Genomic DNA, 72,089 nt, shown 5'->3' with positions numbered 1-72,089 from the left:
CCAAGATAATCCATCCACTTGACAGGTGTGGCATATCAAGAAGCTGATTAAACAGCACAATCATTACTCAGGTGCACCTTGTGCTGGGGACAATAAACGGCCACTCTAAAATGTGCAGTTTTGTCAGACAACACAATACCACAGACCCCCAAAGTTTTGAGGGATCGTGCAGATGGCATACTGACTGCAGGAATATCCACCAGAGCTGTTGCCAGATAATTGAATGTTAATTTCTCTACCATAAGCTGCCTCCAACGCAATCCGGCCTCACAGACCACATGTAATCAGACCACATCTGGCTTCTTTACCTGCGGGATCATCTGAGACCAGCCACCCGGACAGTTTATGAAACTAAGAATTTCTTCACAAACTGTCAGAAACCGTCTCAGGGAAGCTCATCTGTGTGCTCGTCATCCATTACCAGGATCTTGACCTGACTGCAGTTCGGTGTCATAACCGACCTCAGTTGGCAAATGCTCACCTTCGATGGCCACTGGCACACTGGACAAGTGTGCTCTTCACGGATTAATCTCGGCTTCAACTGTTCCGGGAAGATGGCAGACCGCGTGTGTGGCGTTGTGTGAGTGAGCGGTTTGCTGATGTCAATGTTGTGAGCAGAGTGCCCCATGGTGGCGGTGGGGTTATGGTATGGGCAGGAATAAGCTATGGACACCGAACACAATTGCATTTATCAATGGCCATTTCAATGCACAGAGATAGGTCTATGGTGGCCTGAATTGGTTCCCAATCAGAGGCAGCTGTTTATCGTTGTCTCTGATTGGGAATCCTATTTAGGTTGCCATTTTCCATTTTGGTTTTGTGGGTTATTGTCTATGTGTAGTTGCATGTCAGCACTTGTTGTAATTAGAGGCATGGTTATTTTGTTAGTTGGTTTAGTGTTCTTCGTTTTAATAAAGAAGAATGTATTCATCTCACACTGCGCCTTGGTCTCATTGTTATGACGAACGTGAAGCAGCGCCTCTTCAACCTCAGGAGGCTGAAGAAATTCGGCTTGTCACCAAAAGCACTCACAAACTTTTACAGATGCACAATCGAGAGCATCTGTAGTGTGGTCTGCACAACGCATCACCGGGGACAAACTACCCACCCTCCAGGACACCTACACCACCCGATGTCACAGGAAGGCCATAAAGATCAAGGACAGCAACCACCTGAGCCACTGCCTGTTCACCCCGCTATCATCCAGAAGGCGAGGTCAGTACAGGTGCATCAAAGCAGGGACTGAGAGACTGAAAAACAGCTTATATCTCAAGGCCATCAGATTGTTAAACAGCCATCACTAACATTGAGTGGCTGCTGCCAACATACTGACTCAACTCCAGCCACTTTAATAATGGAAAAAAGTATGGAAAAACATATCACTAGCCACTTTAAACAATGCCACTTAATATAATGTGTACATACCCTACATTACACATCTCATATGTATATGCTGTACCCTATACCATCCTCTGTATCTTGCCATCTTTATGTAATACATGTATCACTAGCCACTTTAAACTGTCACTTATGTTTACATACCCTACATTACTCATCTCATATGTATATACTGTACCCTATACCATCCTCTGCATCTTGCCATCTTTATGTAATACATGTATCACTAGCCACTTTAAAATATGCCACTTTTGTGTTTACATTACTCATCTCATATGTATATACTGTACTCTATACCATCTACTGCATCTTGCCTATGCATTTCTGTACCATCACTCATTCATATATTTTTATGTACATATTCTTCATCCCTTTACACGTGTGTGTGTATAAGGTAGTTGTTGCATTGTTAGGTTAGATTACTCGTTGGTTATAACTGCATTGTCGGAACTAGAAGCACAAGCATTTCGCTACACTCGCATTAACATCTGCTAACCATGTGTATGTAACAAATCAAATGTGATTTGATTTTTATTTGAAAGATGTCTTTCTGGGAGAGGTACTATTTGTGGGCCCTCTTGGCTAGGTTTCCTTTGGTGACTGCTGAATAACTTATCAAGCATGCGTTGCCATTGTCATTTGCCTTTTTAAGGCCATGGACAAACCTATTGAACAATATGATAACCACATATTTCATTACAATCATAACTCTCACCTCAGTGTTCAGAGCAACCAGGTGAGGTGAAGCATGGGGCCCCCAGCCAGACCAATCAATTAGAGTAGTTATTTTCAGTCTGAAAAATATTGACCAGTTCAAGACTTGTTAATTGTTTACTCCATGTGTAACTCTGTGTTGTCTGTTCACACTGCTATGCTTTATCTTGGCCAGGTCGCAGTTGCAAATGAGAACTTGTTCTCAACTAGCCTACCTGGTTAAATAAAGGTGAAATAAATAAATAAATAAATAAATAAAAAGATAGACAGCAGTATCCTGTACTGTGCATCATACAATAAGAGCATACTGCATAGCATGCAGCATTATAATTACAACTACCCCTGTCTATGCCTTTTGGCTAGAAACCTGCTGTTTGATTATGAGTATCATAGAGCTTCCAGCGATTGTTAGAAAACAGGACTTAAACTTTTTTTTTTTTTGTGGTACCTGCAGAGCTATGGCAGCCTAATCCCCAATTGTGTTAACAAATTGCCATGTAATTCTGGATGTTCAAAAGCCCATAGGTCCTGTTTGACTTATTTAGTTGGAACTTAGTGTTACAAGTAGTTAGGATGTAGTTGAACTTACCTGTCTATGTGAATTTAGATAAATGCTAAGTAACAATATGATAAATGAAATGTAGGTTTTCAAATCTTTTGAACCTTCACTAACTGATTCATGGTGTTTGGTTTATCAAGGTGATTAATTAAAACTTCTTGGTGACAGGGCAGTATTTTCACGTTGGGATGAAATGCATGCCCAAATTCAACTGCCTGCTACTCATCCCCAGAAGATAAGATATGCATATTATTAGTATTTGGATAGAAAACACTCTGAAGTTTCTAAAACTGTTTGAATCATGTCTGTGTATAACAGAACTTATGTAGCAGGTGAAACCCCAAGGACAAACATTCAGATTTTTTTGTCACTCTTTTCAATGCGTTTTCATTGGGAATCCAGATTTCTAAGGGACATTCTTGCAGTTCCTACCGCTTCCACTGGATGTCAACAGTCTTTAGAAATTGGTTTAGGTTTTTCCTTTGTGTAATGAAGAAGTAGCCCTGTTCAGAACGAGGGTCACTTCAAGTGTACTGTTAGATAGAGGCGCGTGACCAGAAAGCCAGCTACAGTTTGTTTTCCTCCTGTATTGAACAGATCATCCCGTCTTCAATTTTAATGATTATTGACATTAAAAAATACCTAAAGTTGTATAACAAAAGTAGTTTGAAATGTTTTGGCAAAGTTTACAGGTAACTTTTGAGATATTTTGTAGTCACGTTGCGCAAGTTGGAACCGGGGTTTTTCTGGATCGAACGCTGCAAATAAATGGACATTTTAGATGGAATAAATCAAACAAAAGGACCATTTGATGTTAATGGGACATATTGGAGTGCCAACAAAAGAAGCTCGTCAAAGGTAAAGCATGATTTATATTTTTATTTATGCGTTTTGTGTCGCGCCTGCAGGGTTGAAATATGCTTTCTCTCTTTGTTTACGGAGGTGTTACCCTCAAATAATAGCATTGTTTGCTTTCGCCAAAAAGCCTTTTTGAAATCTGACATGTTGGCTGGATTCATAACAAGTGTAGCTTTAATTTGGTATCTTACATGTGTGATTTAATGAAAGTGTTATTTTTTTAATAGTAATTTATTTGAATTTGGCGCTCTGCATTTTCACTGGCTTTTGGCCAGGTGTGACGCTAGCGTCCCATATATCCCAGAGAAGTTTTAACAGCCATTAATAACCAACCACATGAATAAGGGCAAGAACCCCACACCTCTCCCCTGCTGTCCCTGAGACTGTGTTTCTGACTAATAGCTGCTGGAGGGTGAAAATAATGGTAATACTATTGTCGCAAATCAAATCAAATCAAATCCAATTTTATTTGTCACATACACATGGTTAGCAGATGTTAATGCGAGTGTAGCGAAATGCTTGTGCTTCTAGTTCCGACAATGCAGTAATAACCAACAAGTAATCTAACTAACAATTCCTAAACTACTGTCTTATACACAGTGTAAGGAGATAAAGAATATGTACATAAGGATATATGAATGAGTGATGGTACAGAGCAGCATAGGCAAGATACAGTAGATGGTATCGAGTACAGTATATACATATAAGATGAGTATGTAAACAAATTGGCATAGTTAAAGTGGCTAGTGATACATGTATTACATAAGGATGCAGTCGATGATATAGAGTACAGTATATACGTATGCATATGAGATGAATAATGTAATAAATCAAACATTTTATTTAAGAATGTCAACAGTTCCATCCATAAGTGAGTGTGTAACATCAATATGAAGAATTTTACACTATGAAAATCCGTCACTGTCACCATACAGTACATGTTTTAATTAACTACAGTCTTGAGACAACACTAAAGTCCTTTTTATTCCTCTTCTCTTCATTGATCAAAATGCCCTTATGTACAACAAACATGAATTACATTACATTCATACACCAACAAATGTTGGATTACAGTTTGTTAGAACAGTACAAAGTCTAAATCTTTCCTAATATACATTTACAGTACTTCATATTTTTCATTCATGAGCAAAAACTATCTATAGTTAAAGAAAATGCTTTGTCTGATGAACTAAAATGTTATTTATATACGGTAATATTATGAGGTACTAGGATTATTTACAGAGAGCTTGACTATTTTAGTTTTCCTGGACCTTCCATCCCTCTCCTGTTGCATCATCATGGCTGGTCCTCTTCATCCAGACCCACAGTGACCTAAGAAAACAAACACAACAGTACAAAGACTCTCACTGGAATGTTCTGTTAGTCAGGTTGTGTGTGTTTGTGTTCCTGTTCGTTTTGTGCCCTGGGTAGGGTTGGACTATTTTCTGTTGATTTTTCGCCTGTTGTTTTGGGCGTTCGTTTTGGGAATCCTAATAAAGTCTGTTTCCCCAGTATCTTCTGCTATCTGCATTTGACTCTGCACCCACCACTCCTGGCATTTGTGACACATAGGAATGGTAACACACACTCATGGGATTCAGCTTATTTACCATAAATAGGTAGCTTTTCTTCCACTGTCCTTTTAAAGACTGTACATTTCTTTAACTGTGTAGTTCAAGCCTCTGTATTCTATGTCTACAAGTATGGAATGATTATCTCATAATAGAAACCACATAAACGGTTACGCGGGGTGGAGCAGCTGAACCCAAGTGCAGGCTCAGACAGGGAGACAGGGATAAGGTAACCAAGGTATTTATTGAAAAGCAGGGGGGATGGGGTGCAGGCCAGGGGGAGCTCGGACGGGTAGCAGGGACCAGGAACTGCGGCTGGGGCAAGGGTAGTAAGGGCAGGTGAAGCAGATCCGGAGCGGATCCAAGGAAGCAATAGGGCAGGGTCCAGGGCAGGGAAGCAGGACTGGTGAGACGAGGGACTGGTGACAGAGACCAGAGTTAGAGCAGACGGAATGAGCAGAGGCTACGATCTGGCAGCGTGGAAGTGGCAGGGCTGAGTATTTGTAGAGGTCTTGATTATGGAACTCCACTCACACAATCAGATACACCCACACAGAGGGAGAGAGGGAAAGAGCACTGGAGGAGTTGCGGCAGGTTAGGGACACACAGGATGAGAAGTAGAGGGCATTTCAGGGGCAGATGTAAAATGAACACACATTTGCATTTGTTCCTAGTGAGAGTGGGGAGAGAGGTGGCTGGAGTAGGCTACATGGAGCATCTCTATGTCTGACATGTGACAGTGTTTGCTGTAGTGGGACCCTGTTGGGGCTAAAATGCTGTCCCTGTATTATATCCCCCAACAACCCCAATAAGATGGCAGTCTTGTTGCCCGGCTGGTCTAGTGTTAATGCCACAGCCTCTGGAAAAGATGTCTATAATGTCAGAAAAGTTTTGAATCCAGCCTAGTGCCCTCTGATGCAACCTCTTCCTATCTTTTCCTCTCTCTGTCTGTTCAATAAAATATGTCAGTCTTACTTCCAGTGGAAATAAACTCTTCAGAGAGCTGTTTATCTTGTCCAGGGAGGCGTGTTCAGTCTGTCCATGGCCCTGACGGGTCAAGGAGCAGCAGTTACTAGCACCCAGTTGAGGCTCAGACACACAGTATGGGAAGGGGTCCCCATTGGTCCACTGCCACATTCTGGTAGAAGTCTTCCAGTAGAGTCCGATCCACATATCAAACTGCTGTGTTTCTGTTATGCTTTGGAATGCTGTGTAATCCTCTTGGGTGAGGATGCTCGCTAAGTCATCTCCATTGGCTCGGCAAGCCGTCTGTGCCCCCTCCCACGTCAATGAACCTTGACCCATGTAATATTTAAGCTCTGAGGAAATGTTTGATTGTGTGCCTAAGGACAAGATATACAATTGTCCTAAAAATGTCCTGAAAGACATGGACATTGATGTTAAATAAATGTACATAGACAGTTGTCAAAGGATACTGTAACTCAAAGGTGACATGATCTGAAATGTACTATGTACTGTACCACGTTGTTTTGAATGAATAACCCCCTTCTAGTAAAGTTTTTATATTACTTTGGAGTAATAGTTTTAAAAAAAAAGTTTGTTTAAGGACAGAAAATACAAAATGTCCTGAAATTGTCCTGAAAAACAGACATTGATGTTAAATAAATGTTCCTAAAAGGTTGTAAAAAATAAAGATGACATGATTAGAAATGTACTGTGTACATTTATTTAAATTAATGCTTTTTGACACCAAAATATTGGTCATGAAGTACACAATTTGTTATACAGTAAGAAAGTGCTTGTGGTATCCCATTAGTAAAAGTACAATTTAACTTCTGGTTGGCATCATCAAATTACAAGTCAATATTCTTCATTTGGCATATGACCAAGACCAGAGTCAATATCACCATGTTGAGTAGCACAACTGGATATGTGCTAGTCCTCATTTGATTGGTAAATCAAGGCTTTGCGCTCAGGGAAATGATGGGTAAATCTCAGCTGACACTCTCTGGAACTTTGCCAACTAATAAGTATGTTATAAACCTCCCGCTTTGAGCTAGATGTGTCAATGTGTAGTTCTACGAGCAGAACTACTGTCTTAACTCAATTATCCACAAAATTCCAAGCTTGAAATTTACTTTTTGGTGGAAGCTGTGCAGAGCAACTTCCCCTACATTACCCCACGTGGGGTCAGCCCCTAGCCATTAGAGTTCCAGCCAATGAGCTTTTGCCCCTTGCCATTTGAGCGACAGCTAGCAAGATGTACATACAGTAGAGTGAGCAATAACGCACATTCAGTGCCTTCGGAAAATATTCAGACACCTCGACTTTTTCCCGAAAACAAATGTACGTTACATTCTTATTCTTAAATGGATTTTATTTTTATTTTTATCCTCAGCAATCTACACACAATACCCCATAATGACAAAGGGAAAAAAGTTTTTTAGACATTTTAGCACATTTATTAAAACCAAAATACAGAACTTATTTACATAAATATTGAGACCCTTTGCTATGATACTCAACATGGAGTTCCGGTGCATCCTGTTTCCATTAATCAAGAACCTGATGGTCTAAAAGGAAGGACTAAAAACAAACAAAATATAACTATTGTAAAATAGATTGTGTCTGTAAAGTGTGTTTTAATATGTATAAACTGAAGGTAGAAGCCTAAGTGTTATTGTTTATTCGTTTACTCCAATTGGGGGACTGGTGGTAGGGTTTGCAGGGAATAATAAAGGCATATTCCAAAAAGTATGTATGTATATGGGTATGTGTATGTATGATATATATATTTACCCCAGAGAATACATGAGGGATTGGAAATTAGGCAGACAATTACATTGATGGAGGCAACAATCTATCCGCAATATTAAAGCTGATCCACCCCCTAAAAAGTTAAATAAATAAACAAATAAAAATAAAAAAGAACCTGATGGTCATTCTGACAGAGCTCTAGAGTACCTCTGTGCAAATGGGAGAACCTTCCAGGACAACCATCTGCAGCACTCCACCAATTAAGCCTTCATGGCAGAGTATTCAGACAGAAGTCACTCCTCAGTAAAAGGCACATGAGAGCCTGCTTGGAGTTTGCCAAAAGGCACCTAAAGACTCTCAGACCATGAGAAAAAAGATTCTCTGGTCTGATGAAACTAAGATTGAACTCTTTGGCCCAAATGCCAAGCATCACATCTGGAATAAACCTGGCACCATCCCTACGGTGAAGCATGGTAGTGGCAGCATCATGCTGTGGGGATGTTTTTCAGTGGCAGGGAGACTAGTCAGGATCGAGGAAAAGATGAACGGAGCAAAGTACAGAGAGATCCTTGATGAAAACCTGCTCCAGAGCGCTCAGGACTTCAGACTGGGGTGAAGGTTCACCTTCCAACAGGACAATGACCCTAAGTACACAGCCAAGACAACACAGCAGTGGCTTCAGGATAAGTCTCTGAATGTCCTTGAGTGGCCCAGCCAGAGCCCTGACTTGAACCCGATCAAACATCACTGAAGAGTCCTGAAAATAGCTGTGCAGCAACACTCCCTATCCAACCTGACAGAGCTTGAGAGGATCTGCAGAGAAGAATGGGAGAAACTCGAGGCTGTAATCGCTACCAAAAGTGCATCAACAAAGTACTGAGTACAGGGTCTGAATACTAATGTAAATGTGATTTTTATTTTTTATTAATTAGCAAAAATGTCTAAAAAAACAGTTTTTGCTTTGTCATTATTGGGTGTTGTGTGTAGACTGATTTAATACATTTTAGAATAAGGCTGTAACCTAACAAAATATGGAAAATGTCAAGGGGTTTGAATACTTTCCGAAGGCACTGTACATGCATATATTTGACGTAGTACGCAATTTTCGGGGACCATTTTAGGCTCATGAGCACTGCTTTCAGAACTACTGGCTAAAAAGTATACAAAAGCATACTTAACCCTAAATCTGTCTTTCTGGAAAAGGTCTACTATTTATGGGCCCTCTTGACTCTGTTTCCTTTGGTGACTGTTGAATAACTTAACAAGCATGCATAACCATTCTCATTTGCCTCCTAAGGCCATGGATGCACATATTGAACAATATTGAACAAAACCACATTACATTACAATCATAACTCACGTGATATGATTCATGTGTTCAGAGCATCCAGATGAGGTGAAGCATGGCGGCCCCAGCCAGACTAATCCTGGGCTACAGGTAGCCTAGTGTTTAGAGCGTTGGACCAGTAACCGAATGGTTGGTGGATTGAATCACAGAGCTGACAAGGTAAAAATCTGTTGACCTCCCATGAACAAGGCAGTTAAAACTTCTTATGGCTTGGGGCAATATTGAGTAGTTTGGATGAATAAGGTGCCCAGAGTAAACTGCCTGCTACTCAGGCAATATATGCATATTGTTAGTAGATTTGGATAGAAAACACTCTGAAGTTTCTAAAACTGTTTGAATGATGTCTGTGAGTATAACAGAACTCATATGGCAGGCATAAACCTGAGAGAAAATCCAACCAGGAAGTGGGAAATCTGACATGTGTAGGTATGCCTATCCAATATACAGTGTCTATGGGGTCATATCGCATTTCCTAAGGCTTCCACTAAATATCAACAGTCTTTAGAATCTTGTTTGATACTTCTGCTGTGAAGGAGGGGTGAATGAGAGCTGAATGAGTCAGAGGTCTGCCAGAGTGGCATGAGCTGATCACGCGCGTTCACATGAGAGTTAGCTCTGTTCCATTGCATTTCTACAGACAAAGGAATTCTCCGGTTGAAACATTATTGAAGATTTATGATAAAAACATCCTAAAGATTGATTCTATACTTCGTTTTACATTTTTCTACGAACTGTAACATGACTTTTCATCTGAACTTTCGCCTGGACTTTCGCCTGGCCCGCGCGTCGTGAGTTTGGATTGTGTAATAAACACGCAAACAAAAAGGAGGTATTTGGACATAAAGGATTGAGTTTATCGAACAAATCAAACATTTATTGTGGAACTGGGATTCCTGGGAGTGCATTCTTATGAAGATAATCAAAGGTAAGTGAATATTTATAATGCTATTTCTGACTTCTGTTGACTCCACAACATGGCGGATATCTGTATGGCTTGGTTTGTTGTCTGAGTGCCGTACTCAGATTATTACATGGTGTTCTTTTTCCATAAAGTTTTTTTGAAATCTGACACAGCGGTTTCATTAAGGAGAAGGGGATCTAAAATTCCATGCATAACAGTTGTATCTTTTATCAATGTTTATTATGAGTATTTCTGTAAATTGATGTGGCTCTTTGTAAAATCACCGGATGTTTTGGAACTACTGAACGTAACACGCCAATGTAAACTGAGATTTTTGGATATGAACTTTATTGATCAAAACATACATGTATTATGTAACATGAAGTCAAAGGTTAGTGATTAATTTTATCTCTATTTCTGTTTTTTGTGACTCCTCTCTTTGGCTGGAAAAATGGCTGTGTTTTTCTGTGACTAGGTGCAGACCTAACATAATCGTTTGGTGTGCTTTCGTCGTAAAGTATTTTTGGAATCGGACTCCGTGGTGGGATTAACAACAAGTTTATCTTTAAAATGGTGTGAAATATTTGTATGTTTGAGTAATTTTAATTATGAGATTTCTGTTGTTTGAATTTGGCGCCCTGCACTTTCACTGGCTGTTGTCAAATCGATCCCGTTAACGGGATCTTAGCCGATCTCAGCCATAGGAGGTTTTAACCCACTGTTCCTAGGCTATCATTGTGAATAAGAAATTGTTCTTCACTGACTTGCCTAGTTCAATAAAGGTTTTTATTTTAATTTTATGAAATCAGTGTGGTTATTTTCAATCTGAACATTTTTTTACCAGTATTTTGAGTATCCACTAGAGGGAGTTCAAGATCAGAGGTCAGTTGATCAAGACTGACAAATTTGACAGCAGTAGTATCTGTACAAAAGAGCATACTGCATGGCATACTGCAGTATAATTGTGACTCACCCCTGTGTATGCCATTTGGCTAGAAACATGCTGTTTGAATATGAGTGTCATAGACCTTTCAGTGCTTGGGGGTCGGCAAGGAGGAGTTATACCCAGATCAGAGACCTAAATGCTTGGTGGGTTGGGAATGATTTAGCGAGTCTCTCACACAACAGCTTCCTTGTGGAGAATGAAGAGTGATAAGCTGCTGTTAATGAAAAAGACCTGGGCTTTCCTGACTGCTACACCTCTGTCATAACGTTATGATGTTCAATATTGAATCCTCTTAACCTGCCTGGTAAACCCAACCAGCCAAATATAATCAAATTCATCTTTAAACCTACCCTCTACACACACATTTGTCACACACAGGCACACGGACACACAAGTACGTGCACACACACACATACACACACACACACACATTGTCAGGTCTCAGATGTGTAGCTAGCTGACTGTAGTAACATGGCAGGGCTTGGCACAAAACAAAACCATTTGATCTTATCAAATCATAGCGTTTGGCATAGCACAGAATGTCCAGCAAGGTCCATCACAACGGCTATACTGGAAAAGGAATGACATTGTTTTCATGATAGGCCTTGAGCCAGTAAAGAAGCACTGTTCAGTCTGTCCAAGGACAGGGTAAAGTAACACTCAGTGTATTCAGTCCCACTTTCAGTAATCAGTCACACCTCCACTGGTCAACAGGAATTATAGACACACACACACACACACACACACACACACACACACACACACACACACACAGGGATGAGGCTCTCATGGTGGTTTTTCCATCTAGACTTACCCCCACAGCAGGGTACCACCAGTGTTTCCATCAGGAGTTTGACACTAGAGACTTGTGGCGAGCAGAATCAACAACATACGTATCATTCAAGACTTTTGCTTTGTGAGAAGGTGTTAAAGTTCAGTTAGCCATTGTTATGTAAATGACAGCTGAAAGGTACCCAGGGCATTGCTTTGGCACCAAGTCAGAGCAGGTTCACCGGAGCCATGGCCCAGTGAGACATGGGTGCCAGCCCGCATAGAGGGAAACAGAAAGGTCTGAGCCATTTGGGTAAAACACTGGGGCAAATCCTCAGTGGAAATGTGCCATGTGAGAGAGAGAGAGAGAGAGAGAGAGAGAGAGAGAGAGAGAGAGAGAGAGAGAGAGAGAGAGAGAGAGAGAGAGAGAGAGAGAGAGAGAGAGAGAGAGAGAGAGAGAGAGAGAGAGAGAGAGAGATAGAGAGAGAGAGAGAGAGAGAGAGAGACTATTTGTTAGAGGATGTTTCATTTTCAGTGTTTGTGGTCAAACCTCACTTCTGAAAAGGAGCAACATTCTGGAATATAGAACAACTACTCAAGGAGACCAGGTAAGCGATTATGACACAATACTTTTGTAGAAGTAGAATCATTTTTTAAATGTTCTTATTTATGAAAAAAAAGTGCAACTGTGTGGTCATCCAATAACAAAACAAAATGGAAAAACATTATGGTCAAATTGTGCACACAGTTCTTCAGACATAATCAGAAAATAGCACACACACACTTACACACACACAGCAGGGCTTGGCACAAAACAAACCCATTTGATCTTATCAAAACATAGCGTTTGGCAAGTAACTTCTATGACAGACTGGACAGTGCTTCTTTACTGGCTCAAGGCGTATCATGAAAACAATCAAGACAAGAGCATCAAGTTCACTGTGATGATACTTGTATCAATATGTGTAAAATAGTCTACTCACTGTTTCATGCTCTAGTATTGTAGTGGTGAGGGATCTTACTGAACATTCTGTGCTAAGGACAGGGTCAAATAACGTTCAGTGCATTCAGTCCCACTTTCAGTAATCAGTTACACCTCCACAGGTCAACATGAACTATAGATGCGCACCCACACACACACACACACACACACACACACACATAGCCACCCTTGGCAGAATTTTCTGTTGTGCTCTGTAGATTCTATAGCTCCCTTGTGCTTCCTCCACCGGCAACACTCAGACACACATACCCCTTACCCCTCTGCTCCCCAACTCCCCCCGGCCCCCACCCTCATATAAGCCTTAAACACAAACACACACAGGGATGGGGCTCTAAGAAACAAAGAGAGAGAGAGAGTGAGAAGGAGAATATGACATTGAAGAATTAGCCCTAGACTGTTTGTAAGAGGATGTGTAATGTTTGTGGTCAATTCGTGGGATGTACTTTTGTTATTCACTTCTGAAAAGGAGCAACATTCTGGAATATAGAGCAACTACCCAAGGAGATCAGGTAAGTGATTATGACACAATACTTTTGTAGAAGTATAATTTTTTTTTTTATGTTTTAATTTGTGACTCATGGATTTGTAAATATTTATGCAACTGTGTGGTCATCCAGCCAAACAAAATGGACAAACATCATCAAATTGTGAACACAGTTCTTCAGACATAATCAGAAAATAATTAAAGCAATATCCTAAAATAGGACACTGAATTAAAATGATTAGAGGTTATCAAAGAAGGATATCTATGTTGGTCTGTAGTGCACCTTTTCAAAACCTTGTGGTGGTGGCCTTTATATAACAATTACAATAATATATGCCATTTAGCTGATGCTTTGATTCAAAGCGACTTACAATGGTTTTGATTAGGGGACAAGCCCCCAACTCTGGCTCTGATCCACTGACTCGTGAATATACAGTTAATGAAAGAGAGAGTTTGTTCTGTGTTGAACACAAACTCCATCTTTCACTCAAGCCTCTGGTGTCATATTAGGTGTAGGTGTAGAATATCAGACCCACCCCTATCCGGCCATCCAGTGTTTTCCTATGTCACAAAAGTGTGTCTTATTCACTCGCAGACTAATGTGCTTTAAAAATTTAATTTCCTAACTGTGGTTAGCTTTCCCCAGATTTTACCCTAGTTAGGCTAAGCTAGGCTAGGCTATGCTATGCTGAGTTTTGGATGTATTCTTAGCCTGGCACCGCTATGTCGTTGGTAACCCTGTTCCTTAGTGACAGCTTTGGGGTGAGATCAAGCTAAGGATGCTCTTGGCTATGGTGCGATGCTGAAACCCAACAAGCAGTTCTACTGGGTCAAAAACACAGAGGGAGATCTTATGACCAAAACTTTGTCTAACTGTCCCATTGTAACACTCTGTAGCAATCAATGACACCATGTATGAGGGGGTTTCCCTCTAACAGAACCTGAAAAACATCACAATGTGTGAAGAAAAACATTATTATCTACTATAGAAATCATGGATACTGTAGCCTAACATGACTGTGCCTAAATTATAGTACTGTCCTGTTTTGTGTTTTTGACCTTTGACCTTAGAGTAATCTTGGTGATAAATTCAGACATCATGTAATGAATTATATTTTATTGACTGTTTTAGAAAGATACAAATCAAATTGCATCTTAGATAAAAACATGGAGGAAGCTCCCCTGTTAAATCTGACACCTGTTTTTTTCTGCAGTCACTATATCAGGTCCCTCATTTTTTTTATTGTCACAAAATCGTTGTGTCATTATAATTCACACTTGATAAGATAAAGCAAAGGTTTCACTGGCTGGCTATGTGTGCCATTCCCCAAACTATATGGTGACAAGCAGAGAGAAATAAAAGCGAGAAGAGCATATACATTCAAACAGGCTTTTCTCACTACCCTGGAAGTGCCAGGTTTGATTGAATAGGTCTGTAAGATCACTCACATAACAGAGGACAAAAATCGGATAAAACTGCAGTTCCTCACAATAAAATGACAGCTCTTAATAAAGATTGTAAAAAAAATTAAAAAAGACCAGCTCTATCCCATTTGTATATCTCTCTGTCAAGCAAATCTTCAGAAACTCTTTCTAACTCAAGATGTTTACACTTCATAAGGGAAGGCACTGGTGCTCACTGGTTGTGTTCCATGTAAACATCGCCATCATGTCTGTCTCCTCAGCAGGTGGAGCGGTATGGATGCCCACTCTCCAGAGAACCTGTACCCATACACCGTGTCCAGACCCATCTACTCCAATCCCACGTTTGAGGAGGACAACGAGAGGCAGGCCCGGGAGGAGAGGACCCTGAGGGAGAGACTCAGCCGCACCTGTGGGTCAGTTTGGACAAGATGTTAATAGTCTTACTGAAAGGAAAACAGGCAACATTTTGTATGTTTGGTCTGTGAGAAGTGAATCTGTCTGTCTGTATCTATGCTGACTGTAATAATGTTTGACATTAAATATCTGTTTTTTCCAATGCAGCTGCTCAGGTAGGCAGGCCCTGAAGGTTGTGAAAGGAGTCTTTCCTGTCATTGACTGGCTCTCCAGATACCCAATAAGAGAGTGGCTTCCCAGCGATGTAATCTCTGGTGTTAGCACTGGTCTGGTGTGCAGCTTACAAGGTGTGCGTCCCAGTTTTCTCTAAACCAACTGTAGTCGATGTGTAGATTCCACAAATAGCAACTTTTTGATTTTCCAGTGTGACCATATGGCATTCTTTCCTCACTGTTGTAATCACCCATGGCAAGCTGCTTTGAACCATTTCATGCTTAGACAGTTTTGTTTAGTGCTCTTTGAAATAACAGGTTGTTGAAACTGAAAGTCATCAATCTTGACAGAGTAAACATGTCAGACTGCAGTTGCCCCTCGTCAATTCTCATGTGAGAAGACAAACACTGCTCATTTTCTGTGGTTTATTTCCTTGTGTCTCAGGCCTGGCCTATGCCCTGCTTGTGTCCGTGGCTCCAGTCTATGGACTCTACTCTGCCTTCTTCCCCATCCTCACCTACTTCCTGCTGGGCACCTCCAGACACATCTCTGTAGGTAGGGCCCACCCCTCCACCTGACTGACACCTGGACTGACCATTGACCAATCACTAATGAACTCATCCATCTCCTGTGATTGGACGTTTAATGAATGAGGCAGAGACGTATCAAGTCAAATATGTAACAATGCATTTACAAAGGTGGCATCAATTGCGCGTGCACTTATCAGGTGTCTCCATTGCCTGTTCTCCACCCCTCAGGTCCGTTCCCTGTGACCTGTCTCATGGTGGGCTCCGTCGTGTTGACCATCGCCCCCGATGACCACTTCCTGCTTCCTGGGAATGGCACCGGTGTAAATGGAACAGAGGCTGATGGGATTGTGGTGGACGTGGAGGCCATGGAGGCCCAGAGGATCATGGTGGCGTCCTCCATGACTGTGCTGGTCGGGCTGTTCCAGGTAATTATTGAGTTAAAGATTCAGTGCAAAGAAGAAGACATTGATGTCCCACAATGATCTGACACCATCTTGTTCATATTAATATAAGAGTTTTTGCTGGTCAAGTCATATGGTCTACTGTATCTCCATGGTGACCAGGTGTTCCTCCCCATACAGGTGGTAATGGGGCTGCTCCAGGTGGGCTTCTTGGTCCGTTACCTGTCAGACCCCCTGGTGGGCGGCTTCACCACGGCCGCTGCCTTCCACGTCCTCATCTCCCAGCTGAAGATAGTCCTCTCCGTCCCCACTAACAACCACAGCGGCTGCTTCTCCATCCTCTACGTGAGGGTCCAATAATCGAATACACACTGTAGAAGAACATCTGTCTAGATTCCTTTTGATTGGCTGTTAGTGTCGGAGAATTCATTCAGAAAAAAACATCCTAGAGTTTTCTATCCATTAAACAACACGTGGTTATTGGCAAAATAACAACGAAAGAGCTTTCTATTTAGTGGTCATTCTATCCAACTAGGTTCATTCGAAGGCCTACTTTGCATTGAACAAAAGGCACATCTCAGGGATAGAGTCAGACATAAAGATCACCACATATGACCAATTCCTCTGTTTAGATGCTCATCGACGTGTTTACCAACATCAGACAGACCAACAGAGCTGACCTGGTGGCCGGGCTGCTCACCATTGTCATCGTCATGGCCGTAAAAGAGGTCAACTCCAAATTCCGGCACAAGATTCCTGTCCCCATCCCCATCGAAGTGATTGTGGTAGGAAGTGGAATGGCTCACAGTCAATATTTTACTGTTGTGAAATGATAACGATCCGTGTTTGAGATTCTATAAAATGCAGAATATCCAAACATGTAGACATAGAATTCTGAGGACATTATGGGCTACTATTAATGGGGTGTTTTTAGACCTTCTCCACCAAGTTACATCATCCTAAGTGATAAAATAACTATAACCTAAAGATGAAATGACTGTATATGTGCGTATCTCCTGTGTCCCATATGTGTGTGTTACATGTGTGATACATGTTTAAGTGTACAGTAAACCATCATGTCTCGCCTCTCCTGTGTCCAACTGTCTCTATCTCCACCCCAATCGACCCCCCTCTCTCCCAGACTGTGGTTGCCGCTGGGATCTCCTACGCCACCGAGCTGGAGTCGCGCTACGGTGCCAGCATTGTGCACAGCATCCCCAGGGGGTGAGAGCCCTTCCTGTGGCACTTCCTGTTTCCTGTCCCCAAAGCAGAGGATGTTCTGGAGTTTTTTATGGACAGACTTAGAATCCTATGGTCATCCTCGTTAAGTCATTCAGCAGGCGCTGTCCAAACTAGACTGCCTTGGCTTGTAGTGTTATCGTCAGAGTATTAACAAATGGTTCCAACAATAATATTAACAAATGGCATAGAGAAACATTCCTAACAATACCAAACATAACTGAAAGACTATTTAAACAACAATATGAGTTCAATACAGTTAAATTGGCTACTGTACATTTCCTAAATCAAACACAATATCAAAACTGTAAAATATATGATGTTTTCCAATGTAACTTGTGAGGTGTTTGTCCCACAGGTTTGCTCCAGCTCAGCCTCCCAACACAGAGCTGCTGTGGAACATTCTGGGCTCCAGTTTCTCTACAGCGGTAGTGAGCTATGCAGTAGCTGTCTCTGTGGCCAAGGTCTACGCTGCAAAACACGACTACACCATCGATGGCAATCAGGTGTGTATGCTTGTGTGTGTGTGTGGTACGTTCCAAACTTCCTGCCAATCAAGTTCTTTCCCCAAGCAGACTTTCTCTCACACTGTGGGAGTCGACCTGTGATGTGAGAGTGTCTATAACCAAGAGTTTAATATGACCTTCCTAATGTCTCTCTGAAGCAATGTGAGCATTGTGGCCAATATCTATTTTTTGGAGTCACTCCACGCAAACACACACATAGTCAGGACACCACTAAAACACTGTGTTGGTTATTATAGTAAGTATCACTTAAATGCTTCGTTCAATGGGTTTACAGTAACTCAACACTCCCTACCAAAACCGGATTTGTATATTGCAAATTAGCACCAATGCAAATGTTTTCTAAATCAAGGCCCTAGTCTCTATGACATCACAGCAGAGCACCGGTACAGTATGTTGAAGAACAACATTTGCAGATTGACACTGGTTTCTCAGCTGTAACGTGTGTGATGCTCCATGTGTCATTTGCAGTAGATTGACCAGGCTGTCTCCCTGTGTATCCTAGGAGCTGATAGCCTTCGGGTTCAGTAATGTGTTCTGTGGCTGCTTCTCCGGCTTTGTGGCAAGCACTGCACTGTCCCGCACCGCTGTACAGGAGAGCACCGGTGGCAAGAGTCAGGTACACTATACAGTACTTATAGGCAAGAAAAACACACACACACACACACACACACACACACACACACACACACACACACACACACACACACACACACACACACACACACACACACACACACACACACACACACACACACACACACACACACACACACACACACACACACACACACACACACACACTAACAGGGTGCCGTTACAAACGTGTGTACTATTCTTACAGGTGGCTGGTATAATCTCAGCTGTGATGGTAATGATTGTGATCCTGGCTCTCGGGAACCTCTTGGAACCCCTGCAGAAGGTGAGGAAGAGATCCAAGCTGCATAATGGGTCAACTCATCAACCACATCCAATGATAATGCAGAGTGTGAAATGGGATTGCTGTAGAACAGTGGTTCCCAAACTTTTTTAAAGTCCCGTACCCCTTCAAACATTCAACCTCCAGCTGCGTACCCCCTCGAGCACCAGGGTCAGCGCACTCTCAAATGTTTGTTTTGTTGCCATCATTGTAAGCCTGCCACACACACACTATAGGATACATTTATTAAACGTGAGAATGAGTATGAGTTTTTGTCACAACCCGGCTCGTGGGAAGTGACAAAGAGCTCTTATAGGACCAGGGCACAAATAATAATATAATAATAATCAATACTTTTGCTCTTTATTTAACCATCTTACATATAAAACCTTATTAATTAATCAAAAATTGTGAATAACTCACCACAGGTTCATGAGAAGGGTGTGCTTGAAAGGATGCACATAACTCTGCAATGTTGGGCTGTATTAGACAGTCTCAGTCTTAAATCATTTTCCACACACAGTCTGTGCCTGTATTTAGTTTTCATGCTAGTGAGGGCCGAGAATCCACTCTCACATAGGTACATGGTTGCAAGGGGCATCAGTGTCTTAACAGCGCGATTTGCCAAGGCAGGATACTCTGAGCACAGCCCAATCCAGAAATCTGGCAGTGGCTTCTGATTAAATTAATTTTTCACAGAACTGCTTGTTGCATTTTTGATGAGGCTCTCTTGTTCAGATATCGGTAAAGTGGACTGGAGGCAGGGCATGAAAGGGATAACGAATCCAGTTCTTTGTGTCGTTCGTTTAGGGAAAGTACCTGCGTAATTGCGCACCCAACTCACTCAGGTGCTTCGCTATATCACATTTGACATTGTCCGTAAGCTTGAGTTAATTTGCACACCAAAAACAAATTATGGAAAGATCTGTGTGTTGTCCTTGTTAATGCAGACAGAAAAGAACGACAACTTCTTAATCATTGCCTCAATTTTGTTCCGGACACATTGAACAGAGAAGAGAAGAGAGAAGAGCTCCACCTTCTTAATCATAGCCTCAATGTTGTCCTGCTCATTGAATATAGTTGCGGAGAGTCCCTGTAGTCCTAGATTCAGATCATTCAGGCGAGAAAAAACATCACCCAAAAAGGACAGTGTGTGAGAAACTCGTCATCATGCAAGCTGTCAGACAAGTGACAATTAGGGTCAGAAAAGACAACTTTAATTAAGCTCGTCTCTCAATTCAAAAAAACATGTCAATACTTTGCCCCTTGATAACCAGCGCACTTCTGTATGTTGTAAAAGTGTTACAATGGTCGCTGCCCATGTCATTGTGTAATGCAGAAAATACACAAGAGTTCAGGGGCCTTGCTTTAACAAAGTTAACCATTTTCACTGTAGTGTCCAAAACGTCTTTCAAGCTGTCAGGCATTCCCTTGGCAGCAAGAGCCTAACGGTGGATGCTGCAATGTACCCAAGTGGCATCAGGAACAACTGATGGCACGCGCGTTGCCACTCCACTATGTCTCCCTGTCATGACTTTTGCGCAATCAGTACAGATATCAACACAGCTTGAAGTCCATTTGATGTCACAAAGCTGCCCAGTACTTTAAAAATTATCTTCTCATGTCATGGTTTCCAGTGGTTTGCAGAAGAGGATGTCTTCCTTAATTGACCCCCCCATAAATATAACGGACATATACCAGGGTACCAGGCCCGACATGTCTGTTGACTCATCCAGGTATAACGCATATAATTCACTGGCTTGTATGCAAAGCAGGAATTGTTTCAAAACATCTCCTGCCATGTCACTGATGTGTTGTTTGATGAAGCCATTGTTTGTATAGTTTTTTTGTTGGCCTTTTCCCCAGCATTGTCTCAGCCATATCCGCAGCAGCAGGAAGAATGAAGTCCTCCACAATAGTATGGGGCTTGCCTGTCCTATCCACTCAGTAGCTCACCATATAAGACACTTCTAGCCCCTTCTTATTAATGGTATCTTTTATACATGTCTTAATACTTGAAAGTAGTCTTTATTCTCGCTCAAAAAACCTCTGTGGTTTATTTTTCAAATTGTCATGTTTCGTTTCTAAATGTCACAACAGTGAAGGTTTCCTGCGACAGAGTAACGGTTTATTATTATTATAATTTTTTTTTTTTTAACCTTTATTTAACTAGGCAAATTAGTAAAGAACAAAATCGTATTTACACTTGACAGCCTAGGAACAGTGGGTTAACTGCCTTGTTCAGGGGCCGAACAACAGATTTTTTTTTACCCTGTCTGCTCGGGGATTCGATCTAGCAACCTTTCGGTTAATGTGATTGGATGTTAATTATTTGACTAGGCTACCTGTATTTGACGCTGTGTTGTTATTTCGCTGAACACTAAATGGTTTCATTTTATTTTTGTCAGTGAAACGAGGCTACTCAGACGAGAAAAAAAACTCACCCAAATGTATAGCCCTGTTGGAAAATATAAATGTACTGTTTGAAAATGGTTATTTGACGTACCCAACGGCATTGCGCATATCAGTTTGGGAATACCTACTGTAGACTAACACACTAATCCAGCTCTGTATGGGTCCCACAGTCAGTGCTGGCGGCCATCGTCATCGCCAACCTGAAGGGAATGTTCATGCAGGTGACAGAGGTGCCCACACTGTGGAGACAGAACAGAGCAGACTGTGTGAGTAACACTGACACTCAGCAACAGTGTAGAGCACCATCCACTTTCAATCACCTGAAGTAGATGACATGAAAGCATGATCAACTTGGAATACATGCATGGATTCATGGAATAACTATACATGTAATTACTGGCAGTAAAGATACCGTAGTGTGTTGATGTCACCCAATCCACTGTATTTCACTTCAATGTAACAATTGTACTAGGACTTTCTCTGCTGGATCTCATCATAAGTTAAAACTGAAACTTGTTATTTTCCAAGTTCATCTGGCTGGCGACCTGCCTGGCTTCTGTGGTGTTGGGACTAGACGTGGGACTGCTGGCTGGCCTGGTGTTTGAGATGGGAACTGTCGTGGTCCGGACACAGTTGTGAGTGACACATAACACCTACAGCACGTAACACAATGCAATGGAACCAATCACATACATTACTAGATGCATTCTGTGAAGGCCTAGATTAGATGTCATATTTTGATGTTGATATTGTTGTGTACACTACAGTATTTACTCTGTATTATAAACCCTAAATCAGAAGATGAAAAGATTTCCCTGGCTCGCGTGTTTGACCATGTGCTCTTCATCGCTGTGTAGATAAGAGTCTACAGACGTCAGTCAACGAAACTATGGGTAACACTGAGCAGGCCTCTTCTGTAATCAAAGGCTATTAGGATGGCTTTGAAGTCTTCAGCTCGTGTCATTAGAAATATCAACCTTCCCAAACCCACTGATGTATAATGTAAAACAAATAAGCATTAACAAAATAACTGCTAAGAGATTCTAGGATTCATATGCTTGATGTGTTCTAGTTTAAAGTGTCATTATTTATATTTTCTGTCTACAAAATATAAATGATTAGGATGGCACTAAGACAAATATATTTAATTTATAAAAATATATATTTTCCTCCTCATCCATAGTCCTGCATGCTCTACACTTGGAAACATACCCGGCACAAACATATACAGGAACATGAAAGACTACAAGAATGTAAGACATCTGATATGTTTGAACTCTAATTAATATATACCAGAAATGGATGCCAGAAATAAATGCAATAATGAGCACTTCCTCTGTCAGATTGCAGAAGTTCCGGGAATTAAGATTTTTAAGTGCAATGCTCCCATCTACTTTGCCAACATTGACTACTTCAAAGAGCGATTGAGAGTCACGGTGAGTGAGCTCATTATATTTCCCCTTGACATTGTATAGATTGTGGATAGGCCTTATCATTCTACAAGCAGGCAAGATGAAAGTTTGTTGTGCATTTGACCTTTGACATGCAGGTGGGGTTTGACTCTGTCAGAGTGTTCAAGAAGAGGAATAAGGCCCTCAAGAAGATTCACAAGCTCATAAAGAAAGGGAAACTGAGGGCGACAGAGGTACGATACAATCTGATTATTGATAACATTCGTCTGTTCAGCTCAGAATCTTTTGAAACAGGGAAATTCCATCTTTCAGTCTCCTTTCAACCCTTTGCACTCATTTAGTTTTGCTCTGTAATGTGAGCACAGTACCTGGTAACCAGTTAGGATTTTAAGATAGGTTGTGGAAATACATTTGACTTATTGATTGATTGATTGGTTGAACCTCTGTTCACCCAGACCGGGGAGGTGGTATCCGAGGTCTCCCTGGGTGTCGACAACAAGGGCTTCGAGAGCGAGCAGGACAGTGGGCGGGAGTCCGGACAGGTGGAGGACGGGGATTGGCCTGTGCCAGAGGTGGAGGTCCGTGTGGATTGGGCCTTGGAGCTACCAGTCAGGGTATCGGTACCTAAGGTCCAGATCCACAGCCTGGTACTGGACTTCTCAGCCGTGTCCTTCCTAGACGTGGTGGCAGTCAAGTCCCTCAGACTGGTAGGTCGGACTCTACCACTGGTACCATCCATATGATAATCTACAGAATAGATTTTACAGGCCAAAGTTCATTCAAAGACAAAATATCCCTTACTACAGTGTTATAGTGAGTCATCTTTCTGGGGCGGCAGGTAGCCACCCCAGTGGTTAGAGTGTTGGACTAGTAACCGAAAGGTTGCAAGTTCAAATCCCTGAACAGGCAGTTAACCCACTGTTCCGAGGCCATCATTGAAAATATGACGAGGCATCATGTCACTGCTTATACACAGTGCCCAGGCTCATGACAATGACAATGCACAAATGACAAAACTAAAGGAATAAATACCCTCTGTATGGTTCAGTGACAGTCAGTGACGTTTAAGATGAGGGAGGCCAATTTTTTTTTTTAATAGCATGGCCTTATTACTATTACAGCATACTGGATGATTGCCATTCGTATTCCATTCACCCAGCTCAATGTAATATCGATAAGTTTAGGCTACATGATACTAACATTTCCCCTACCCCCATCATGAGGTTGCTACAACCTAGCCTGTGAATGACAGTTTACAATGCAGGTGCACTGGTCGAGAGAGAAATGAGAGTAATCAAGGTGACAATGACACATTCAATACTGTATCGCACGCTCTTGAATGCATCTAGCTGATTTAGGGTGTATTGATTAGACCAACAGTTGCTAATTAGTTTCTTTTGGACCAATTCAGGTATGTTTATCCCTGTTTTGTTACATTTGCTTCCGTTTAAGAAATGTTTTTCAACAGAATCTTTGGAATGAATAGTAGTCGAATACAAATGCATGACAATTTTGCCCGTTGTATAATTCATTTTCACATCTATGCTCTCTCCTCCTCTCACCTTTTCCCATCACTTGTCGACTTCAGTGCACAACACATCAGCTATCTGTGACCAGGCAAAAAAAACTTTCCAAGCCAAACCTTCATATCATAACCGCTAACAGTTACACACAGTCTACATCATTGTCACCATATTAGCTAACATCAAAGTCATAGTCAACATAGCTACTAATAACTACAATCATGAAGTACAGTGTACAGTCAGCAAGCAGTTTAGCAGTTACACCGGTGGGCCCCGGTGGCAATACATTTATAAAACCAAAAGATTACCTTGACTTGGAGAGTTCCAGTGTTTGATAGATATAGCCAGCTAGCTAACATAGCATCCCTTTCTGTTTGAGCTAAGTGTTTGAGTAGGCTAAACTAGCTAGCTGCATTAACTACCTTAGTGAAACTTCAAGGAGAGCGGTTAAATTGTTGTGAAGAAGGCTTCAGGGCACCCAAGAAAGTCCAGCAAGCGCCAGGACTGTCTCCTAAAGTTGATTTAGCTGCGGGATCGGGGCACCACCAGTACAGAGCTTGCTCATGAATGGCAGCAGGTAGGTGTGAGTGCATCTGCACGCACAGTGAGCCGAAGACTTTTGGAGGATGGCCTGGTGTCAAAAAGCGCAGCAAAGAAGCCACTTCTCTCCAGGAAAAACATCAGGGACAGACTGATATTCTGAAAAAGGTACAGGGATTGGACTGCTGAGGACTGGGGTAAAGTCATTTTCTCTGATGAATCCCCTTTCCGATTGCTTTGGGCATCCGGAAAAAAGCTTGTCCGGAGAAGACAGGGTGAGCGTTACCATCAGTCCTGTGTAATGCCAACAGTAAAGCATCCTGAGACCATTGGTTCTCAGCCAAGGGAGTGGGCTCACTCACAATTTTGCATTAAGAACACAGCCATGAATAAAGAATGGTACCAACACATCCTCCGAGAGCAACTTCTCCCAACCATCCAGGAACAGTTTGGTAACGAACAATGCCTTTTCCAGCATGATGGAGCACCTTGCCATAAGTCAAAAGGGATAACTAAGTGGCTAGGGGAATAAAAACATCAATATTTTGGGTCCATGGCCAGGAAACTCCCCAGACCTTAATCCCTTGAGAACTTCTGGTCAATCCTCAAGAGGCAGGTGGACAAACAAAAACCTACAAATTCTGACAAACTCTAAGCATTGATTATAAAACAATGGGCCGCCATCAGTCAGGATGTGGCCCAGTAGTTAATTGACGGCATGCCAGGGCAGATTGCAGAGGTCTTGAAAAAGAAGGATCAACACTGCAAATATTGACTCTTTGCATCAACTTCATGTAATTGTCAATAAAAGCCTTTGACACTTATGAAATGCTTGTAATTATACTTCAGTGTTCCGTAGTAACATCTGACAAAAATATGTAAAGACACTGAGGCAGCAGACTTTGTGAAAATTAATATTTGTGTCATTCTCAAAACTTTTGGCCATGACTGTAGACCTTCATTGCAAAACAGTGTGTAGTAATCAATTATTTGGTGACGAGAATATATTTAGTATAGTTTAATGTAAAAAGGAAAGGAACTTTTTTTCATGTTTCACAATTTTAATTTTTATGAAATTCACTGAGGAGGGTGGTCCTCCCCGGTTCAACAACGTGAGAATACTACTTTAAATATTTCCCTGTGTCTGCTCTGTTTACTGTAGCAATCTCAGGGGCAGGAATGCGTTTCATCAGAAGGTTTGTGTGTTTAGTGATTACAAAGCTTAACCCTGTGAGATAAATGGCTTGGTGTCACACTAATCTATCCCCCTCTGTCCTCTACAGGTCATTAAAGAGTTCCTACGCATTGGAGTCAATGTCTACATTGCAGGCTGTGACGGTACGGTTTGGGTTAAAAAAAATACAGTATATGTCACTATTTAAAGTCTTGAGCATAGTAAGCAGTGTTATCGGGACAGTGCTATCACTTTCTTACAAAGAATTCTGCTGTGTAATGTTTGTTCAATGCTGCCAAGTGGATTAGAATAAACTAAAAGCAGATTGTACTATCAAAATGTCCATGTCATATTTTTTAAATTTAACTAGGCAAGTCAGTTAGGAACAAATTCTTATTTACAATGACGGCCTACTGGGGAACAGTGGGTTAACTGCCTTGTTCAGGGGAAGAATGACAGATGTTTACCTTGTCAGCTCGGGGTTTCGATCCAGCAACCTTTTGGTTACTGGCCCAATGCTCTAACCACTAGGCTACCTGCTGCCCCAAAATGATAATAATAACAACCATAATAATGGCTGTGTTTTGTTGGCCTGCTTGGAGGTTCACATTCTGATAACTGGTGGTGTCTGTGCCAGTCTGTTTCAGCACTGGACAGCTCTGCCTTCTGTATTGGGTTCTTTGCTGTTGTTATTGGTCTCTGTAACTGGCATCTAACACTCCAGATGAAATTGTACGCAAAATGGAAGCCTTGTCCTTCTTCGATGAGGAGGTGACACGAGATCTCCTCTTTCTCTCTGTCCACGACGCCATCCTCTTCATCAAACTGGAGACAGCCAATGGGAGCATGCAGGATGCCATGGTTGAGGGGGTGAGGGACCCGGAAATCAGTGGTTTATTCTCTGATTTGAATTGATGCTCAAACAACTGACTAAAGACTATATTAACCTTGCCATCTTATCTTTGTCTGTGCTCAGCTTTCTCTAATGCAGGATTGCACGGAGCCACCGCCTTTTACTGAGGAAGAGGACCTAATTGAGACCTATGACAACCAGCATAGAGTGAGAACTATTTTCATCACTCCGTTCTCTTTTATTGTCAATCGCATCAGAATGTTTGACAGCCATTATGTTGTCCGTTATTCATCCGAGACTCTCTGCTCATCCATAGGCAATCCATGGACTCTCCAACTAACACAGAAACGCAGAAGAGCTGACCCTGTATCTGTGTTCTCTGTGAACAGAGGATCAAACAGCATAAGTTATTTTCCATAAGGGACCACGGTCAAATCAGGTGACACTGACAATGGATTTTCCCCAGACTACAGCTCAAACTCAGGGGAAGCTGCTCTTCGCCAACTGAGTATAACTTTGGACTTTGGAGTGGACTAAGAGGGTGATTTGAGGCAGCCGATCATTGATATCTCTCTTTAACAACAGTAAAGTGTCTTAATTAGATCAATGAATAATAAACTGATATATATTATTGTAACCTCTCTGCTATGTCAAGGCCCTTCTCCTTTACAAGTGTAATCATATAAATAGGGGAAAACTACAATAGGAGTTATGCATTGTCCTTTTCCTTGTACGCATTTCAACAATAGGACCATTGTTTGTGTTTGTGTCGAGGGCTTTCAGAAGAACAAATGCATAAATACAGAAGTCCTGCTCATCCGTGCAGTCGCAGTTGATCTGTTATAAGCACTCAGTTTCCTCCCTCCTGAGATGGGCACTCCCGTGAACCCAGAAGAGGAAAGAAGAGACACTTCTGTTTTATTTGTGACCTACTTAGTTAAATGGAGTCCAGAAACAAGAGTGGTACTACATCCCAGATCCCTTCACAGACTTCTTCTCCTCGACCCATTCCCTGCACAGGAAGTGATGTCATACAGGAAAAGTTGAAGTGTGTTTAAACAAAGATTGTCTATTATATTGACAAGATATTCAAGTAACTGCTCTAACAATGGAAATACATGTCCTCAAAGATGGAAGGTAGGCAGAACGCGGCGAGATCAGGTGAGACCATTCTAGCCAATGAGAGAGTAGATAAGTGTGTGAACAACAGGCCATAGAGATATATAGAAGAGTCATCTTTGTATTTGTGCAATCATAGCGTCTGTACCAGCATGGGCAGCGCCATTGAAGCAATCTACATTTTAAAGTAGTCATTTATTTTTTGAGAAGAAAATAACATCCGCGGGCGTGGAGTAAGCGTTCAGCTGGAGCAAGGAGTTTGAGTCTATCTCTGACAATGTCCATACTAATATCCATGATGAGTCTATCTCTGACAATGTCCATACTAATATCCATGATGAGTCTATCTCTGACAATGTCCATACTAATATCCATGATGAGTCTATCTCTGACAATGTCCATACTAATATCCATGATGAGTCTATCTCTGACAATGTCCATACTAATATCCATGATGAGTCTATCTCTGACAATGTCCATACTAATATCCATGATGAGTCTATCTCTGACAATGTCCATACTAATATCCATGATGAGTCTATCTCTGACAATGTCCATACTAATATCCATGATGAGTCTATCTCTGACAATGTCCATACTAATATCCATGATGAGTCTATCTCTGACAATGTCCATACTAATATCCATGATGAGTCTATCTCTGACAATATCCATGATGAGTCCACAATATACTAATATCCATGATGAGTCTATCTCTGACAATGTCCATACTAATATCCATGATGAGTCTATCTCTGACAATGTCCATACTAATATCCATGATGAGTCTATCTCTGACAATGTCCATACTAATATCTGATGAGTATCTCTGACAATGATGAATATCCATGATGAGTCTATCTCTGACAATGTCCATACTAATATCCATGATGAGTCTATCTCTGACAATGTCCATACTAATATCCATGATGAGTCTATCTCTGACAATGTCCATACTAATATCCATGATGAGTCTATCTCTGACAATGTCCATACTAATATCCATGATGAGTCTATCTCTGACAATGTCCATACTAATATCCATGATGAGTCTATCTCTGACAATGTCCATACTAATATCCATGATGAGTCTATCTCTGACAATGTCCATACTAATATCCATGATGAGCCTATCTCTGACAACAGGCACAACTCCGATATAAAGTTGTTTTTGCGTAGCTTGCATTCTAACCATTATGAAACTTCTATTCAATCAAATAAGCGTCACGTAGCAAATGATCAATTCTATTCTTTGTTAATCAAATTCGATACAAAATTCCTCACTTCATTGGTTTATTTTCAGGGACATATTTTTCTTCGCTTCTTCCTCTTTGGATTAAAGGGTTTTGGTTGCTTGTTTTTTATTAAGAGATGAATGATGCAACGTTGCGTTCTCAGCCATCAACTCTACAATAAAAGGCAGACTGTTGTAAAAAATGTGTACTAGCAATACCAAGAGCAGAACTGTAAAGTTGCTTTTCTTTTAATCATGTCTAAATATGGACTGCAAGCATTTAAAGCTTTGTGGAATATTACATTTAATGTCATATTTCCTTTCCCAGTCAATGAAAATATCCTTATCTGCCTCTGGCCATGTGCGAGGTATGAGTTGTCTGTGCAGACTACGGCCCTAGCGTTCCCCTGATGTTCCTGTGTGGGTTGCTGTGAAGTAAGCTTGATAGTGTTGTGTTACTAATTGTGGGATGATGTTTACTTTGTTTTCAAATCTGGCGCCTACTGGAGCACTGTGTAAAGGCATTTATCACCGTAGGTACACATCCTCTTTGTCACGTTCTGACCTTTATTTCCTGTGTTTTGTATTTAGTTAGTATGGTCAGGGCGTGAGTTGGGTGGGCAGTCTATGTTTGTTTTTCTAGGTTTTGGGAATTTCTATGTTTCGGCCTAGTATGGTTCTCAATCAGAGGCAGGTGTCATTAGTTGTCTCTGATTGAGAATCATACTTAGGTAGCCTGGGTTCCACTGTGTGTTTGTGGGTGATTGTTCCTGTCTCTGTCTTTGCACCAGATAGGACTGTTTTTGAGTTTTCACATTTCTTGTTTTTTGTAGTCAGTTGTTCATGTGTACCTTAACGTATTAAAAAGAACCATGGACAATTACCACGCCGCGTATTGGTCCTCTGATCCGTTTCGCCTCTCCTCTTCGGAAGAAGAGGAGGAAATTCACTACACTCTTTACACACACACACACACACACACACACACAAATGGCATTCATTCTTCACCACATTGGACTACAGTGGCTGACTGAGTCTGAACATGGTTCTCAAATAAGGTATATTCAACACTTGTTTTTAAGAGTTGTTTCATTTTATCACTTGGAGGAGTACAGTCTTACTAGATGGGAGAGGCAAGAACTTGTACCGTGGGTTGAATAGTGTAAAGCCAGCTTTAAAAATATGCATTGCTTTCCGTTCAGTCTCTAACATAGTCACTACTGTAAGACTCACACACACCTTTTTATCACATTCAGTCTATTTCAGTGAGCAACTACCTCACTATTTGACTGCTGCATCTATTCAGATCAAGGTGTTCTTTCTATAAGCTGGTTACTGTTTCAGTACGTACAGGTTGCTCCATTCTTAATGATTGTGAAACGATAGCTGCATTTATACCTGGTTCTAGCTTTGTCCTGATCTTGTCCACGTTCTGTTTGTGCCCACATTTTTTTAGACAGGGGTAGAAAATCAAAAGACACATTGTGATCTGATTGTGATCATATCATCCTGTCCATCTCTGGTAGTCAGACACACATTGTGTCTGGGTATCTTACAAGTGTAGACAGATCTGGACAGAGAAACCATTTAAATCATAATTTTTCCCGCCCTATAAAATCATTGACAGGTGGCACCGTTGACTGATTACATCAATATGTGTCTAACAATAAATAAATGAATAGCATTTTGAGAAAATAGTTGTGAAATCATTTACATAAAGGAAGTGACCAGAACATTTGGTCACAATGCAGACACAGGGGACAGGGAACAGACATATTTTAATGCCACGTGTCGACACATTTCTGGAAATATGGGCACAATCAGAACGTAAACAAGATCAGAACAAAGGACTCATGTCAGCACCAGGTATCAATGGGGCTTAGAGCATCCATCACCTGATCTACTTTCATGGCATCATGATTTAAAAAAAAATATGATTACATGATCAGTAATTCATATTTGACAGCAACTGTTAACTTTATAAACCATGTTGTGGGTGTGAGATTGTTAAATAGTTCTGTCTTTGAAGAGTGGGTTTATTGTGTTCTGATCTCTACCTGTGGTTGTGGATTGTTATAGTTGCTAGGATTCTCCCATATGGAACCTGTTCCTGGGGACAACCTGACATGCATCGTTTCGTTGTTTATCATCACAATGTAAAAGGTTCTCAGTTTTCTCTGCTGAATACTACCGTACTGTTTATTGGTTGTTCTATTGTTATTATTATGTTGTGTATGTTATGCAGGTGAGTGAGGACCCAAAAGCGATTTAACAGAAACAGAGTCTTTTAATGTCCAAACAGGGAAAACATAAATCCTCTATCATTACAGGAGAGTCCCCCTTCTAGTTGTAGAGGAGAATTGCAGGGCTAGCGGCAACAGACTGCAGGTCCCTTCGGGTAGGCGCGGGCCGTAGAGGATAGAGACACCTGCTCACACGCAGTATCTGATGAAGAGGCAGATTACGACAGGACGGAACAAGGGCAAAGCAAACAAGAATCCGACAAGGACAGAAGCAGAAACAGAGAGAGAAATATAGACTTAATCAGAGGGCAAAAGAGGGGACAGGTGTGAGAGAGTAAACGAGGTCGTTAGGAGAATGAGGAACAGCTGGGAGCAGGAACGGAACGATAGAGAGAGAGAGAGATAGAGAGAGAGAAAGTAACCTAATACGACCAGCAGGGGGAAACGAAGAGAAGAGAAAGCACAGGGACAAGACATGACAATACATGACAATACATGACAGTGTAGGCCATGCCAAGCTCCTATCAGGAGTGATTAATTGATTCAATGATTTACGGACTATTTGAAAACTCACTAAATGATACATGGGAAAGTATATTCATTCATATATGAGAATGTTTATTTATTGTGCTTTATTTAATGTACTTTATTGTACTATTGTACAAGCCAATTGTACTCAAATATGACGACTCAAAAATAATTGTACTTTTAAATTACTTACTTTTAAAACCCTACACAAAAAAACTAAAATGCAGACAGACCATCACAAATAGTTTTTTAACAGTTATATTAGTAATTATTCACATACCTCAATCACATCACTGTCAAAATGGGTCACAACCAAGTCACTCAGCTCACCTTGCTCTGTGAGAGACCGTTCTTTTCTTTAATCTGCCTTTACGAGTGGAAAGGGCAGTAATAGGGAGTCAGTGGAAACTGTTTGTCCTTGTAGTCGTTAACGGAGCGATCCAGCCTTCATCAGCCATTAGAAATCTGACAACACACATGTCAAAGCCTTGAAGGACAAAGGCCCGATCTATAACAAACAGCATGACAAGGCAAGAACATCATGTTAATATGAGGATGTGCTTCTTTTGATTTAGTAGACTCTATCTTGATTAAATGTAAACAAAAACATGAGCAGGTCAAAACAGACACGTTTTTTGTTCTGGAGGCACTAGTGGTCACTAGCTGGCACAGTCACAAAGTCATACAATCAGATTTGAATCCTAACCATCTGTCACGCCCTGGTCGAAGTATTTTGTGTTTATCTTTATGTATTGGGTCAGGCCAGGGTGTGGCATGGGGTTTTTGTATTGTGGTGTGTTTTGTCTTGGGGTTTTGGTATGTATTGGGATTGTAGCTAGTGGGGTGATCTAGCAAAGTCTATGGCTGTCTGGAGTGGTTCTCAATCAGAGGCAGGTGTTTATCGTTGTCTCTGATTGGGAACCATATTTAGGCAGCCATATTCTTTGGTTGTTTTGTGGGTGATTGTCCTTAGTGTCTTTATGTCCTTGTTTGTTCATTAAACATGGATCGCAATCTACGCGCTGCATTTTAGTCCGACTCTCCTTCACCTAAAGAGAACCGTTACACCATAATTTTTGTTTTTATGGATTTTTACAATAAAGACAACAACCTGTTAAACATACACCCCAAATATGTTTCTTCGGGTACTGTAAGTAATAAATATACAGTAAAAACAGAGAATTAAGTAACCTTCCCCTACACACACGTGCACATACTGTACACACACACACACACACACACACACACACACACACACTATGAGGTCATTCCCACAGACATGCTATTTTCACTAGACTGGAATGCAGCATTGAAAGCCAACAAAAACATGTACTATTTTGCTATGATAAAACTGTGATGATAACATAAAGCAGAGATACCTGTAGCTTATCAACTGGTCACGCAACAAGATCTGGGTCAATGTAATATGTTTTCATAGAGCCGCCTGTGGTTAGGAAATCTGTTCCCAAGTATTCCCAAGCATAACTAGAGAGGCATATGTGATCGTATCCCAATGTAATCAAGGTTTGAAATTATTCTGTTTTTGTCAAATACTAAATCTGTTTGGGCTTCTTTGGGTAAATTTGCAGTGTACAAATTATTTATGACTATGTTCCAGCCTCTCGACCATTCACTCAAGAATAAATTGTCCTGTGTGTGATGTAATTAAGGACCCCTGATGTATGGTGTATATAGATAGGCTGTAAATAGGTATGCTGTAGGCCTTTGTTTGACACAAGTGGTCAGCATGTACTGTAGATATGATGAAATTGGGTCATAACAGTCTGGACAAAACAATTACTATTATAATTGTACATTGTTATTCTTGAATTTCTTCAGATGGGTGCTTTAGATAGGCTTCATGTAAGACCTACTGTTAAGTACAACAATACATCCCCTGCACTGACACCCCAACCCCAGATGAACAGTAATATCCCTTCTGTGTCGCTGCAATGAATCTCACAACATTAGCCAGTGTCACGTCCTGACCTTAGTTCCTTTTTTATGTCTCTATTTTGGTTTGGTCAGGGCGTGAGTTGGGGTGGGCATTCTATGTTTTTCATTCTATGTTTTGTTCTGTGTGTTGTATTTCTATGTGTTTTGGCCTGGTATCAGAAGCAGCAGTCAACCATACTTAGGTAGCCTGTTCCCACCTGTGATTGTGGGTAGTTGTTTGCTGTTTTTGTATTCTGTACCAGACAGAACTGTTTCGGTTTTGTTCATTCTCTTTTGTTGTTTTTCCATTCAGTGTTCAATTCATAATAAAAGATGAACACGTACCACGCTGCACCTTGGTCCTCACCTTCTTCCACCAACGGCCGTTAAAGCCAGCTTGAAAGTTAAGAGCGGGATATTATTGTATAGTAGTACTGTTACCCCTCTTCATACTCATCCATGTTTAACCTCAACCTCAACCCTAACCTGAACCTCTACCATGAAACGTCCACTGATCTCCAGTGTACAGCCACGACCACTGTCCAGTCCTCCCCACCCTGCCCATAAGTGGGGTTCTCAGACACACTCATTCATCATTGAAAGTTGAGGCAATGTGCCAGGGCATTTATCAATAAGAACAATGGTCAAGGATAAGGCAGGGCTGGCGTGTGATGACTGCATCATAATTGCTGTTAATAATTACAATTAAGAACGATAAGCAACCCGGGAGAGAGGATTTATGGATGGCAACATTCCCAAGGGTCCTAGATAATCTCGGGGTGTTCCTCTGTGCGGGGGGAGAAAGAGAGAGAAAGACAGCCAAAGTTTGGATACACTGAAGCTGCGTACACAGATAAACAAGTAAGGTAAGTGTTAGTGTTATGCATTATTTTAGTACCTTGCTTTTAATTTATTACTATTAAAGATAAATCGATTGTGGCAGTCGTCTGTGGCAGTTGGTGACCTAACACTTTCTTCAGAGTATTTTTTTTGTTCGTATTACTTAGTTAAAACTCTTTGTAAAACAGGACAACCTTTCCTAGTTTTCCCGTGTGTTATAATGGTATCACAACCCTTATTTAACCCAGACCACTCTAACCAGGTCTACGCTGACAGGCAGCACAGGCCCTGCCCAGCCATGCCAGTCGCAGCTGGTCCACTGGACATCACAGAGCTGTGACACTAATGACACAGGCTGATGTAGTTAGTTAGTGTGTGACTGTAGTTGCACCTTTGTTGTGCAGCAGCTCCACAGTAATTTTCTGTGTCAAGGTACTTTCAAAGGCAGGAGGGAAAGATATGACAGGAACCTGTACTAACATGTGATTGATGGGTCTCAGAGACCCTGTGAGTAACAGGTGCCGCACCACTCATCGAGAAGAAGAGGGTAAAGATGAAGCAGTATGTGGTCGCCAGGCCACTCTACTCAGAGGACGCCTTCGCAGACGAACATGAGAAGATCCACAGGCACCATAAGACCCTGCGGCACCATGTCAAGCAGTATTTCACGTAAGAATCCATCAAGTTTCTTCTGCTGTTTTGCTTGTGTTGTTTTGTGTAACACTGAAGGTAGCCTTATGATAGACTGCAGTGCATGGATGCAAAACTTCTGTGTAGATTCAATCAACTGGCAATAGCAGACACTCCGCATAGCTGGTATGTTGGCGGTGTCGGACATGTAACTGCATTAAGAGCTGTCAAATAGGTGAGGGGCTGCTCCTGTGGTCATTGTCACGAAGCCACACCCGTCCCACTCGCGTTTAGTTTAGAACTGTAAAGTATAGGCTAAAAGAAATAATATCATTCAAAGAAATCCTTCTGATTTAGATCAGCCTATTGGAGGTGTAGATTATTACAACACCCATTCCAGGAACAAGGCTGCTTGGGATTATAATTAATACGACTCAGCACATCCAATGGCAATGTCTGTGACAGGTAAACTGACCGAAGTCGTTTGCTGATTTGACAGCTCTAAAGCAGTTACACCTCAGACATGCTGAAATAAAAACTATGAAACTGTTATGCAGTCTTAGGTTATTTCCAGTTAAGACAGAACGGATTGAATCTAGCCCTTCATCTAGTTATTACCACTCAATTCACTTTAATAGTTTAGTCTTTCTTTGGTGTGGACTAGTGGGCCCACATGACATTTTACCTGAGATGCCCTGATTTGGCTTTAGTTTGCTTAAAGATATGGTAACTTTTCCTTCAAAAGCATACATCTAGTTTAAAGATCAGCCCTTTCATCCTATATACTGTATGTCTAAACGTTGTGCATAAAGATGCTTAGATGTTATACACTATTAGTAAATCATGTCTGTGGAGACTAACTAAAAATGGTGTGTATGTTAACTGTAGTTGTGACCTCAAGCGCGCTAAGAACGCAGCACTCTCACTGCTGCCTTTCATTGGTTGGATGAGAATCTACCAGCTGAAGGAATGGTTGCTGAGTGATATTGTATCTGGGGTCAGCACTGGACTGGTAGCTGTTCTACAAGGTGAAGCTAATACCCACTCTAACCCACCTCAATCAACCAGTGTGCATCTTCAGATCTATCAAAGCAGTTCCTAGAGCACTTTTTGAGAAATCATTTGATAAAGAACTGTAGACCTCATTAACGTCCCAAAAACATCAACATTGATCATTGAAAGAAAATAAAGTAACAATATTGATGAACTATGGTTTTACGGAATGGTAATCAGGTCCAATAGTGGTATCACCTGAAATATATTATCTGGTCCTAGACACCTATTAATAGTTGTTTAATGAAATAAGAGATGGTAACCTATCTTTATTAGCAGTCATTATTGTCACAGCACTAGCATTGACACACAGAAAAGACAATAGATACTTAAAACACCTGAATCACGATGACTCTTGAATGCTGTCGTAGTCTCCTGTGACTTATGGTGGAGTTATTTAACATGCACTCTAAACTGTTGTTCATTGTTTTTGTTTGATTGACAGGTCTGGCATACTCCCTGCTGGCCTCCCTCCCTCCATGGTACGGACTCTTCACTGCCTTCTTCCCAGTGATCATCTACTTCTTCCTTGGCACTTCCAGACATATCTCAGTAGGTAAGTACTGTGCATGTGTGTGTGTGTGCGTGTACAGTGTTTTGCTCTGACCATTACAAGCCATCACACCTTTTTACTCTACTTTACCGCCCTCTCTCTGCCCACCTCTCCACTTTCCATCCCTTGCATCATCATCTGCGCTCCCTCTCTCTTTCTCCTCACCCCACTCACTCCAGGAGCGTTCCCTGTTCTGAGCCTCATGGTGGGTGCAGTGGTGACGAGGCTTGTGCCTGACGAAGGCCCCCCAGTCAACATCACTGGGTTTGAGGGGCTGACCAGCGACGAGCAGAGAGTAATGGTGGCCGCCTCTGTCACCTTCCTCATGGGGATAATGCAGGTAAACCACCATCATTACCGCAGCATTATCACTCATGTACTGTACATTACTCATATCTCTCTATAATCTGATTCTAAAATGAACAACGACTCCCTCTCTATGGACGTGATCTCCCATATTCTAACATGAGTCCTCTGCTTCTCTCCCAGCTGGCCATGGGTCTGCTGCAGGTAGGCTTCATCGTCATGTACCTGTCAGACACGCTGGTGTCTGGGTTCACCACCGCGGCTGCCATCCACATCCTGGTGTCCCAGCTGAAGTTTGTGTTGGGCCTGGTGGTGCCGGGACTCAGTGGACCCCTGTCCATCGTTTATGTGAGTCCAGGAAGAGAGACAGGATGAGGTCACATGTCTTTCAATGCAAAAGTATGATTTTTATCTACTGATATCCAAATATGCAATGACTTAGCTACGACAGAGATATATTCATTAACTCCCTCATATCTGATCTGTTTCTACAGCTCTGAGGAATAACACTGTGTTGATAAGATAAACAAGTGTCTCATTGTCTCATCTTATCTTACACAGTTAAGCACATGTATTCCTCAAGTGCCCCCAAGATTTCAGAAAAAGCTATAATTTATGAGTCATGGCTTGGTGTAGAGACCTCTGACTGAACTCTCACACCCTGTAACTGGTTCTTCATTACTGTCATTAATATTAACTGACGTCTTCCTCAGACCCTGGAGAAGATCTTTGTCCAGATCGAGAAGACCAACGTGTGTGACCTGGTGACGTCCATACTGATCATGGTGGTGGTGTTCATAGTGAAGGAGATCAACGATAGATACAAAGCCAAGCTGCCTGTTCCCATCCCCATAGAGGTTATCATGGTGAGTGGCACTATGTCATCACAACCTGGGCTTCAGCTCTATATATACACAGATAATACACAGATAAGAATTGGGAAACATTGTGGCGAGAACCAGCCTCATACGGGGAACCACTGAATTTAAACTCTTAGAAAAAAGAACCCAATGGGTTTTATCTGAAAAGAAAAGGGTTCTACCTGGAACCCAAAAGGGTTCTACAAAGGGTTATCCTACGGGGACAGCCGAAGAACCATTTTTTCTAAGAGAAAAGAAAAAGGCATCGTCATACAGGGCACTGTTTATGTAGATGTGTCTCACTATTTAATATAAATTTGAATATGAGTATGTACTTGCACAAAGTACAGATCATATCATCACAGATAAGCATCGGAAAGCATTGTTATTCTTATCCTGAACAGTCACTCCCTTGTTCCTATCTTGGTACACTCTTGGTGGAAAACAATGTGCGATCTAGAGCCTAAAAGGGTCCTTCGGCTGTCCCTATAGGATAACCCTTTGAAGAACCCTTTTTGGTTACAGGTTTCCATGTATAACCTTTTACATAGATGGTTCTACATGAAACCCAAAAGTGTTCTACCTGGAACCAAAAAGAGTTCTACCCAGAACCAAAAAGGGTTCTCCTATGGGGACAGCCAAAGAACCCTTTTGGAACCCTTTTTTCTAAGAGTGTATTGATCCAAAGTACAATGCCATTGTAGCAAGGAGCCAGCTTTTGTGAAACGTACAGTATTGATGTTTTATTCTCACACTGACTCACAGTACGGCAGATGAGGACAATCAGGTGAATTGTAGGAAAATACATGAACTTATTTTGATGTACTAAAAGCCTGCAGTGTGTCACAGCTTTGTGTAAAAGTTGGCAAGGTAACCAGATATACTGTTTTATCACCAGATTGCATTTGTCCTGCTAATAACTGATAAATTGATTTTGGTAATGACTTTGGCAGACTGTCATCGCTTGTGGCGTTTCCTATGCATTCAACTTCCGGGTGATTTATAAAGTTGATGTTGTCGGCCGTATTCCAGTGGGGTAAGCACATATACAAAGATGTTTGCTGCATGTTAAAATGGCTGAGAATAGATGGGAAAAGAATCTAACAATATCTCTCCCTCTCAATCTGTTAGGTATGAGTCCCCTATGGGCCCGAACATGCAGATCTTCGGGCAGACTGCTGTTGAGGCGTTCCCTATGGCCATAGTGGGCTTTGCTGTAGCCTTCTCTGTCGCCAAGGTCTACTCAGTCAAACACGATTACATCATAGACGGAAATCAGGTGAGTCCCAAAACCAGAACATTAGGAGGAGGGGTTGGAAGCCGAGGCAGTACGGAAAAATGTGTTTATTGTTGCTTGTGAATGAGGGTTGTCAGCCTAATACAAATTATCAACATAAGACTTGAACTAATATCAACAGTTCCAAAACATATATTTGTCCTTGTTTTGCTCTCTAGGAGCTGATAGCTTTTGGGGCCAGTAACATCATTGGAGCAGCCTTTAAGTCGTTTGCAGCAAGCACAGCTCTCTCCAGGAGTGCGGTACAGGAGAGTACAGGTGGTAAAACCCAGGTAAACTACTAAACCAAGAGGCTATCTGGGAATACAGACACACAACCATACTTAGAGTTCCTTCCTGTACAAGTTCTTTATCCAAGAGATGTAGCTGTAAACGTTATGAAATATTGACCTGTTTGGGTCTCTCTATCTTTGGTGTAATAATGACTGATAACTTATCATAGTCCAAACCAGATAGAATTGCACAAATGGGAGAGAGAATGTGATGTAGTCTGTTGTGACTCGTGACCTACATACAGTACATAGCGAGGAATGAAAGAATTGACTCAGAGTTACAATGTACCAAGTTAATAAATAATTATAATTTATGAAATATATCAAAGGGAAACAAATCAAATCAAATCAAATTTATTTATATAGCCCTTCGTACATCAGGTGATATCTCAAAGTGCTGTACAGAAACCCAGCCTAAAACCCCAAACAGCAAGCAATGCAGGTGTAGAAGCACTGCTTAAAAAGTGCTTATCTGTAGTTGTTTTGTGAATAGCCAAATGTGAGTAAAATAGTGTTACTTCATTTCAGATTGCTGGGCTACTGTCAGCGCTCATCGTGATGGTCGTCACCTTGGCTATCGGGTTCTTATTGGAGCCACTCCCAAAGGTAAAACTCACTCAGTATTTACAATATAATTGACTTTAGGAGTTGAATGATAGGGAAACATTTTGATTTCCGCCTAAATAGACATACAAAGAACCAGTCCAGAACCTCTCAAAGTCCCCCATATAGGGGACTTAACATCTAAGATTAGGACATTACGGAATGAATCACTCTGCATGAAGTTGATAAGAGCACTGGAATTTAGATGGAAGTCTTGTGCAACTCTTGTGACTGATCATCAAAGATGTCATTGCCTGACCTTTTCCCTCTGTGTTGACAGTCGGTGCTGGGGGCGGTGGTCATAGTCAACCTGAAGGGGATGTTGATGCAGATCAGAGAAGTCCCTTACCTGTGGAGGAGAGACCGGCCCGACTGTGTGAGTCTTCTGAGACACTCTCACTGAACTGCACTTAAAATGGAAACAAGCAATGATGTCTTTACCAACTGTGATAATGAACTCATATTTCCTCCAATCCTTTCCATCCTGCATCCTCCTGTCTTGCCTCCCCTCCATGTCTTTATCCAGGTGGTGTGGGTGGTGACCTGCCTGGCTTCCATCCTGTTGGGGCTGGATCTGGGGCTGGCTGTAGGTCTAGGGATCGAGCTGCTCACCGTTGTCTTCAGGGCTCAGTTGTGAGTATGGGCACAAATCTCCAAATTCCTAACAAAAAAGTTGAACTTGTGTCTTTGTTTATTCTTTGTCAGTTTTCAATGTTATTAGAAGGTGGACACACCAGGGTTGGGGTTAATTCGACATTTCAGAATTTGATTAAATTCAATCCAAGAATTGAGATTCAAATGTAAATTGGTCACACCCCACAGGAAGCATAATTGGAATTTAATTGTAATGAAAGGAAGTATAATTGAATTCAAAGCACTTAAAATAAATTCAACTGAGACAAGAAACAGATGAGTCTCATTCCTTTGATAAATATTTTGCCCAAAACATCTGCCACCTCTTACTAAAGAATACAGATTACCGTCATTAAAAATGTGATTATAACTCAGATCTTAGTATTCATATTTAATGCATTGTGGGAAATTAATTTTTCCAAATATTTAATAACATGTAACATGTAATTATGAACAAAATGATCTTAGAATATTTGCAGGCCACTGTTAATTATTTAACACTCTTTTTAGGAGGATGCGTTTTAAAAATGAAATGTTTCAATAAATTGTTAAACATAGTAACCATACATGATGTCAAAATAAACATGTGCGTAATGATGTAAGGAATTCAATTCTACTTCCTTTAATTCAAATTCTATTCAAATTCTGCTTCCTGTGGGATGGAGCCAGTTTACATTCAGTTCAAATTCAATAATTGATTTGGAATTAAAGACCAATTCACAACTCAATTCAGAATTAACCCCAACCCTGGAACACAATGTCATAGTGACATTTCTGCCTGCATTTTTTCCCAGCCCACGTTGCAGTGTCCTGGCCAATATCACAGGAACAGATATCTACAAAGACCGCAAGGATTACATGAGTGTGAGTAAACTGTAATGTGGACTAAAGACACTCACCAATATCTTTTTGTCTTACAAGACTGTGAAGACAGTGTGTCTACACATGGTCCTTGTTCTATAGTTTATATATCTCTTTCCAGATCTATGAGCCAGAGGGTGTGTCTACACATGGTCCTTGTTCTATTGTTTATATATCTCTTTCCAGATCTATGAGCCAGAGGGTGTCTACACATGGTCTTTGTTCTATTGTTTATATATCTCTTTCCAGATCTATGAGCCAGAGGGTGTGTCTACACATGGTCTTTGTTCTATTGTTTCTATATCTCTTTCCAGATCTATGAGCCAGAGGGTGTGTCTACACATGGTCCTTGTTCTATTGTTTATATATCTCTTTCCAGATCTATGAGCCAGAGGGTGTGTCTACACATGGTCTTTGTTCTATTGTTTATATATCTCTTTCCAGATCTATGAGCCAGACGGTGTGTCTACACATGGTCCTTGTTCTATTGTTTATATATCTCTTTCCAGATCTATGAGCCAGAGGGTGTGAAGATCTTCAGGATACCGTCACCCATCTTCTTTGCCAATATAGATTTTTTCAGAGGCAAGCTGGTGGAAGCTGTAAGTAAGCAATTATACACAATTAGACGTGTAAAATGAAGAATTCTACCAAACACATTTACACGTAGGCCTTACAATTCCATGACATGGGCCAACAAGGTAATTAATTTATGGGTGTACTTATTAAGACATCTTATTTTCTCATTGGATTTGTTCCAATGGAAAAAGGTCATAAAGAATGATCAAATAAACTCATGAAGGTCAATACCATCTCAGTGTATGAGGTAATATAGTATACCAGGTTGCATAGCAATAGTTCCCATACAAATCGGTGTTACTATAGTTTAACTTGAACCTTACTAAACACTAAACGCATGCAGATAAGACAAAGTTTAGCCTTGATCTGTATGATGGCCAAGGCACTGGTAAACAATATGCCCCATTCACAATAAAGCCCATGTGTAACAGTTACTCCCACTTTCATGTGTGCAATTGCCAATTAGGGTTCAACTTGACTTTGATATGTTTTCAGGTGGGCTTTAACCCATTGAGGGTGTTGAGAAAGAGAAACAAAGCCCTAAGGACGATCAGGAAACTTCTAAAGAAAGGAGAGCTGCAGATGACATCTGTGAGTAGTGGTGCACTTACCTGTTGCCCTTAGAAACCCATAAAAATATAACTTCCACTCACAAAGTTACCCCGTTAACACTTTACAAGAGCCCCCTGTGTCATAAAGTTTCATTTAAATGGCCATAGCATGTCATAAATCCATCTAGCCCAAAACATTAGTTTCAAACCTGGCAACAACATACTTCTAGCAATCCAAAATCAACAGACATCAAGCACATGCTGCAGGACCTATAGGCAGTCGTCCCCGTACATGCCTTATCAGAATGGTCTTGTGGTTGCATGTATATGAAAAACAAATGAATCATCATCCCATAATGGTGGGTGGAACTCCAAAGATCACCTTCTACATGTAGTCAGGTTTTCACAATAAGAGGTTGTAGTAATGTTGTGGTTCTCCCGGTGCAGAAAGGCCTACTGCTCACCAGCTCTGGTCCCATTGAGGAGTCTGAGGATGAGAGCAACATGGAGGAACTGGACCAGCCCACTGACTTCAAGGACCTTCCTGTCCAGGTGAACTGGAACTCTGAGCTTCCTGCCAACATCCATGTCCCCAGAGTAGACGTCCACAGCCTGATCCTGGACTTCTCAGCCGTCTCCTTCCTCGACATCTCTGCCCTCAAGGGACTCAAAGCGGTGAAACAAAACTCTTCCGTTACAACCCTGGGGAATGTGGGGATGATTGTATATTTACCAGAGTATTTCTACTTGCCGGGTACTGATATTTTGCTGTGTTCTATAGGCACTCAAAGAGCTCATTCGGGTTGAAGTTGAGGTCTACATTGTGGCATGTGACGGTAAGTCGGATTTAAGACGAGCCATCTGTCCCATCCATTCCTTCTCCCATTTTCTCTTTAACGCTGAATTCAATCACTCTGAAACCAATAGAGGTAAGGTGATTGATCTAACGATATCTGTCCCTTGTGTCCAAAGAGTACATCCTGGAGAAACTGCACAGCTGTAAGTTCTTTGATGACGAGGTGAAGTCGTCCATGTTTTTCCTGACCCTCCACGATGCCATGCTGCATATCCTGGAGAAACATCCAGTAAACTCTGAAAACACAAAAATCTGCGAAAAGGTATAACATTTACCTATAGAAAAATACAATATCTATTGATGTTTCCACCCTTACAGACTAGATAAGAGGTGCCAAACCTTATCTTGGCCTACAACGTTTAATTCACAGGAACTTGTCTCATTCTTGTGTATCATGTTGTCTTACAGGTTATAACAACAGCCACTATCCATGGCAACCAATGCAATGGTGTGTCAAGTTTGCGTAGCAGGGACAAATTTGTGCATGTAAGTAACTGAGACCCATCAAATCTATTTGTCATTGTCTTTTCTAAATTTGTAATGAATAGTCATCAGCAATTAAAATGTTAATTAATAAAAATAACTCTTGTAATGTTGCAACTCATGTGTAGGTACAGATAATTCATTAAACTCTAGGTACAAAGTACAGTAAGATGAGCTGACAAAATAAAATCTAAACTAAAAGTAGTATCTCTTTGCTCTCCCCAGGGTTCAGAGCCAGAAACCAAGTTCTAGTTCCAGAACTACACTCTTAGATGTCAGTATTTTAAGGGTTCTTCGACTGTCCCTTTCCACAGATGGTTCTACATGGAACCCAAAAGAGTTCTACCTGGAACCAAAAAGGGTTATATTTGGAACCAAAAAGGGTTATCCTATTGGGACAACTGAAGAACCCTTTTGGAACCATTTTCTAAGAGTGTAGTGGTGTGTACGGTACTTTCATTTCCTGGGATGACATGCATTTCCTGTGATCGCTGTGCTTTCTGGTGATAATAGACGTAAGGACCCATGATACTGTCCTAAAACAGACACCATACAGTAACCATACGTATACAGGATACCACTTATTGAGCTAATAATTGTACATAAAATATATTTGATTTCTTTTGTACTGTTAAACAGATACTCGATGGCAATTTTGAAGATTTTGAAAGAAATATCAGAAAATGTCATTCATATCATGTATTTATTTTCTAAAATTGAATCAGAAGTATTATTGTTTCTTTTAAATAGCTTGACAATGTTGCGTTTTATATGTGTACATAGGGATTTTATAGGAATGTTTACTTTGTTGTATTTTATATGTAAAATAAATGTACTTCTTAGCACAAAGTATTTCCGCCAGCAAGAAATGAAGCAATATGAGCAGTACAGTATTTGGAAATTTGAACGTCCTGTAACTGAGATATTGATAAGAATTATAGGATGACTAACGTGGTTTTGATATATTGGTCACAGATAAAGCCCTGATAAGAGATGAATGATTAAGTAGAGATCTTTGACAAACTGTTCTGGGTGATACAACAGTAACCATGATTGATAAAGTTGGTGAAGGTTATGGGGTATTTCCAGTATACCCATGTGTGGCAACACCTCAATTGATCAAAGAGTGCACTTTTATTGTGTTTTATAATAGTGATTAGAGTTGAGGATTGATGAGTGTCTCAACGTTTACATACCGTAAAGTCACTGATCGATTTGCCTGGTTTGGATCACACATATTGCTCTAGAAATGCCATTGTGAATCCTACACAGTAGGTATATACGTCATAAAGGTACAGGACAACTAGAAACATTTTCAGATGGGGTGAATAACTCTCAAACAGTGTTGCAGATAAGCAGAGTATGTTTGATTTGATTTTGATTTATCAGGATCCCCATTAAAAATACATTACAGACAAAATACATGACCATTTTCATACATTTAAAAACATTAACATGTAGTCTGTGTATGTGCATGTCAGTACATACATGTCAGTACAGTACAGACACGCAACAAGTAGGTCACAGGTTTAACATTTCACATTGTGAGATGATGCCTCATTCTTTTGCTAAAGAAATGAATCAATGAATTCAACTTTCCCATTGTGTGTCTTGTGGCGTAGAAGCCATTGTTAGTAAGAAGTAGAACTAAAGAGGTACAGTGTAAACTTAGCACAGACCATGAAGGAATCATCATCCTGATCTCTGTTAAATCAAGTCAAATCAAATGTTATTTGACACATACACATGGTTAGCAGATGTTAATGCTGCGAGTGTAGCAAAATGCGACAGTGCAGTAATGTCTAACAAGAAATCGAACAATTCCCCAACAACTACCTAATACACACAAATCTAAAGGGGTGAATGAGAATATGTACATGTAAGTATATGGATGAGCGATGGCCGAGCGGCATAGGCAAGATGCAATAGATGGTATAAAATACAGTATATACATGTGATATGAGTAATGTAAGATATGTAAACATTATTAAAGTGGCATTATTTAGAATGCATTTTATAAAGTGACTAATGTGCCATTTATTAAAGTGGCCAGTGATTGGGTCTCAATGTAGGCAGCAGCTTCTCTGAGTTATTGATTACTGTTTAGCAGTCTGATGGCCTTGAGATAGAAGCTGTTTTTCAATCTCTCAGTCCCAGCTTTGATGCACCTGTACTGACCTCACCTTCTGGATGGTAACGGTGTGAACAGGCCGTGGCTGGGTGGTTGATGACCTTGATGATCTTTTTGGCCTTCCTGTGACATCGGGTGCTGTAGATGTCATGGAGGGCAGGTAGTTTGCCCCCGGTGACGCGTTGTGCAGACTGCACCACCCTCTGTAGAGCATCACGGTTGAGGCCGGTGCAGTTGCCGTACCAGGCTGTGACACAGCCTGACAGGATGCTGTAGATTGTGCATCTGTAAAGGTTTGTCAGGGTTTTTGGTGACAAGCCAAATTTCTTCAGCCTCCAGAGGCGCTGCTGCACCTTCTTCACCACGCTGTCTGTGTGGGTGCACCATTTCAGTTTGTTTGTGATGTGTATGCCAAGGAACTTAAAACTTTCCACCTTCTCCACTGCCGTCCCTTCAATGTGGATAGGGGGGTGCTCCCTCTGCTGTCTCCTGAAGTCCACAATCATCTCCTTTGTTTTGTTGACGTTGAGTGATTGGTTGTTTTCTTGACACCACACTCCGACTGCCCTCACTTCCTCCCTGTAGGCGGTCTCGTCATTGTTGGTAGTGTTTCCTACCTTCACCACCTGGGGGTGGCCCGTCAGAAAGTCCAGGACCCAAATGCACAGGGCGAGGTTGAGACCTAAAGCCTCCAGCTTGATGATGAGCTTGGAGGGTACTATGGTGTTGAATGCTGAGCTGTAGTCAATGAACAGCATTCTTACATACGTATTCCTTTTGTCCAGATGGGATAGGGCAGTATGCAGTGTGATGGTGATTGCGTCGTCTGTGGACCTGTTGGGGCGGTATGCAAACTGAAGTGGGTCTAGGGTGGCCAGTAAGGTCTCTCAAAGCACTTCATGATGACTTAATGATTAGATACACTGAGTGTTCCATGACATAGAATGACCAGGTGAATCTAGGTGAAAACTATGATACCTTATTGATGTCACCTGTTAAATCCACTTCAATCAGTGTCGATGAATGGGGAGGAGACAGCTTGAATAAGGATTTTTAAGCCTTGAGACAATTGAGACATGGATTGTGTACTGTATGTGTGCCATTCAGAGGGTGAATGGGCAAGACAAAATATTTAAGTGCCTTTGAATGGGGTATGGTAGTAGGTGCTAGGCGTACCGGTTAGTGTGCCAAGAACTGCAAAAAAAATGTACACAACCATTTCCTGTGTGAATCAAGAATGGTCCACCACCCAAAGGACATCCAGTCAACTTGACACAACTGTGGGAAACATTGGAACATCCCTGTGGAATGTTTTCGACACCTTGTAGAAAGGGGAAGGAGGATGCCTAGCCAAACATGCCCCAAAGAATTGAGGCTGTTCTGAGGGCAAACAGTGTTCCTAATGTTTTGTACACTCAGTGTTTGACTAATTCGCCAAGACAGATTTTCCCTCTGGGATAATAAAGTACACTGCTCAAAAAATAAAGGGAACACTTAAACAACACAATGTAACTCCAAGTCAATCACACTTCTGTGAAATCAAACTGTCCACTTAGGAAGCAACACAGATTGACAATCAATTTCACATGCTGTTGTGCAAATGGAATAGACAACAGGTGGAAATTATAGGCAATTAGCAAGACACCCCCAATAAAGGAGTGGTTCTGCAGGTGATAACCACAGACCACTTCTCAGTTCCTATGCTTCCTGGCTGATGTTTTGGTCACTTTTGAATGCTGGCGGTGCTTTCACTCTAGTGGTAGCATGAGACGGAGTCTACAACCCACACAAGTGGCTCAGGTAGTGCAGCTCATCCAGGATGGCACATCAATGTGAGCTGTGGCGAGAAGGTTTGCTGTGTCTGTCAACGTAGTGTCCAGAGCATGGAGGCTCTACCAGGAGACAGGCCAGTACATCAGGAGACGTGGAGGAGGCCGTAGGAGGGCAACAACCCAGCAGCAGGGCTCCTGTGCTCTTCACAGATGAAAGCAGGTTCACACTGAGCACGTGACAGACGTGACAGAGTCTGGAGACGCTGTGGAGAACGTTCTGCTGCCTGCAACATCCTCCAGCATGACCGGTTTGGCGGTGGGTCATGGTGTGGGGTGGCATTTCTTTGGGGGGCCGCACAGCCCTCCATGTGCTCGCCAGAGGTAGCCTGACTGCCATTAGGTACCGAGATGAGATCCTCAGACCCCTTGTGCGGCCCCCAGGGCCAACCGCTGGTGCGGTTGGCCCTGGGTTCCTCCTAATGCAAGACAATGCTAGACCTCATGTGGCTGGAGTGTGTCAGCAGTTCCTGCAAGAGGAAGGCATTGATGCTATGGACTGGCCCGCCTGTTCCCCAGACCTGAATCCAATTGAGCACATTTGGGACATCATGTCTCGCTCCATCCACTAGCGCCACGTTGCACCACAGACTGTCCAGGAGTTGGTGGATGCTTTAGTCCAGGTCTGGGAGGAGATCCCTCAGGAGACCATCCGCCACCTCATCAGGAGCATGCCCAGGCGTTGTAGGGAGGTCATACAGGCACGTGGAGGCCACACACACTACTGAGCCTCATTTTGACTTGTTTTAAGGACATTACATCAAAGTTGGATCAGCCTGTAGTGTGGTTTTCCACTATAATTTTGAGTGTGACTCCAAATCCAGACCTCCATGGGTTGATCAATTTGATTTCCATTGATCATTTTTGTGTGATTTTGTTGTCAGCGCATTCAACTATGTAAAGAAAAAAGTATTTAATAAGAATATTTAATTCATTCAGATCTAGGATGTGTTATTTTAGTGTTCCCTCTTCGGACATAAATTCAGTCCATATTATGTGCGTTATCAAGTCATTCATTTGGAGATGAAGACTGCTGGACATTTTTATTGAGCACATTAGTCATATGGATATTCCCCTCAGTAAAACAACCTTGGAGTTTAAGGACAGTTTGTTCGGGGACATTTTATGTAACTGGCAGTAGGAGTTGTGATTCCAAAGAAATGGAATTGAAGAAGTGAAACTGGATCAATTGTAGTCTGCTATTTTTTTTATTCCTAAAGTAAATGGAATATAAGGATCTGATAAACCTAAAAGAGAAAAGTGGCTACTATAGGTAGTTTACATCCAATCCTACAGGAAATGGATGATTTGAAGTGTGTTCCTAAAGTCATTGGAATATCATTCCAGTGTTTATCAATAACATACAGCAACATTTGCAACAAAGTGGAAGCTGTTTGTATATTCTATCACACAGCATCGTCCATAGCCATGGGAAGTAGGGGTGCTGGAGCACCATACCCAACAAATGACTAATGATATTAGCAATGGGCTAATGATATTTATTTTACTAAAAGCCTACTTATAACCTATTGTAACGGATCCCTCCGGAACTGTGTCATTACGCACACCTGGTCTCTATTCCCATTGATTAGTAATTGTATAAGTGTGCTCTTTGTTCACCATTGTCCTGTCGATTATTGTTCCAATGTCCGTTGGTCGTGTGAGTACCTGTGCTGTGTTGTTTTGGCTTTCATGCCACTTATAATGTGCAGATGATTACAGGTTTCGTTCCGTGTGGTATCATTGTGCGGCCCATGTATTTTTTTGAGGTACTCCTCGCTCTTCTGTTTGGGTTTCAACCTTGTGTTTTGTATGCGTGTTTGTTTGGTCGTCGTCCCCGTGCTTTTAGATGGCACGCTGTAATTAGGGTTTTTAAAAAACCCTGTTATGCATTCATGCGCCTGTCTCCCGATCCCATTACATCAAGTTGACAGAATAATCAACCCTTAACTGAGACTGCGGGAATAACCCTATCTTAAACTAAATATGGAGCCCACAATTAAAAAGACTGACCAAACTTAATTCAGCCAACAAAAATGTCTCAATAGAATGAAACAAAACACATTTTGCATATTTAAAGAACTGGTTTAGATTCATAAATAGGCTACATTAATAATAACAATAAAATACAATAATGATTAAAAACCATTATTAAAAATCAATTTTGGACTGACCAATGTAGATATTTTCAAATACAAGCAACTTAAAAGTGACCTATCACAACATTTCCATTTGAAATCTTTTGGACATCAGAGCAACCTTTAGGGTATCATATTTGAGTCAGAAAAGGATGTTCATATGATTGGTAAGATATACAAAACCTTGAAGAGAGCATATCCAACTGACAATCTCAGTTGTCAGTTGTCAGCTAGAAGGCCTGTATCGCCACAGCTGCCGAACCTGCTGCTGGTAAACGCCCTTCACTCCTCAGTTGAAGTCGGAAGTTTACATTCACCTTAGCCAAATACAATTCAACTCAGTTTTTCACAATTCCTGACATTTAATCCTCGTAAACAATTCCCTGTCTTAGGTCAGTTAGGATCACCACTTTATTTTGAGAATGTGAAATGTCAGAATAATAGCTGTCACGACTTCGGTTCGCCGGCCTACTACCCATCACCGATCCATGTTTCCTTTTCCGTTTGTTTTGTCTTTGGTTCATTCACACCTGGTGCTCATTTGCTTTCAATTCTGTGTGTATATTCACCCCTGTTTCCCCGCTTAGGTTTGTGCGGGATTATTTTTCTTGTTGCTTGTGGAGGCTTTCCTCAGTGTATTTCTTGTGTGTTATTATAGTAAGGTGCATTGTGTTTTTGCACCTTACGGGAGTACAGTTAGTACACTTTGTACACTTTGCCATGGGCGTTGTTTTGGGGTATTGTACTGTACCATGTTTTTGGACATGCCCTGATTAAACTATACGCTTCACTGACATCTCTGCTCTCCTGCGTTTGACTCCTCACCTACCTTCAGTGCATAAATGCAACAATAGTAGAGAGAATGATTTATTTCAGCTTTCATTTCTTTCATCACATTCCCAATGTGTCAGAAGTTTACATACACTCAATTAGTATTTGGTAGCATTGCCTTTAAATTGTCAAACATTTCGCCTTCCACAAGCTTCCCACAATAAGTTGGGTGAATTTTGGCCCATTCCTCCTGGCAGAGCTGGTGTAACTGAGTCAGGATTGTAAGGCCTTCTTGCTCGCACACACTTTTTCAGTTCTGCCTACAAATGTTCTATAGGATTGAGGTCAGGGCTTTGTGATGGCCACTCAAATACCTTGACTTTGTTGTCCTTAAGCCATTTTGCCACAACTTTGAAAATATGCTTGGGGTCATTGTCCATTTGGAAGACCCATTTACGACCAAGCTTTAACTTCCTGACTGATGTCTTGAGATGTTGCTTCAATATATCCACATAATTTTCATACCTCATGATGCTATCTATTTTGTGAAGTGCACCAGTCCCTCCTGCAGCAAAGCACCCCCACAAGATGATGCTGCCACCCCGTGCTTCACGGTTGGGATGGTGTTCTTCGGCTTGCAAGCCTCCCCCTTTTTCCTCCTAACATAACGATGGTCATTATGGCCAAACAGTTCTAATTTTGTTTCATGAGACCAGAGGACATTTCTCCAAAAAGTACGATCTTTGTCCCCATGTGCAGTTGCAAACCGTAGTCTGGCTTTTTTATGGCGGTTTTGGAGCAGTGGCTTCTTCCTTGCTGAGCGGCCTTTCAGGCTATGTCGATATAGGACTTGTTTTACTGTGGGTATAGATACTTTTGTATCTGTTTCCTCCAGCATCTTCACAAGGTCCATTGCTGTTGTTCTGGGATTGATTTGCACTTTTCGCACCAAAGTAAATTAATCTCTAGGAGTCTCCTTCCTGAGCGGTACGACGGCTGTGTGGTCCCATTGTGTTTATACTTGCGTACTATTGTTTGTACAGATGAACGTGGTACCTTCAGGTGTTTGGAAATGGCTCCCAAGGATGAACCAGACTTGTGGAGGTCTACAATTGTTTTTCTGAGGTCTTGGCTGATTTCTTTTGATTTTCCCATGATGTCAAGCAAAGAGGCAGTGAGTTGGAAGGTAAGGCCTTGAAATACAATGCAATCTAAGTGTCATATTATCTATCACATGATCTCAGTATATAAACAGCTTTTCTGAAAGGCCACAGAGTCTGCAACACCCCTAAGCTAGGGGCACCACCAAGCAAGTTGCACCATGAAGACCAAGGAGCTCTCCAGACAGCATGTGGAAGACTCCCCAAACATATGGGGAAGGTACTCTGGTCAGATGAGACAAAAGGTGAGCTTTTTGTCCATCAAGGAAAACGTTATGTCTGGCGCAAACCCAACACCTCATCACCCTGAGAACACCATTTGTTTTTCCATCGGCAGGGACTGGGAAACTGGTCAGAATTGAAGGAATGATGGAAGGCACTAAATACAGGGAAATTCTAGAGGGAAACCTGTTTCAGTCTTCCAAAGACTTGAGACTGGGACGGAGGTTCACCTTCCAGCAGGACAATGGCCCTAAACATATTGCTAAAGCAATACTTGAGTGGTTTAAGGGGAAACATTTCAATGTCTTGGAAAGGCCTGATTATTAGAAAGCAAATTACAGACTCCTCTTTACACCTGCGTATTCCTCCAAACCTCAGTTGTCCTGAGTCTGCACAACTCTGCCAGGACCTAAGATCAAGAGAGACGCTCAAGTGTTTTAGTACTATATCTCTTGACACAATGATGAAAATAATCATGGCCTCTAAACCTTCAAGCTGCATACTGGACCCTATTCCAACTAAACTACTGAAAGAGCTGCTTCCTGTGCTTGGCCCTCCTATGTTGAACATAATAAACGTCTCTCTATCCACTGGATGTGTACCAAACTCACTAAAAGTGGCAGTAATAAAGCCAAACCTTGACCCAGAAAATATAAAAAACTATCGGCCTATATCGAATCTTCCATTCTTCTCAAAATTTTTAGAAAAGGCTGTTGCGCAGCAACTCACTGCCTTCCTGAAGACAAACAATGTATACGAAATGCTTCACTCTGGTTTTAGACCCCATCATAGCACTGAGACAGCACTTGTGAAGGTGGTAAATTACATTTTAATGGCATCGGACCGAGGCTCTGCATCTGTCCTCGTGCTCCTAGACCTTAGTGCTGCTTTTGATACCATCGATCACCACATTCTTTTGGAGAGATTGGAAACCCAAATTGGTCTACACGGACATGTTCTGGCCTGGTTTAGATCTTATCTGTCGGAAAGATCTCAGTTTGTCTCTGTGAATGGTTTGTCCTCTGACAAATCAACTGTAAATTTCGCTGTTCCTCAAGGTTCTGTTTTAGGACCACTATTGTTTTCACTATACATTTTACCTCTTGGGGATGTTATTCGAAAACATAATGTTAACTTTCACTGCTATGCGGATGACACACAGCTGTACATTTCAATGAAACATGGTGAAGCCCCAAAATTGCCCTCGCTAGAAGCATGTGTTTCAGACATAAGAAAGTGGATGGCTGCAAACTTTCTACTATTAAACTCGGACAAAACAGAGATGCTTGTTCTAGGTCCCAAGAAACAAAGAGATCTTCTGTTGAATCTGACAATTAATCTTAATGGTTGTACAGTCGTCTCAAATAAAACTGTGAAGGACCTCGGCGTTACTCTGGACCCTGATCTCTCTTTTGAAGAACATATCAAGACCATTTCGAGGACAGCTTTTTTCCACCTACGTAATATTGTAAAAACCAGAAACTTTCTGTCCAAAAATTATGCAGAAAAATTAATCCATGCTTCTAGGTTAGACAACTGCAATGCTCTACTTTCCGGCTACCCGGATAAAGCACTAAATAAACTTCAGTTAGTGCTAAATACGGCTGCTAGAATCCTGACTAGAACCAAAAAATTTGATCATATTACTCCAGTGCTAGCCTCTCTACACTGGCTTCCTGTCAAAGCAAGGGCTGATTTCAAGGTTTTACTGCTAACCTACAAAGCATTACATGGGTTTGCTCCTACCTATCTCTCTGATTTGGTCCTGCAGTACATACCTACACATACGCCACGGTCACAAGACGCAGGCCTCCTAATTGTCCCTAGAATTTCTAAGCAAACAGCTGGAGGCAGGGCTTTCTCCTATAGAGCTCCATTTTTATGGAATGGTCTGCCTACCCATGTCAGAGACACAAACTCGGTCTCAACCTTTAAGTCTTTACTGAAGACTCATCTCTTCAGTGGGTCATATGATTGAGTGTAGTCTGGCCCAGGAGTGGGAAGGTGAACGGAAAGGCTCTGGAGCAACGAACCGCCCTTGCTGTCTCTGCCTGGCCAGTTCCCCTCTTTCCACTGGGATTCTCTGCCTCTAACCCTATTACGGGGCGGAGATCTTTGTGGGCTATACTCAGCCTTGTCTCAGGATGGTAAGTTGGTGGTTGAAGATATCCTTCTAGTGGTGTGCGGGGCTGTGCTTTGGCAAAGTGGGTGGGTTTATATCCTTCCTGTTTGGCCCTGTCCGGGGGTGTCCTCGAATGGGGCCACAGTGTCTCCTGAACCCTCCTGTCTCAGCCTCCAGTATTTATGCTGCAGTAGTTTGTGTCGGGGGGCTAGGGTCAGTTTGTTATATCTGGAGTACTTCTCCTGTCCTATTCGGTGTCCTGTGTGAATCTAAGTGTGCGTTCTCTAATTATCTCCTTCTTTCTTTCTCTCTCTCGGAGGACCTGAGCCCTAGGACCATGCCCCAGGACTACCTGACATGATGGCTCCTCGCTGTCCCCAGTCCACCTGGCCATGCTGCTGCTCCAGTTTCAACTGACCTGAGCCCTAGGACCATGGCCCAGGACTACCTGACATGATGACTCCTTGCTGTCCCCAGTCCACCTGGCCATGCTGCTGCTCCAGTTTCAACTGTTCTGCCTTACTATTATTTGACCATGCTGGTCATTTATGAACATTTGAACATCTTGGCCATGTTCTGTTATAATCTCCACCTGGCACAGCCAGAAGAGGACTGGCCACCCCACATATGCTCTCTCTAATTCTCTCTCTCTTTCTTTCTCTCTCTCTCTCTCTCTCAGAGGACCTGAGCCCAAGGACCGTGCCCCAGGACGACCTGACATGATGACTCATTGCTGTCCCCAGTCCACCTGACTGTGCTGCTGCTCCAGTTTCAACTGTTCTGCCTTGTTATTATTCGACCATGCTGGTCATTTATGAACATTTGAACATCTTGGCCATGTTCTGTTATAATCTCCACCCGGCACAGCCAGAAGAGGACAGGCCACCCCACATAGCCTGGTTCCTCTCTAGGTTTCTTCCTAGGTTTTGGCCTTTCTAGGGAGTTTTTCCTAGCCACCGTGCTTCTACACCTGCATTGCTTGCTGTTTGGGGTTTTAGGCTGGGTTTCTGTACAGCACTTTGAGATATCAGCTGATGTACGAAGGGCTATATCAATAAAATTTGATTGATTGATTGATTGATAGTCAAAGCCCAGACCTCAATCCAATTGAGAATCTGTGGTATGACTTAAAGATTGCTGTACACCAGCGGAACACATCCAACTTGAAGGAGCTGGAGCAGTTTTGCTAGATGTGCCAAGCTTATAGAGACATACCCCAAGAGACTTGCAGCTGTAATTGCTGAAATAGGTGGCTCTACAAAGTATTGACTTTGGGGGGGGTAGTAAACAGTTATGCATGCTCAAGTTTTCAGTTTTTTAGTCTTATTTTTTTGTTTGTTTCACAATACAAAATGTGTTGCATCTTCAAATTGGTAGGCATTTTGTGTGAATCAAATGAAACAAACCCATCAAAAATCTATTTTAATTCCAGGTTGCAAGGGGGGAAAAAAGGGAAAAATGCCAAGGGGTGAATACATTCGCAAGCCACTGTACCTTCACATTTACTGTCACAACCGGCTGGGGGAGTGGGCTGCGTTTCTGCCTTACTCCCTCCGTCACTCCTTCACTAACCTCACACCATTTCAGTGTGTTCTAGTGTATCAGCCGGCCCTGGCACCCAGGCACCAGAGTCAGATCGAGGCAATGGACGATTGGTTCCTACGCCTTGAGGAGGTATGGAACACAGCGCACACCCATCTCCAGTCCGTCGTCCTCCGGCAGAAAGCGCAGGCCGATCGTCACCTAAGTGTGGCCCCAGTCTTTCACCTCGGTGACAGTGTCTGGTTTTCCATGAAGGACCTGCCCTGACGGAAGCTGAACCATTCAAAGTCCTGAGGAGACTCAATGAAATGACGTACAGATTACAGCGCCCCGTCAATTATCTTATCTAACTCCCATTTCATGTATCTCTCTTCTGGCCGGTGGCAGCTGGTCCTACTACTCCTCTCTACACTTGTGACACCATGCTTTCAGGGAACGCTGTAAAGTCAAAAAAAGTATGGGTGAGGCGAGAAAGTTGGCTGTCAGAAGTATTCCCATGTAAATTTACCTTTAATCAGTCTGTCTGCATATTTCAAGACATGGCATATGGGGGTTGTGAGATACACAAACGTCTGGACGATTCTCCTCTCATCACTCATCTTGAAAAAACGTATACAAAAAACCTGGAAATCAATCAATCCGCCATCATTTACAAAATGGAAAAATGTAATGTAACGATGTGTGCTGAGTTAAAACTATGAGATAACACATATGGAATCACGTAGTAACCAAGAAAAGTGTTAAACAAATGTAAATATATTTTAGATTATTCAAAGTAGCCATCTTTGCCTTTATGACAGCTTTGCACAATCTGCAGAGCTGGGAAGGTTGTATCCCCATATATACACTGCTCAAAATAATAAAGGGAACACTAAAATAACACATCCTAGATCTGAATGAATGAAATATTCTTATTAAATACTTTTTTTCTTTACATAGTTAAATGTGCTGACGACAAAAATCACACAAAAATTATCAATGGAAATCAAATGTATTAACCCATGGAGGTCTGGGTTTGGAGTCACTCAAAATTAAAGTGGAAAACCACACTACAGGCTGATCCAACTTTGATGTAATGTCCTTAAAACAAGTCAAAATGAGGCTCAGTAGTGTGTGTGGCCTCCATGTGCCTATATGACCTCCCTACAACGCCTGGGCATGCTCCTGATGAGGTGGCAGATGGTCTCCTGAGGGATCTCCTCCCAGACCTGGACTAAAGCATCCGCCAACTCCTGGACAGTCTGTGGTGTAACGTGGCGTTGGTGGATGGAGCGAGACATGATGTCCCAGATGTGCTCAATTGGATTCAGGTCTGGGGAACGGGCGGGCCAGTCCATAGCATCAATGCCTTCCTCTTGCAGGAACTGCTGACACACTCCAGCCACATGAGGTCTAGCATTGTCTTGCATTAGGAGGAACCCAGGGCCAACCGCAACAGCATATGGTCTCACAAGGGGTCTGAGGATCTCATCTCGGTACCTAATGGCAGTCAGGCTACCTCTGGCGAGCACATGCAGGGCTGTGCGGCCCCCCAAAGAAATGCCACCCCACACCATGACTGACCCACCACCAAACCGGTCATGCTGGAGGATGTTGCAGGCAGCAGAACGTTCTCCACGGTGTCTCCAGACTCTGTCACATGCTCAGTGTGTACCTGCTTTCATCTGTGAAGAGCACAGGGCGCCAGTGGTGAATTTGCCAATCTTGGTGTTCTCTGGCAAATGCCAAACGTCCTGCACGGTGTTGAGCTGTAAGCACAACCCCCACCTGTGGACGTCGGGCCCTCATACCACCCTCATGGAGTCTGTTTCTGACCGTTTGAGCAGACACATGCACATTTGTGGCCTGCTGGAGGTAATTTTGCCGGGCTCTGGCAGTGCTCCTCCTGCTCCTCCTTGCACAAAGGAGGAGGTTGCGGTCCTGCTGCTGGGTTGTTGCCCTCCTGCGGCCTCCTCCACGTCTCCTGATGTACTGGCATGTCTCCTGGTAGCGCCTCCATGCTCTGGACTCTACGTTGACAGACACAGCAAACCTTCTTGCCACAACTCGCATTGATGTTGCATCCTGGATGAGCTGCACTACCTGAGCCACTTGTGTGGGTTGTAGACTCCGTCTCATGCTACCACTAGAGTGAACGCACCGCCAGCATTCAAAAGTGACCAAAACATCAGCCAGGAAGCATAGGAACTGAGAAGTGGTCTGTGGTCACCACCTGCAAAACCACTCCTTTATTGGGGGTGTCTTGCTAATTGCCTATAATTTCAACCTGTTGTCTATTCCATTTGCACAACAGCATGTGCAATTTATTGTCAATCAGTGTTGCTTCCTAAGTGGACAGTTTGATTTCACAGAAGTGTGATTGACTTGGAATTACATTGTGTTGTTTAAGTGTTCCCTTTTTTTTCTTTTATTTCCTTTTTTTTAGCAGTGTATATAAACTCAGCAAAAAAAGAAACTGTCAACTGCGTTTATTTTTTAGCAAACTTAACATGTGTAAATATTTGTATGGTCATAACAAGATTCAACAAATGAGACATAAACTGAACAAGTTCCACAGACATGTGACTGAACAGAAATGGAATAATGTGTCCCTGAACAAAGGGGGGGGTCAAAAAGTAACAGTCAGTATCTGGTGTGGCCACCAGCTGCATTAAGTGCTGCAGTGCATCTCCTCATGGACTGCACCAGATTTGCCAGTTCTTGCTGTGAGATGTTACCCCACGCTTGCACTAAGGCACCTGCAAGTTCCCGGACATTTCTGGGGGGAATGGTCCTAGCCCTCACCCTCCGATCCAACAGGTCCCAGATGTGCTCAATGGGATTGAGATCCGGGCTCTTCGGTGGCCATGGCAGAACACTGACATTCCTGTCTTGCAGGAAATCACGCACAGAATGAGCAGTATGGCTGGTGGCATTGTCATGCTGGAGGGTCATGTCAGGATCAGCCTGCAGGAAGGGTACCACATGAGGGAGGAGGATGTCTTCCCTGTAACGCACAGCGTTGAGATTGCCTGCAATGACAACAAGCTCAGTCCGATGATTCTGTGGCACAACGCCCCAGACCATGACGGACCCTCCACCTCCAAATCGATCCCACTCCTGAGTACAGGCCTAGGTGGAGCACTCATTCCTTCGACGATAAACGCGAATCTGACCATCACCCTGGTGAGACAAAACCGTGACTCGTCAGTGGAGCACTTTTTGCATGTCCTGTCTGGTCAAGCGACGCTGGGTTTGTGCCCATAGGCGACGTTGTTGCCGGTGATGTCTGGTGAGGATCTGCCTTACAACAAGCCAACAAGCTCTCAGTCCAGCCTCTCTCAACCTATTGCGGACAGTCTGAGCACTGATGGAGCGATTGTGCATTCCTGGTGTAACTCGGGCAGTTGCTGCAATCCTGTACCTGTCCCGCAGGTGGGATGCTCGGATGTACCAATCCTGTGCAAGTGTTGTTACATGTGGTCTGCCAAGGCGAGGACGATCAGCTGTCTGTCATGTCACCCTGTAGCGCTGTCTTAGGCGTCTCACAGTACGGACATTGCAATTTATTGCTCTGGTCACATCTGCAGTCCTCATGCCTCCTTGCAGCATGCCTGAGGCACGTTCCCTTAGATGAGCAGGGACCCTGGGCATCTTTCTTTTGGTGTTTTTCAGAGTCAGTAGAAAGGCCTCTTTAGTGTCCTAAGTTTTCATAACTGTGACCTTAATTGCCTGTAAGCATCACTGCGACCGTACGTCTGTAAGCTGTTAGTGTCTTAACGACCGTTCCACAGGTGCATGTTCATTAATTGTTTATGGTTCATTGAACAAGCATGGGAAACAGTGTTTAAAGTTATTTGGATTTTTACTAATTATCTTTGAAAGACAAGGTCCTGAAAAAAGGACTTTCTTTTTTTGCTGAGTTTATATAACATTCTATTGGTTGCAAGAATTTAGCATAATAATTAAAATTTAAAAAAATGTAAATTTTGAATCCCGCATCGTTTTGTGTATCAGTTCATGTGCCATGGAATCGATATGTCGAAAATCTCTTCCCAACAATTTGTGCAATCTATATGCCACAGCTGTCCCTTTTTTGGTCCTTAAATGAAACTGTTATCTATTTTTATTTATCACAATTTTATTTATCCAATTATGGTCTTTAATGCAGTGTCGACAGACAAGTTCCTTATCTCTCCCCATTTTCACTTGCCTCTTCCATTTGTGCGGTAATGCTACAATTGGTTGTAATTTTGGGTAGAGCAGACATTTCCATTTTTGTTAGCTGCACGAATGAAATAACTCCATCAGTCCTATTTATTATATAATTTAAAAATATTATACTTAAAAACAAATGTTATCAAAAGTAATGTTTTTTTATCAGCTGCATGTACTTTGATGATGAAGATGTCCATGTTCTTCCGCACTTCATTACACCATGCTACTGGAGAAACAGACAGATCATTCATAGGACATGCATACGTTAAGGCAGGAACCTCAAGCATAACGTATTACTTCACAATATGTAGCGTTAATGACACATTAGGGAATTGTGTGTACACAAAGGTCTTTCGGTCACACTGTGTTCAGACTCCATTCTTTGCCATTCAGGTGACAGACTGAAGGGTCTGGAAAGGTCAGAGCTCATAGTTTGTTGCCCCCGAAGCAATTGAATGTAATTAGAGGCATATAGATAGATCTTAATGGTTAATAATGACAAGTAATAATCAAAGACTAATGTGCTCACGTAGTGAGTAATGATTGGACTGGCTTGTAACCCAAGATCTCATAAAGGATAGGCTAAATATGCACGACATGCTTGACATGATGATTGATATGATGATGTGCTGATATTGCACTGCTAATACCTGTATACTTGCATTTAGTATGCTTTCTTCCAAACGGAATAAAAATACAAATGCAACATGCAACAATTTCAAATATTTTGCTGAGTTAAATTAATTAATTAGGCCCTAATCTATTGATTTCACATGATTAGGCAGGGGTGCAGCAATGGGTGGGCCTGGGAGGCCATAGGTCCACCCACTTGGGAGCCAGGCAAACCCACTGGGGAGCCAGGCCCATCCAATCAGACAATCAGAATGAGTTTTTCCCAACGAAAGGGCTTTATTATGGACAGAATTACTCCTCTGTGGATTGCGGTTGTGAAGCCGGTTGGATGTACTGCCAAATTAAACAAAAGGATGTTGATGGCGGCTTATGGTAGAGAAATTAACATTCAATTCTCTAGCCACAGCTCTGGTGGACATTCGTGCAGTCAACATGCCAATAAATATCTCAGCACCCCCACAGTTGATGTCTTGAAAGAGCTGCAAAGTCTGGATCCCTACAAATCAGCTGGGCTAGACAATCTGGACCCTCTCTTTCTAAAATTATCTGCCCGAAATTGTTGCAACCCCTATTACTAGCGTATTCAACCTCTCTTTCGTATCGTCTGAGATACGACCAGCTCGCTACCGCGGTCACACTCTCGACCCAAACTCTTATAGACCTACAGTGGGGCAAAAAAGTATTTAGTCAGCCACAAATTGTGCAAGTTCTCCCACTTAAAAAGATAAGAGAGGCCTGTAATTTTCATCATATGTACACTTCAACTATGACAGACAAAATCACATTTGTAGGATTTTTAATGAATTTATTTGCAAATTATGGTGGAACATACGTATTTGGTCAATAACAAAAGTTTATCTCAATACTTTGTTATATACCCTTTGTTGGCAATGACAGAGGTCAAACGTTTTCTGTAAGTCTTCACAAGGTTTTCACACACTGTTGCTGGTATTTTGGCCCATTCCTCCATGCAAATCTCCTCTAGAGCAGTGATGTTTTGGAGCTGTTGCTGGGCATCACGGACTTTCAACTCCCTCCAAAGATTTTCTATGGGGTTGAGATCTGGAGATTGGCTAGGCCACTCCAGGACCTTGAAATGCTTCTTACGAAGTCACTCCTTCGTTTCCCGGGCGGTGTGTTTGGGATCATTGTCATGCTGAAAGACCCAGCCACGTTTCATCTTCAATGCCCTTGCTGATGGAAGGAGGTTTTCACTCAAAATCTCACGATACATGGCCCCATTCTTTCCTTTACACAGATCAGTCGTCCTGGTCCCTTTGCAGAAAAACAGCTCCAAAGCATAATATTTCCACCCCCATGTTTCACAGTAGGTATGGTGTTCTTTGGATGCAACTCAGCATTCTTTGTCCTCCAAACACGATGAGTTGAGTTTTTACCAAAAAGTTATATTTTGGTTTCATCTGATCATATGACATTCTCCCAATCTTCTTCTGGATCATCCAAATGCTCACTAGCAAACTTCAGAAGGGCCTGGACATGTACTGGCTTAAGCAGGGGGACACATCTGGCACTGCAGGATTTGAGTCCCTGGCGGCGTAGTGTGTTACTGATGGTAGGCTTTGTTACTTTGGTCCCAGCTCTCTGCAGGTCATTCACTAGGTCCCCCCGTGTGGTTCTAGGATTTTTGCCCACCGTTCTTGTGATTATTTTGACCCCACGGGGTGAGATCTTGCGTAGAGCCCCAGATCGAGGGAGATTATCAGTGGTCTTGTATGTCTTCCATTTACTAATAATTGCTCCCACAGTTGATTTCTTCAAACCAAGCTGCTTACCTATTGCAGATTCAGTCTTCCCAGCCTGGTGCAGGTCTACAATTTTGTTTCTGGTGTCCTTTGACAGCTCTTTGGTCTTGGCCATAGTGGAGTTTGGATTGTGACTGATTTGAGGTTGTGGACAGGTGTCTTTTATACTGATAACAAGTTCAAACAGGTGCCATTAATACAGGTAACGAGTGGAGGACAGAGGAGCCCCTTAAAGAAGAAGTTACAGGTCTGTGAGAGCCAGACATCTTGCTTGTTTGTAGGTGACCAAATACTTATTTTCCACCATAATTTGGTGGAAAATGTCATTAAAAATCCTACAATGTGATTTTCTGGATTTCTTTTCTAATTTTGTCTGTCATAGTTGAAGTGTACCTATGATGAAAATTACAGGCCTCGTCTTTTTAAGTGGGAGAACTTGCACAATTGGTGGCTGACTAAATACTTTTTTGCCCCACTGTATATCCATCCTGTCCTGCCTTTCTAAAATCTTCAAAAGCCAAGTTAATAAACAGTGACCATATCGAATCCCATCGTACCTTCTCCACTATGCAATCTGGTTTCCGAGCTGGTCATGGGTGCACCTCAGCCACGCTCAAGGTCCTAAACGATATCATAACCACCATTGACAAAAGACAGTACTGTGCAGCCGTCTTCATCGACCAGGCCAAGGCTTTCGACTCTTGTCAATCACCACATTCTTACAACACTTACTTTGGCCACCTTTCCTTCCAGTTCTCTGTTGCCAATGACTGGAACGAATTGCAAAAATCTATGAAGCTGGAGTCTTGTATCTCCCTCTTTAACTTTAAGCATCAGCTGTCAGAGCAGCTTACCGATCACTGTACCTGTACACAGCCAATCTGTAAATAGCACACCTGACTACCTCATCCCCGTATTATTACTTACCCTCTTGCTCTTTTGCACCCCAGTATCTCTACTTAAACATCACTCCAGTATTAATGCTAAATTGTAATTATTTTTGCCTCTATGGCCTATTTATTGCTTATCTCCCTACTCTTCTACATTTGCACACATTGTACATAGATCTTTCTATTTTTATTTTATTTTTTGTTATTAACTGTACATTTGTTTATGTGTAACTCTGTGTTGTTTTTGTCGCACTTCATTGCTTTATCTTGGCCAGGTCGAAGTTGTAAATGAGAACTTGTTCTCAACTGGCCTACCTGGTTAAATAAAACTGGAGACATATGTGGCATTGTGTTGTGTGACAAAACTGCACATTTTGGAGTGGTCTTTTACTGTCCCCAGCACAAGGTACACCTATGTAATGATCGAGCTGTTTCATCAGCTTCTTGATATGCCACACCTGTCAGGTGGATGGATTATCTTCGTAAAGGAGAAATGCTCTCTAACAGGGATGCAAACAAATTTGTGCACAACATTTTTGAGAAATAAGCTTTTATTTCAACTCATTAAACACGCGACCAACACATTACATGTTGCGTCTATATTTTTGTTCAGTGTAAATACCAGACACACATGTAGTTTTACTACTCTTGATAAATCCAATCCTGTATAATCAACATGTTTACTCAGTTATAACTTTGATGAAGTTCTCAGTGGAAAGGTACAAAGCAATACAATGCACTTCAGATAGCCTGGTGGTAAGGAGCAGTGACTGTGACTAAAAGGTTGTAGGATGAATCCCCGAGCTGACAAGGTAAAATCCCTAATTGCTCCAGGGTCGCTGTCAATAATGGCTGACCCCCTGGCTGTGGCCCCACTCTCAGTGGGAGAAGAATATACAAAAAATCTATTTCACACCTGTCCAGGTTACCCACTTGTACATACAGTGAAACAGGACTATATAATCATTAACTTTGAATGAACAAAAGAGTCTGTCTCTGAATGAGGTCATCAGCAGGTGTCCAACATTACGGGGCGGCAGCGTAGCCTAGTGGTTAAAGGCTAGTAACCGGAAGGTTGCGAGTTCAAACCCCCGAGCTGACAAGGTACAAATCTGTCGTTCTGCCCCTGAACAGGCAGTTAACCCACTGTTCCCAGGCCGTCATTGAAAATAAGAATGTGTTCTTAACTGACTTGCCTGGTTAAATAAAGGTAAAATAAAAAAATAAAAAATAAAAATTGGAAGTTCTATCCTCTTGCTGGGGATGAGCTTGATAACAGGGTCTATTCTCCTGCGAACCGAGTCATGGAATTTTGTGAGGGAAGATCTGACAGAGCTCATTATTTTTAGCAAAAATAAGGTTCCGAAATGAAATATTGTCCAAGGTCAAAGTGATGTAAACAAGTATGCTATAATGGTCGACTTGAAACCCAAAACCTGTTACTTTTTCATTTAGCAGACACTCTAATCCAGAGCGATTTACAGTAGTGAGTGCATACATTTTCATATTAGTCCCCCATGGGAATCGAACACACAACTCTGGTGTTGGAAGCACCATGTTCTACCAACAGAGCCACACTGTTATAGGCTGATTCCAGATGTTTATTAATAATGTGAAGACCAATTAGTGGGAAGTATTGGAGTTAACATGGGAGAGCATTCCTGTGGAACACTTGACACCTTGTAGAGTCCATGCCCTGACAAATTTAGGCTGTTCTGAAGGCAAAGGGGGGTGGAACTCAATATCAGGAAGGTGTTCCTAATGTTTTGTACACTCAGTGTATACTTCTGTGTAGCAAAGCCATTTTTTATGGACATACAATAAAGTTGCTTATTTTCAAATAGCCTCAACAATCCTTAGTATCAACAAAGCAAATACTCCACAGCAAAACACTACTAGCTAGATATCATTTTTGTAGCAGAACCCTCCCCTGACGCATTTGCTAGGGAGGGTGACAAATAGCACACTGCAACACCCAGTCAGGATAACACAGTTGATAAGTCACAAATGTTAGTAAAATACATTTTAATAAAGTAATCTTGGGGTTTTGTCCTTGACATAATTACAGTGCCACCCCTCTCAAAATGTATTTATTTTCTCCCAGCAGCCATCTTCTCTTTTATCACATGTTTTGTTCAATCATGTTACATGACCTGGATTTCTACTTTTATTTTAAGCTCATTCCAGAAATGAGAAAAAAGCAATTAAGCAATTGTCTGAAGGACAGTGTTGTACCATCTGACATAAAAAGGGGGACAGTTTGATGAAAAAGCTTTAAATAAAAGGTTAAAATCCAGGTCATGTGATTAACCAAAACACAGAGCTCCCTCCACAATGTCAAATGTTAGATCATACATACACTGCCCCCTACTGAAATGGATGAAACCGTTTCCACAACTAATAATATTGAAAAATAATGAGATTTAACGCTTTGTTAGAAAATATTTATTGAGACGTCATCAAACCAAAATTTTTCAAGATACAACCATGTCCATTGGAGACAAATACAGGAGCGATTCAAATGTATCGTTGCTCATTTGACAGTCCAAAATGTTCATATCAATAAAAGTGAACAGCTACATACGTACATTCACCATAGACTAGTCTCTTTAAAGTGTTTCCATAGAAATTACAGTCCTACAGAACCCAGAGACTCATGTTCACATTATTCAAACCAGTGGAGAGGAAAAGGGACAAGTCAAACAATGCCCCTGACTTTGTGGGGAGTTGAGAGTTTACTGATAATAAGGGCGGTAGCGGGACTGATCGGGGTGATGGGGTCCAGGCATCTGGCCCTGAGGTGGGGGGCCCTGCATCCTTGGAGGAGGAGGCCCTCTAGGGGCAGGCCACATCCCAGGGCTCAGACCCCCTTGCTGGTTAAAAGGGGGACTGAGTGTGCCCTGGTCCTCGGGGAATTGCTGCATGGAGTTAGGGTTGTAGTGGTGGGGAGGGGGGGCGTTGACTGGAGGACCACCGTGTTGAGGTGGGGGGCCTGGAGGAGGGTGGTTCATGTAGGGGGGCATCTGACCCATGATGTGTCCTGGCGGGGGGGTAATGGGGGGGGGTGCGTTGGACATCGGCGGGGGAGGGCCGGCCTGGTTGTACACCATGTGGGGTGTCCCAGAGCCCTGGGGCGGGTGCTGCATGGGGTGGTTGATGGGTGGAGGGGGAGGAGGTGGAGGGCCATAGTGCTGTTGCGGTGGTGCCATCATGTGGTGGGGATGGGACACTACAGGCTGACCAGGGTAGTCCCCAGGATGGTGGTGTGGGGGTGGAGCAGGGCCCGGGCCAGGAGGGAGAGGTTCACGGGAGGAAGAGGTGGAGGAAGAAGCGGAGTCATCCTGGATTGGCACGGTGATGAGGTTGCTGCGTGCGCGTGTAGTTACTGTGGCAATGCGGAAGGTCTCCTGGGAAAGAGGAGGTGCATCATGGGAAGCCGGTGGTGGCTGACCGTAGGGGTCATGACCCCCGTGTTGGAGAGGGGGCGGGAGGTGCCCTTGGGTCTTGGGCAGGTGAGGCGGGGGCACGCGGAAGCGGTCAGGAACCTCTGTGGATGGGGGAAGGTGCAGGGCATCCTGGCGGCTTGCCAAAGCCTTGGCTGCCCTCATGTGGCGGTGGTTGATGTGGGCTTGCAGGTCACGCTGGGAAAGGTAGGTGCGCTTGCAGCCCTTCACAATGCTGCACATGTAGAGGGAGCCCCGCAGACACTGTTCGATGCGCTGGACCGGGTCTGTGCAGCTGAAGAGCTGCATACTAAACAACACAAAAGGTTGAGTTAGTAAGTGCAGTCAGCAACCGCACATACAGAAAGTATATTTTAGATATTTAACTAGGCAAATCAGTTATGAACATTTTTTTTTTTTTTTACAATGACGGCAGCCTGGACTCGAACCAGGGTCGCCTCTAGCACTGAGATGCAGTGCCTTACAACGCTGCCCCACTCGGGAGCCCTGTATATGGACAGTTGAATACACTAGTGCAGCGATTCTCAACTGGTGGGACGTTTTCAATGGGTCACGAGTAGTAATGGGGAAACATTTTCTAGCCAATTGTGTAGAAAAAAGGTTCATTAAGAAGCTTTGTTCAACCGTGTACACTAGTGGCACGTAATGGTCAAAATAATTTACAACATCCAAATTGGTATAGATGACATCACACATGCCTTCACACTTTATCTTCTCCCGAAACCAATCGGGTGGTTGTTCGACAAAACGAAGCACCGGACGTCATTGATCATGTGCTTCTGATAATGTGATACAAGCCTCGGCACACTGTTTCGAAGCAAACTGCTTAGCGATTTTGATGCATGCCCCGGGGCTCCGGTATCAAACGTAACGTCACTAGACATGGCTGTCTGAGTTTTTTTTTTTTTACTTAAACAACTACAACCAGTAAGAACATGTGTAGAAATTATAATGAACATTGTACAGCCATCCTGTTAGAAGGTAACAGATTATTTTATTACAATGGTTAAGATGCATTTTCATTGTGTTCCATGGTGTTATTCGCCCCCTAGTGGAGCTTTCTGGTACTTAGAAAGACTACGCAAACAGGAAGTAGAGAATTCGTTCTGCACGCATAGAAGCAGCTAAAAACAATGTTACGGTGCAGGTCTTTCAGTGTAGTTATTTCTTGTCACGCTTCAGCCTTAGAAAATATTTGTTTGTAAGTTTGATTCAAGCATTTAGCTAGTGATGATAATCTTGTTATTGATAGAGTTGCTTACATATCAATGTTGGTTGCATTTACTCACAAATTGCAGTGCCTTTCATGTATGTCGTTAGCTGTATTACTTTGCTCGTGCGTCATGCAAACTAATTGTAAAATATACAATACTGTAGTTTTGTTACTGTTTCTAGTGTAATATGCTTTGTTATTCTACATAGATGGTTGTACATTATTAGAGTAATGAAAGGAGTTAGCCAATTACCATATGAGTAACAATTAGCTATATGGTTTGGCATCATGCCAGATGCATGGTACCTTAGCACGTGCTTTGTATTTATGCAACTTCAAATGTTTAATGTACAGCTACAGTATGTCGGTGTGAATTGAACGCTAAAGTATATTCTTTTCTGTATTTTGCAGTTTCACAACATAAACGTTTTCAATATATTCATTCAAGAAAAGTCACACCGTGGGAGTTTTATTGAGGACTTAGTTGTTAGCTATCTGTCTAGTTTTGCATGGGAACACAACTCAAGGGCAGAATAAACATACTTAAAAAATATATATATATATAATTTAATCTCTTTACCATTTTTGTTCAATCAAAGTATTTTTTTATATAGCTATTAGCAGAGCTATTTAGCAGATCTGGTTGATGTTGTGGTCTCAAACAAGTGAGCTTATTAACATTCTTCATCAAGAATATGGGATTTAAAAAAAAAAATGGACAATGAAAAGGTGGGAATGTTTTTCTCTTGTCATATAATTACTCCCTTTACTATCAATATAGCATTCAAAATATATTTGCAGATTGCATTAGGGATATTTTTTGTTTCACAATGCAAATATTGACTGAGACAAGCTGGTTTAATTTGGGTCCAGAGGCAAAACCAGTTGAGAACCCCTGCACTAGTGGGTAGGTTAAAAAAATAAAAAATAATGTCAAGAGCTTACCCTGGGCACATCTTGTCTCCCTTCTTCTCGTGGAGCAACGCACACTCATAACAGAATACATGTTTGCATGGAATCTGGTGAGTTAATACAGATAATAACATTATAAGCTGCTGCACTCATAGCCTCTTACTATAAAAAATAATAATTAAGAGACACAACACACTATGTAAAACGTGCTCGAAGAGACATACCATGCGTCCATAGATCCTTATGGGCAGACCACACTTGTCACAAAAGTGTGCTGGAATGTCATCCTTTTCACCTATCAAATTCAACTGTGGGGAAAAGACCAAGAGGTCTATGACACAGTAATGATGTAGGTGGAATGCATTCCTGCACCCCCCACCCCCCACAATAGAAATTTAAACACTACCTTAAAGTCCCAAAACATTTGCTGGGGGAACTTCCGTTGACTTGCAAACACATCCCCAGCCTTGGTACCACAGTCGAACCTCTCCTCTTGCTTGAAGCTAAAACTCTCTAGAAACACAGATATGTTGCCTTACAGTAGTCCCATATGAAAGCTTGCTTCTATGACCTAGCAACAGGTTTCCGTATCCCAATCCTAGCCCCTGGAAATTAAAACAACGAGATGAGAAAGCACTTGTGGCTGGCTAACCTTCATCCCCGGCCTGGGGTTTGGAGGGCTGCCTGCCCATGGGTCTTTGTGTCCGGGGAGCAGGTTTGCTCCTGATGGTTGGTTTGGAGATGAGTTTGATGGGGATGCGTCTGCGGACATCAGGGCCCCCAAGACTCCCCGAGCCGTCCGTGCCTTGCAGGTCATTGTCTGTGGGGGAACGATGGGTCATTCAAAATGTCAGTGACCAGAGTCAGTCATCTGCTACCAAGCGAACATTTACATGATACTTCCTACTAGCATTGACACTATAACCACGATAAATAGTTTAGCGAAGCGCTAGTGTTTCATTTTTGCCAACGCTAACATTGTCTGGAGTTTCAGAAGTTGATGGGAGAATGCAAACCTTAGCTAGCACAGTCTAAGCTACAAACATAACATTATTTATTCTGAATATGTTGTCAAGGTTAGAGTATTGTCCTGACAATTTAAGTTATTAGTTTAGCACTGGCAGATCAACTCCAACCGCCACTTTATTCTAAAAGTATAGCTAGCTACTACTGTAACAACACAGATCTGTGGACGCTAACGCGAGCAATATATTAGCTCTTTAGCTAGCAGTGGGCTGGCAACGAGAGGTTGCTACAAGGCCGCAATTGTTGTACTTTAAACACTCCACTAATAATGCTTGTAAAGTATAATTGAATATGAATACGTTTGAAAATTAAATCTATTTCGCTGTGTATCAAGTTAAATCTACTGATACACAAATAAAACTAAAATACAGCTGAACCTGGAGTCATTTGTCGCTTACCAATTTGGTCCATAATTCACCGCAATGCAGTATGGGAAAGTATAATAAAAGAGGAGGAGTTGAGTTCAACCACTGAGGGGATGTCACCAGCACCACAGCCAAAGTCACAAACCCCGCCCATATCTACAATTGACCTTTTTAAAATCTTAAACCTAACCCTAACCTCAACCCTAACCACACTACTAACATTATGCCTAACCCCAAATGAAGACCGAAAAGCATATTTTTGTATTTTTTTGAATTAATTAATTTTTTATTAACAACAAATCAATACAGGAAGTACATGTGGAAACACAAGTATATTTAAATAATATACAAAGGACAATTGGGCTAAGGGGAACAATATCACATTGCACAAGGACCTTAAGGGACATACATACACTTATAATTCCAACAGGTTTTTTTTAGTATAGTAATTAATTGTCTTAAAATACAGTTCAATTTATTTTTGTAAGGTAAGAAATGTGGTGTTTTTGTTTGTAAACTTACATTTGTGACTATGAAATTTGGCCAAAAGAATAATGAAATGAATTACATAAAATTGTTTCATCTTATTTCTATCATAGGGAAAGAATCCAAGCAGTACATCTATCCACAATAGTGTGAAATCTTCATAAATGTGTTCAATTATAAATCTACTGATGTCTTGCCACAGATACCTTACATGAATACATTGCCAAAAAAAGATGCAACACCGTTTCTGGGTGGTCATTACAAAAGGTACAATTTGAGTTTATGTTTTGCTTAAACTTCTTCATATAGTAGTTGGCAGGATAATATTTATGAATAATTTTAAAGGAAACTTCCTTAATTTAGTTAACAAGTAGGAATGTGTGTGGCAACATCCAAACATTTTTCCTGCAAATTATTATCAATAAATCTGTTCCAATAAGGCATGACATAATGTATAGATACAACATCCTGCTGAAACAAGGTTCGTATTGCTCTGTTGTTGAATGGACCAAAAGATTTAAAAAATCTTTCATACTGATGAGTCAACAGGGTCAATGGAAAGTAGACTCTGAGGGTCAGGTCTTTCATACTGATGAGTCAACAGGGTCAATGGAAAGTAGACTCTGAGGGTCAGGTCTTTCATACTGATGAGTCAACAGGGTCAATGGAAGGTAGGCTCTGAGGGTCAGGTCTTGACGCATTCCTGAATAATAAAGAAACACCTGAGGGAATGGCATCTAAAACAATTGCAAAATCTTTAGGTGTTACAGTGACCTTGTAAAGTGATAAGAATTCCTTATAACTAAGAAAAAACACCCTCTGCATTTACCAGTTGGCTCACCCATTGGATATTATTTTGGAACCAATATTCTAAAAACAAAGAAGCATTTTTATACAATATGTCGCGATTATTCCATATATAATATCTGTGTGGAGAAAAAGTATGCTTATAAATTAAGGACCATGACAAGAAAACCTGCTGATGAAAACAGTTTC

The 72,089-nt window shown here is 41.9% G+C and overlaps 2 protein-coding genes across 2 annotated transcripts; one reads left to right on the top strand and one right to left on the bottom strand.

Annotated features, from left to right (window-relative positions):
* Window positions 1-13,133: 13,133 nt before the first annotated feature.
* LOC118365970 (uncharacterized) lies at window positions 13,134-46,250 on the top strand. Its single transcript, XM_035748260.2, has 41 exons — window positions 13,134-13,296; window positions 14,957-15,109; window positions 15,258-15,397; window positions 15,708-15,818; window positions 16,022-16,218; window positions 16,375-16,539; window positions 16,827-16,979; window positions 17,336-17,418; window positions 17,792-17,939; window positions 18,463-18,576; window positions 18,802-18,879; window positions 21,462-21,557; window positions 21,820-21,926; window positions 22,475-22,544; window positions 22,635-22,727; window positions 22,841-22,936; window positions 23,159-23,410; window positions 26,050-26,104; window positions 26,665-26,810; window positions 26,917-27,000; window positions 35,097-35,124; window positions 35,211-35,361; window positions 36,211-36,350; window positions 36,821-36,931; window positions 37,108-37,268; window positions 37,418-37,582; window positions 37,948-38,100; window positions 39,048-39,130; window positions 39,226-39,373; window positions 39,550-39,663; window positions 40,192-40,269; window positions 40,547-40,642; window positions 40,793-40,899; window positions 41,694-41,763; window positions 42,270-42,362; window positions 42,835-42,930; window positions 43,338-43,565; window positions 43,672-43,726; window positions 43,863-44,008; window positions 44,155-44,232; window positions 44,455-46,250. Exons 2-41 carry the CDS (start codon window positions 14,970-14,972, stop codon window positions 44,479-44,481), a joined length of 4,656 nt encoding a protein of 1,551 aa, XP_035604153.1. The 5' UTR covers window positions 13,134-13,296; window positions 14,957-14,969; the 3' UTR covers window positions 44,482-46,250.
* Window positions 46,251-66,056: 19,806 nt separating this feature from the next.
* LOC118366307 (E3 ubiquitin-protein ligase Hakai-like) lies at window positions 66,057-70,753 on the bottom strand. The gene is made up of 6 exons (XM_035748877.2): window positions 70,641-70,753; window positions 69,869-70,036; window positions 69,623-69,729; window positions 69,441-69,524; window positions 69,250-69,323; window positions 66,057-67,380 (listed from the first exon to the last, which is right to left on the bottom strand). Exons 1-6 carry the CDS (start codon window positions 70,651-70,653, stop codon window positions 66,363-66,365), a joined length of 1,464 nt encoding a protein of 487 aa, XP_035604770.2. The 5' UTR covers window positions 70,654-70,753; the 3' UTR covers window positions 66,057-66,362.
* Window positions 70,754-72,089: the final 1,336 nt, after the last annotated feature.

Source organism: Oncorhynchus keta, chromosome 33 (genome assembly GCF_023373465.1).
Source record: "Oncorhynchus keta strain PuntledgeMale-10-30-2019 chromosome 33, Oket_V2, whole genome shotgun sequence".
Classification (NCBI taxonomy): Eukaryota; Metazoa; Chordata; class Actinopteri; order Salmoniformes; family Salmonidae; genus Oncorhynchus; species Oncorhynchus keta.
This window is presented reverse-complemented; position numbering and strand designations above follow the sequence as displayed.

Coding starts and splice junctions, on each gene's coding strand:
- LOC118365970 (XM_035748260.2), top strand. CDS start 14,970: ATGGATGCCCACTCTCCAGAGAACCTGTACCCATACACCGTGTCCAGA. Junction 36,351..36,820: donor ACTGGTAGCTGTTCTACAAG/GTGAAGCTAATA, acceptor TTTGATTGACAG/GTCTGGCATACTCCCTGCTG. Junction 43,566..43,671: donor CCCTCAAGGGACTCAAAGCG/GTGAAACAAAAC, acceptor TGTGTTCTATAG/GCACTCAAAGAGCTCATTCG.
- LOC118366307 (XM_035748877.2), bottom strand. Junction 69,730..69,868: donor ACCCCAGGCCGGGGATGAAG/GTTAGCCAGCCA, acceptor CTGTGTTTCTAG/AGAGTTTTAGCTTCAAGCAA. Junction 69,525..69,622: donor AAATGTTTTGGGACTTTAAG/GTAGTGTTTAAA, acceptor TTTTCCCCACAG/TTGAATTTGATAGGTGAAAA.